General features: G+C 38.7%; 2 protein-coding genes, 1 long non-coding RNA gene and 1 pseudogene across 6 annotated transcripts; all 4 read right to left on the bottom strand.

The window, feature by feature from the left end:
- Positions 1-33,385: 33,385 nt before the first annotated feature.
- On the bottom strand, positions 33,386-34,643 carry ATX1 (homolog of anti-oxidant 1). 2 transcript variants are annotated; one of them, XM_079067300.1, is made up of 3 exons: positions 34,501-34,643; positions 33,789-33,864; positions 33,386-33,699 (listed from the first exon to the last, which is right to left on the bottom strand). In XM_079067300.1, exons 1-3 carry the CDS (start codon positions 34,507-34,509, stop codon positions 33,554-33,556), a joined length of 231 nt encoding a protein of 76 aa, XP_078923426.1. In that variant the 5' UTR covers positions 34,510-34,643; the 3' UTR covers positions 33,386-33,553. The 2 variants fall into 2 exon arrangements, with proteins under 2 accessions (XP_078923426.1, XP_078923425.1); XM_079067299.1 differs by lacking the exon at positions 34,501-34,643 and having other exon boundaries at positions 33,789-33,885.
- A 724-nt stretch (positions 34,644-35,367) lies between these two features.
- Positions 35,368-36,751, bottom strand: LOC145133898 (uncharacterized). The gene is made up of 3 exons (XR_013718808.1): positions 36,381-36,751; positions 36,087-36,217; positions 35,368-36,007 (listed from the first exon to the last, which is right to left on the bottom strand). It is a non-coding gene; the product is annotated as an uncharacterized LOC145133898 (long non-coding RNA).
- A 5,350-nt stretch (positions 36,752-42,101) lies between these two features.
- LOC145132101 (uncharacterized) lies at positions 42,102-44,524 on the bottom strand. 2 transcript variants are annotated; one of them, XM_079066753.1, is made up of 3 exons: positions 44,346-44,524; positions 44,191-44,250; positions 42,102-43,659 (listed from the first exon to the last, which is right to left on the bottom strand). In XM_079066753.1, the coding sequence occupies exon 3, from the start codon at positions 43,645-43,647 to the stop codon at positions 42,298-42,300; it is 1,350 nt and encodes a 449-aa protein (XP_078922879.1). In that variant the 5' UTR covers positions 43,648-43,659; positions 44,191-44,250; positions 44,346-44,524; the 3' UTR covers positions 42,102-42,297. The 2 variants fall into 2 exon arrangements, with proteins under 2 accessions (XP_078922879.1, XP_078922878.1); XM_079066752.1 differs by having other exon boundaries at positions 44,191-44,524.
- A 14,961-nt stretch (positions 44,525-59,485) lies between these two features.
- LOC145130239 (uncharacterized) lies at positions 59,486-60,634 on the bottom strand (annotated as a pseudogene). Its single transcript, XR_013717755.1, has 2 exons — positions 60,330-60,634; positions 59,486-60,204 (listed from the first exon to the last, which is right to left on the bottom strand). The product of XR_013717755.1 is annotated as an uncharacterized LOC145130239 (transcript).
- Between the last annotated feature and the right edge of the window lie 2,685 nt (positions 60,635-63,319).

Genomic DNA, 63,319 nt, shown 5'->3' on the forward strand with positions numbered 1-63,319 from the left:
CTTCCAAGTGAATTCAGGTCCTCGCTTGGTATTCCAGCGGACCTTCACTATTGGTATGCGACTTTATTTCGTTCTTTTGACTTTTCGATTCATGATTCCGACCGGTTCTTCCATGAAATTAAGGTTCTTCTTGATTTCGATATATCAAGAGGGATTTCAAGGGTTCCGCCGGGTAGACACTTTTTAAGGTTCGACACGTGGAAGACAGAATGAATGTCGCTAAGCTCTTGAGGTAAACGAAGTTTGTAAGCTACGGGACTGATCCTAGCGAGGATTTTCAAAAGAACACGGTCACCAACCTAAAATTCCAAAGGTTTTCGTCTCTTATCGGCGTAGCTCTTTTGTCTATCTTTTGAAGCTTTTAGTCGTTCCCGGATTTGCATGATCTTTTCTGTAGTTCCTCGGATGATTTTCGGGCCTGTGAGAGCGCTATCGGGGACTTGTCCCTTGGCTAGCTGCATGTCATCCACCTCAACCCTGCACGGAGGGGATCTGCACTTACGACCATAGAGGGCTTCAAACGGCGCAACGTTGATGCTAGTATGGTAGCTGTTGTTGTAGGAGAATTCGACCAAGGGCAAATGAGTGTCCCACGACGTGCCAAAGTCGATGACGCATGCTCTCAACATGTCTTCCAGCTTTTGAATGGTCCTCTCACTCTGCCCTTCGGTCTGTGGATGGTAAGCTGTGCTCATATCCAGCTTAGTTCCAAGAGCCTTCTGCAGTGACTGCCAAAATCTCGAGGTGAATCTGCTATCCCAATCGGAGATAATGGACACAGGCACACCATGCAGATGGACTATCTCTTGAATGTAGATTCGTGCCAGTCTCTGTGTTTGAACTTGACCTGTTGGACAAGTGATGGTTCTGGAAGATCGGTTGGATATACGCCACCAAGGTTTCGGAAGCCATAGTACTCCTCTCATGAGTACTTCGGGGTTTAGAATACAAAAGACAATTCCGAGGTCTGGGTTGGGTTGCGTTATGAGCGACGAGGGTTTCGTTCATCAGTCGGTTAAAGCGGTGGGCTTTCGTAACACATGAACTTGGCATGGTGAGGACCACTCCAATTTATGTCGAATGACGACGCAGGACTCTCTATAGAAACAAGTGTTGATTCGTTTTGAAAGAGGTGTCTATTATAACGATGGTGTACTCCGAGTGTGCTCGACAGTGCATTATGTGTAGACTTTCTAGTGCTTTCTCGATAATACCACTGCCACCAATTGTATCGCAATAAACGAATACTAGCAGTGAAAATGCTTCGATAACTAGTGACGATACTTTATATTATGATCCATTTTCGGTACCTTTATGATCGCTTGGCATCTACAAGTTATGTATAATTAAGATGAATAAGACGGTCGACTGAGTGGCTCTGCCCTAATTCCACAACCAGACAAGGAGCAGGAATTAAGACGGAATCACTCACTCTAATTCTGCAAAATCTTAGCTATGCTTAACCTTGATGTATGTACTAAGCCATCATAGTTCACATGCGCTGATCTTTAGTTCCCTTATGAATGTCGTGACTTGCTTCGGACGAGTGAGTTATTTATAATTACTTTTTAATTTCCCCGAGTTTTGATATTAATATAATTTAAATCTTTAAAGTATTTTTATTTAGAAAACGTACCAAAATCTCAAAGAAGGGGGGGTCCTCGTTGCTCTTATATGTCGTGTCGTTAAACTCCTCCTTCTCCTCCGTCATTTCTCTCTGCCGGACAGTCTCTCTTGAAATGCCCCATTTCACCACATGCATGGCATACTTGAATTATACTAGCATCGGTAGTTGAAGTGATATGTTGAGTCGGAGTCCTACGGAAGCGAGCTTCTTCGCCATTTTTAGTCTTTGGACAATCTCTTTTGAAATGTCCAGATTCGCCGCACCTATAACAGACCTGACTTAAGTCAACGACGAGGACTTGAGTGGTTGGTTGTGCTGGTATCCTGCAGAAACGAGTGGTGTGTCCTTGTCTGTTGCAGCTCTTACACCGCAATTTGCGGCATTTCCCTAAGTGGTGGAAATTGCATTTCTTGCAATTCGGTAGATTTCCAGCATATCGTTGTATTGAAATTGGTACTGGAGTGGCAGATGTCGTGGCTGAAGAGGTTGCCACAGGTTGTTGTCACTTGGTAAGTTTTTGAGATAACTTGCGCTCCTTTTTGTTCCAGAACTTTTGTTTACTATTCTTAGGTTTGTGAGCTGAAGTATCATCATGACTAGGCCGTTGTCGGTTTCCTTGTGTTTTACTACGGTTTGAATTGTTGAAACTGTTTCCATTCTCGTTTGGGTTGTTGGCATTGAATTGCGCCATGACAGCTGTCACGGCGGCTATGACTGTGGCCTGAAATGTAGCGAAGTCTATCTGCAGAATTGGTGTCTCGCCAGTTGGTTGGTTGCCTCCTTGTGAGGACATGGTTCTGTGGCATGACGAGAAATGATCTTGTGAGTAACGATGGTCATTGGTAGTTGCATCTCACCAATTTATATATACTTATAAATTTCACGCCTTGATGGACTATCCTGAATGTTTTTGACAACAAGCCTGAAGTGTATTCTATGGAAGTGGGTATTGCACGAGTGTTGTTTAAGTTAAGTTATACCGGTTTCCGAGAGTATCATGATTAGACTTCCATAGAGTCCTGATGACCATCCATAAAGGGAGTCTATATGAGATAAACTTTTGGATTTGATGTGACTATTCTCGAATAAATTTCTGACTAGACGTTTGTGAAGCGACATTTTTCAGTTATAAATTTCAAAGATAAAATAGTGATAAGGCTTTGATAGAGTTACTCAGTTTGCACATTACTGAACTAGAATAAATTTTGATAATGATGATCTTTAACTGAAATAAGATTGCTGTCATTATAGTTGGTACTGAGACTACACAGAGTTCGAAAAATTTGACCTAGAAGTAGGTCTACCACATACCAACAGAGGGAAATCTTGACAACATAAAGAACTAGTGAAACAGTACTTGCAAAACAGGAATGTTTACAGGGAAAAGTGCTACTTAGAGCATAGGTATGAAGACTATTCCTTAAACCAAAAGAAAGGATGAGTAGAGCATCTCCTACTGGCGACGAGTACCCCTCAGACGAATCCTTAATTCAGCCAGCTGACGCTCCATATCAAGCAGGTGTCTCTCATATACTGTTTGGCGTGCTCGGAGCTTTATGACTTCAGCTCGAGTTACAGCTAGCTCTTGCTGCAGAGCCTCATTGTCTCTCATAGTTCTCCCATGAACAATTTCAAGATTACGAATACGATCCGTATTGGCGTTTGTGTCTGCATCAAGCTCCACGGTTCGTTGAATGGTTGCCATTCCTAGCTCAATATTGCGAGCCACTCGGCGGACCAAGATGGGGAGAACTCTGTCTGCTGAGCCTCCTTCGCTCAAATTGTAGAAGTTGCGGTCCCCATTGTACGGTGGAGGTTGACCCTGCTCATGGCTCCACCTACCCAAGTTCTCAGCCCACATAAGAGTTGGGCCTCGAAATTCCGATCGAGGGTTAGGATTTGGAATTGGAGCAACAAGGGGTAAATTCTCGACTTCAGGCTCCGAGTTGGCATCTTCATGCATTTCTTCCTCAAACTCCTCCTCCGGTTCGGCCTCTAACCATCCTCCATTTCCTTGGTTAGGCAAGTACGGATCTTCAGGAGGATAGAATCCAGCCATGATATCTACGCGAGAATAGGGGTGAAAGAGATAGTTAATAAACGTCTAATCTAATAATACTTATAGGGGAATGATCCTCATTAGTCACTCCTATAGTATTTTAAATGTTTTCTTTATGTTCTAATGTTGTATTTGCAGATAGAGTTGGTAAGTTTTAGACTTGTTGCAACACCACAGTCACTCCCAAACACATGTTGGTCATATCTCGGACAAATATAGTTGATCAGGTTATATTGGCCCCACATATGACTACATAACTATTCGGGTTTAACCGCAATGTCCAACATCTAATTACTTTTGTTTTGTTCTTCCTGTTATACTTTTCCTAGTATGTATATATACTTGTATACTTCTTATAAAATACTTATATTTTAAAAGTATACTTTTAGTTTCAGAGCACTTCGGCCCCTTTAGTGTTTATAGTTGTATACCATGTAAGGTTCGATATACTTAGTTCACTATAAACAATAGCTCTGATACCAATCTGTCACACCCCCAAACCGGAACGGCGGAAACGTTCGGGGGGTGGATGACGTCATATGTAGTATCACAATAATTGCATCATAGTAATCATAGTAAACACAACCATTACATTGAATATATAAGAAGGTATTTACATCTGTTTGATTCATGTTTTTATACTTCAAAAGCATAAACAAAAGTAAAAGACGTGACTCTATACGCTCCGTCTTCTCAAAAATCTGTGCGAGGTACCTGTCTATTGATTTCCTAAGAATACAAGCAGTTTTGAAAGAGTATCAGCATAAATCTGGTGAGTTCATAAGCATGTTTTTGTAATGAAAATCCTGTCATTGAATTTGTAAAATGTTGGTATGCTTCCCAAGAAAATCCAATATTTTCTAACATATGAGTTTGTTACAATGTTCCATATAGTATTAGTTCGAATGTCTATTTATCATCAGATGAATAGTATAATACTGTTTTGAATATAAAATCTCTTTTTAAAAGAAAAAGTATGAATAGAATGTTCTGTTTGAAAACTCTGGTTACCACCAGTATGAATAAAATGGTCTGTTTTGTTACTTGAAATGAAACCATGTATTTTCCATACTTATGTTAAATAAGCATTGTTCATGTAAATTATATTACTACGTAAAATATATCGTTGTTATCTACTTGCGAGTTTTATGACCATACTAACTGATACGACGTGAATCGGACGCCAATATGCTCTATGACTTTGTCACCCGTAGACCAGTCGGTCCTACTGTAGCTAACAGCAAGGTGCGGGATTGTCAGTCCCGTATAGATCTATACACAAACTCACGCTCTCCCTCGAGGAGACCCTGGTTCATAAGGTTAGTCTTCCATTAGTACATGTAATTGTACCCAAAGACGTGTCTCTCAAACTAGATTAACGACTTTACAAGTAATAATACAGGAAACCCTTTTTATAAATAATGGATAAGTTTATAAAAGATAAGTTTGTAAAACCATTTAATGAATTCCCAAACTATACCTATTATAGTTTGTATGTTTGTATATGTATAACCATGTATTGAATTCTCAAACTATACCTATTATAGTTTGTATGCTTGTATATGTATAACCATGTATTGAATTTCCAAACTATACCTATTATAGTTTGTATACTTGTTATGTACTTTGATTTATGTATTGATCTGAAAAACTATGAAATTTCGCTTGTAAGTTGAAAATGTACCTTATGCTCAACATGTTACAAATGGGATAAAATATCTAAATATTTTATAAAACATTGAAGGTCTTTTGGTTGTATCAACTGCATAAGTTTTAAACTCGTTGAAATCCTTTTGTATAAGTTTACAAAAATCATTTGTGTTTGGCTTGTATCCCCCCTGAAAACCTTAAAAAAATAGGAAAAGAATAGGGGTATGAACTCACCTGATTGTGAGTGACTTGGATGAATGACAAATATAAGATGCTTGGTATGCTAAGTGAAGTCCCGAGCACAGTACGGACCTATTAAGCACATATTAACATGTATAGGCTTAAAATTAGTGTCTAAAACCACTAACAAGCATAGGAAACACCCTTAGGATGTAGGAAACACTCACAATGAAGTGTTAGAATCAAGAATGAGGAACAAAAAGGAGTTCACGGCCAACCACCATGGGTTTACGGCCCATGATGTGTTTACGGCCTATGAATATATGAAGGGTATACGGCCCATGACGTGTTTACGACCTATGAATATATAAAGGGTTTACGGCCCATGAGGTGTTTACAGCCTATGAATATATGAACATTTGAAGGGTTTACGGCCCATGAGGTGTTTACGGCCTATGAATATATGAACATTTGAAGGGTTTACAGCCGTAAACTCTTCAAGAGCATAAAGATGGTGATGAAAGTGATGAATCAAATGAATGAATATGAGCCTTTTACATGAATGAGATGAATAACAAGTGATAGGGATGAATTACTTACGTTTGTGGGGTGAAAAGAAGGCTTTTGTTGGATGAAACTTGAGAGAGTATTGAGGAGTTTTCAGACAGAAAAGTGTAAATGAGGGTAGGAATCACGTATTTATAGGTTGGGTGCATGGTCGGTGGTAGGGGCCACCTATCACCAACTGTAAACAGGTTTACGACCGTGAATGGGTTTACGGCCGAGAACTCCAGCCAAGCCGGTTTTCGATGATTTTCTAAGTAACTCGGGTTTTCGCATGATTTTGGTTCCGACTCACATATAAATTTAATTATATAACCTAAATGATTTTCCAAATCATAAGAATTTGACGGAACTAAATAAAATTCAAATAATATTAACGGAATCGGGCTAACATTGACGGAAAAGATTCGGGTTGTCATAGTGGGTAACCGGAACACTAACATGGACTAGTAAGAGTGGCAAAGGGTGACTTAATGTTTATCATAGATCGGTGGAGCGCGTGTGGGTAACCGATACATCGATTAGGTGTTAAAATTAAGGGTACCAAGTTAATTTGCATGGTTATTCACACCTTGTTTGTGATCCTCGGAATCACAGTCACAAACTTGAGAGGGCACAATCGAGATTTAAACATGTCATTGAAAATTTCAATGAATCTCAAAAGATCTAGGAGTTTCAATCCAATTAAAACCTAATTCTCATTTCGTTTTTCATGGTGGAAACTGGTGAATCGTCATTCGCCTACCTTCAAATATTTTGTAGCTTGGATTATGGCATCCCTCTTCCAAGTTATAAAATATCGTGTTGGGTCCTAGCCTTAATATTTCATATTGGGTGTTGCATTAAGGACTTAAATCAACTAAGTTGAATTTCTCCCATTGTAGATGTCTAGATCAGACAACTATGATCTTCCCAAATATCTTGGAACAAGCTTTCCTAATGAAGATGATGTCCCGCAATTGGATCATGGAAATCATACTTCTCTTCCTCCACCTCCTCCAATTATTCTCCCTGACCCACAAGCTCAAAGACTTGAAAAGTTCAAGGTCACTCAATCCCTACTTGCAATGAAACATAAAGATGGAAGGCTTGTGTGTTCTCACGTCTTAGAGATGAAGTCACATATTGTAGCAAAAGGTTGGTCTAGGATCATGTCTTTATGTGAGACATCATGAATCGTGTCCCATATGCTTCGGATATAGGATCGATTACATGTGCTATAATATTTATCCTTTCTAAATTTTCCAAATGCCTAGGGCATTAAGAGGGAAAAGTACTAGAATTTAGATATGACTAAAATGATTAAGCAATTGTTGAGGACAATCTGAGGTTTACCGAAGATTGTTTGCTCATGGACAGTTGGAATTATGGTGTTAAATTTTGGAGAGGAACCATATTAACATATTTTGAAAGGAGGCGACTCTTGTGATAGTCAAAATGGGAATATGGAAATGTTCTTCCATATTGGGAGTTGGAGATTAAGAATCTATGAGAAAGTTAGAAACTTTTATGCAAGAAGGATGTTCGAAGGAATGTACTTTGAACTTGAAACTTAGTTTCCATGGAATTGATCTCCATAGGAATACTCTGTAACGTATGTTGACAAGTATTTGTGACTTTGTGCATCGTCATTACAAGATGATCAATGTGTAACGCCCGTGTTTCTGGGCTAGGCATTAATGTTGTTATAATAGTCTAGGTTAACCTTTGTAACTCGTTTTGAAATAATAAGAATGTGTTTTTTGAGGATTATGTGTTTTATGCTAAATTATGTGGCTTAATTGAATTAAGAATAAAAAATAAGTGTAAAAAAATAAAATATTAGATAAGCTCGATATCTATGAAGGAAGTTGTAGTGGTCGTGGCAAGGTTTCCGAATATATAAAGAATGCTGAAATCCGAGTTATAACGAAGAAGTTATGACCTGTCGAAGTTTCGCGACGGAACCGGCACGACGCTGAAGGACGTAAAAAATGAATTTAAGATAGAGTGATATCTAACCTTAGTTATCTAAACGAAAGTTGTAGAATGCGTTAAACCGAGAGCGTGCATAAAAAGAACGTCGAAAACGGAGCTCGTATGCGAAAGTTATGAATTTTTGAAGATCGTGGCACGCATACCAAAGCTTATCCGAAGAGAGCCTGGGGATGCGAGGTATGCCCAGCGTACAAGGAGGTACGCGCCGTGTACATATCGACACCGAAGTACGCCCTGCATACGAGATGGGTACGCGCAGCGTACTGCTGCTTTCCTCGGTCCAGAAGAGGCCACGTTCCTCAACCGAGACTTCGCCACGTGGAAGCCTTATCCGGAGTACACCCAGCGTAGGGCCTCGGTACGCCCAGCGTAGTCCGAGGTCTCGCTGCTATAAAAGGGCATGCGATGCTGCCGACTTCTTTTGCCAAAATTCTTTCTTTCTCTCCCCAATTTTCCTCGTTTTGCGTGCAAGAAATACCCTGAAGCCCCGGTATTATTCCCGAGATCCGAGGCAAGTTCCGAAGCCCCGAAAATCCCGAGAAGTGAAGTTTCCGAGCCGAAACTCTGCCCGCAAGAAGCCCGGTTTTCAAGAAAAACATCCCAGTTTTATCGGAAAAGATTATTTTAAGAGACGAGGTGTTGTCCGATCATCGTCTTATCAAGTGAGTGTATATTCGTTTTCTTCTAACACATAGATATGAAGTATTCTTTATAAAATACGTGCTATGTGTTTATATATTAATTGTTTATTTGAACTAGTTGTTGAATGGATGTTTTATACAGGTTTTAAACTGTATATAAATGCATAGATTTTATCTACTAATATGTTGGGTAGAACATGGGTAGACAGTTGGTGTGTGATAAAATAAAATGATGAGAGGCCTCGTTGTTGTTGCTGATTCAGTCATCTAGCGGAGTTTAGATGTCGACCACAAACTTTTTTAGACAGTCCAGTGGAACGCTAGCAGGCTCATTACCTGTAGGTGTTAATGAACTTGGGTGTTCATTTGTTGTACTCCATCCCCCTCATGGTTGCCTTTAGGACATCTATTGTTAAGGAAACCCCTTTGCAGTAATGTCCATCCCGATGAAAATCCTAGATTAGGTCCCTTGTAATAGTTGTTGTTTTAGGGACATAAAGTGAGGATAACGGGAATGAGTAATCGGGTTATTGTTGGTTGATGAACTAAATATATTTATTTATTGTGGGTTGAAAACCCTATATCTCACCAGGCTCCCAAGCCTGACCCACTCAGTTTCTTTGTATTACAGGTAGTGGTGCGAGAGCATAAGTTGGATGACATTGTTAAGATATTTTTGGATTATAGACCAGTAGTTATATGTAACCGTTGTAAGGTCTATATTGTATTGTTTATGCTTTTGGTCTGTATCGGAACATGACATCCCGAGTTTTGATATATAATGAAAATACATTTCTTTAAGAAATGCTTTGATAAACTTTATTTTATCATATTTTGTTTTGGGGACAAATTTCCGCAACTCTTTTAAATCAATGGATTTACTCTGAAATTATTTTAAAAGCATAAATGAAACCGGTCTTTTCTGGCCGTGATTTTGGGGATGTCACAGTTGGTATCAAAGCATTAGTTTAAGCGAACTAGGAAATTGTAGGATTCCTAGACTTAAACTTAGAATGCTAAGTGAAGATTGTGAGGAGTGTCTGTTATATTTAAGACACGAGCACTAGTTTATTTTAGGAAAGTTGCCTAAAATGCTTTTATGTGCTAAATGTTATATGTTTGCCATATATGATATTATTTGTTCGGATCTATGGTTTGTTGCCAACCGGATCTGGAAACCTTATGTGTTTAGGATTCTAAGCGTATGATTACGGTATTAGAACTAGCATGTAAACGTTTCGGAGTGATAAGGATGATTTGATTTCCATCGTAATTGAGGATCTAAATTCACCTTATTCGGTGTATAGATCAAGAATGGCAAGAACAAGAAGCGGAGTTGGAAACGCGAACGAAAACAGGAATCAACCACCTGTAATCGAGCAAATACCTGTTGTAGCTGTTGCACCTGAGCCGATGACAATGGATGGTGTACAATTGATGATTCAGACGATGTTGGATCGTCAGATGGAAGAAACTAGACGTCTGCTTCAACAAAATCGTGAAGAACTTTCAATTCAAGTTGAAGAGCCCGAAGTGAATGGAGGGTCGTCGGAAGGAGGTAACTTCAGTGGGACTGTTGGTCAAGCCAACCCACCAATTGTTAGGATGAATAACCACGATGGAGGGAATGATGGCCTTGGATGCAAGTACAAAGATTTTCTGACTTGCAAACCATCGACCTTCACTGGAAAGGAGGATCCGATCGGAGTCATGGATTGGATCTCAGAAATGGAGCTAGCCTTCATGACGTGTGGTTGCAGACCACTTTCGCATTACGTCAGTTCAGGGGTGGAGCTGTTCGATGGTGGAACACTCTGGGGAAGACCCTAAGCCCTAATGAGCCACTGCAACTGACTTGGGCAGAGTTCTTGGTGCAGTTCAAGCACAAGTTCTGCTCGGCCCAAAATCTACTGGAGTTGGAGAACAAGTTTCTGACATTGACAAAAGGCAGCATGTCAGTTGATGAATACACTAACGCCTTTACAGACAAAATGGAGTTTGCTTTGCGCATCGTTCTAGATGAGCTGACAAAAGTTGACCGGTACGCAAAGGGACTTCTGTGGGAGTACGCAGTGCCAGTGCGTCAGGCACCTACTCTAGAGGCAGCTATCTGGGCTGCCAAGTCTGTTGAGGACATGATCAAGGGAAGAACCGCCAGCAAAGTTGAAGTTGGTGATAAGAGAAAGTTTGAGGGAACTTCAGGTTCCAGCAAGAAGAACAAATCTTCGAAGCCTAATTCGAAGAAGTTTGGAGGCGAATCGAAATGGTGTGAAAAGTGCAAGAAAAAGCACTCTGGAAATGTAGCGAGGATGTGACCTGCTACAAGTGTGGAAAGACGGGGCATTATGCCAATGAGTGTCCGTCCAACAAAAGAGTGTGCTTTGGATGTAACGAAGAGGGGCACATTTTGAAAGACTGTCCTAAAAAGAGGGAGGCAGCAAAGCCCAACATTCCACCAAAGCCGAAGGCGAGAGCCTTCTAGATGACACTCGAAGCTGTTAAAGAAGAAGCTGATGTCGCTTCAGGTACCTTTCTCGTAAACGAATTGCCTTCCCAAATTTTATTTGATTCAGGAGCCAACTACTCCTTCATATCGCATGAATTTGGTAGAAAACTAGCTTTGCCTGTTGATAGACTAGATAATGCTTTATTAGTCGAAGTTGCTAGTGGCAAGCTTATACCTGTTAGCCATCGTATGAAAAACATCTTAATCGACCTGAATGGGAATAAGTTTCACGAGGAATTATTGCCTATCGAACTTAACGGTTTCGACATCGTGTTGAGAATGGATTGGCTTAGCGCCAATGATGTCGATATATTGTGCAAGAAGAAGATTGTAAAAGTAAACCCGCCAGGGAAAGAGTCATTTATGGTGTATAGGGACAAACACAGAGTAAATTCTGGAATCATTTCTTTAATGAAAGCCAGAAAGTGTTTGGCCAAAGGATGTACATCATATTTGGCATTCGTGATCCATGCTAAGAAGGAGAAAAAGGAAATGCAGAGCATTCCTGTCGTGTGTGATTATCCGGAAGTATTTCCCGAAGATCTTCCCGGATTACCGCCTGATAGACAAGTGGAGTTCAGAATAGACTTGTTACCAGGGACCACACCAATAGCAAAAGCACCTTACCGACTAGCACCGACGGAGATGAAGGAGCTAATGATGCAACTTCAGGAGTTATTAGACAAAGGTTTCATTAGACCTAGTTCATCACCCTGGGGAGCTCCGGTGTTATTCGTGAAAAAGAAAGACGGGAGTATGAGAATGTGCATTGACTACAGAGAGCTGAATAAGGCAACGATAAAGAATAGATATCCATTGCCGAGGATTGATGACCTGTTCGATCAACTACAAGGTTCAAGTTATTTTTCAAAGATCGACCTAAGGTCAGGATATCATCAGCTGAAAGTAAGAGAGCAGGATATCGAGAAGACTGCATTCAGAACACGATATGGACACTACGAGTTTTTGGTTATGTCGTTTGGACTAACCAATGCTCCCGCAGCATTCATGGATTTAATGAACAGGGTTTGTAATCCTTTCCTTGATAAATCTGTGATAGTGTTCATAGACGCCATTCTGATTTACTCGAAAAGCCAAGAGGAGCATGGCAGACACTTGCGAGAAGTGTTAGAAGTCTTGAAGAAGGAGAAGTTGTATGCTAAGTTCTCCAAATGTGATTTTTGGATTCGAGAAGTCCAATTCTTGGGTCACGTGGTCAACCAAGAAGGAATAATGGTTGATCCAGCAAAGATTGAAGCTGTGATGAAGTGGGAACAACCAAAAAGTCCCACGGAGATCCGAAGCTTTTTAGGATTAGCCGGATATTACCGAAGGTTTATCCAAGGCTTCTCTTCGATCGCTACTCTATTAACAGCTTTGACTCACAAAGGAGCTACTTATGCTTGGAGTGATAAGCACAAAGAAGCATTCGAGTTGCTTAAGAAGAAGCTATGTGAAGCACCGATTCTTTCTCTACCCGATGGAGTTGAAGACTTCGCTGTCTATAGCGATGCGTATAGTGTTGGGTTGGGTTGTGTTTTGACCCAAAGAGAAAAGGTGATAGCATATGTGTCTCGACAGCTGAAAGAGCATGAAAAGAACTACCCCACTCATGATTTGGAGCTGGCAGCGGTAGTTTTCGCTCTAAAGATATGGAGGCATTACCTCTATGGCACGAAGTGCAAAATTTTCACTGATCATAAGAGTCTCCAATATCTCTTTAGTCAGAAAGAATTGAATATGAGGCAGCGACGCTGGCTAGAACTACTTAAGGACTACGACTGTGAGATACTTTACCATCCCGGTAAAGCAAATGTTGTCGCTGATGCTCTCAGTCGGAAAGTCAATCTTGAGAGAAAAAGTGTAACATCCCAAATTTCGAGTCCAAAAATTTCATCTTTGATTAATTGATTTGTAAAAACATTTGTAATAAAACATCATCCGATCATATCACTTCATAAAAATATATCTCGTGTCTGAAAGCCAAATCATAAAAATAATAATAATGTCAGAGTACAATCCCAGAACATCTCATAATGCGGAAAAACAATTGCGTGTGTGTATGATGTGCCGCTACCGCGCCAGCTACTTCCCCTTCGCTGAAGAGGTACCTGAAACAAAACTGTAAATTGTAAGCACAAAGCTTAGTGAGTTCCCCCATCGTCCACATACCATACAATCATATAGCATACATACTGCCAGGCATTTCTGGGGTGCCTGACCTACCCGGTACGGCCATTCTGGGGTGCCGACCTACCCGTACGACCATTCTGGGGTGCCGACCTACCCATGCGGCCATTCTGGGGTGCCGTCTTACCCGTGTCAAGCCATTATGGGGTGCTGACCTACCCGTGTCGAGCCATTCTGGGGTGTTGACTACCCTTCGGTCCTAACAACCGAACCTCGGGGACTATTTCACCCCCTACTACTACTATCGCATATATCATAGCATAATCTATTGTCAGACATATATGGGGTGTCCGACCTACCTTTCGGTCCTGACAACCGAATCTCGGGGACTATTCCCCCTCCTACTACCCCTATCTCATATAACATATCATGCTAGCAGCTAAACATATCATAACATACTGTTAGGCATATCTGGGGTGCCTAACCTACCCTTCGGTCCTAACAACCGAACTCTATTACTATCACATATCATATCACGTTAGCATATAACATATCAGGTAGTAGTAACACAGATGAATATCACAAAGACAAACATCTATCATAAGATCCCTACTGGTGGGCCGGCATTGTGGCCATAGACCCACCGCTACTGGAAGGTAACTCACCTCATAGTAGCTGCTGATCTGTGCGGGAACTCTCTATCTGCTGCTGCTGCTTCGGAAATCCTCCGGCTATAAATCCCACAAAACACACAATCAGAGTCTGATATCTACTCTTTGGGTAAAATAACCATTTTACCCCTGATCAAGTCAAGTCAAAGTCAAAGTCAGCTTCCAGTTGACCTGACTCGCCAAGTTGGCTAGCCAACTCGCCGAGTCCCTAACCTTCCATTTGTCCTTATCCACGTCTCTACTCGTCGAGTTGGGCCGTCAACTCGACGAGCTCTTCTCTCATATGAACGTAACATGAAAACTCTTCCGACTCGCCGAGTTGATGAACAACTCGTCGAGTCCACCTTCATCTGATGAACAAGATCTGTCCTCGACTCACCGATGTAACATCCCAAAATTCAAGCCCAAAAATTTCATTTTTGATTAATTAATTCATAAAACATTTATTAGAAAATATTGTATAAACACGTCATCTCAAAAAAACCAAGTATCATGTTTAAAACCCACAACATAAACAAGTGTCATATCAGAGTACAATCCCAGAGAACACCATGCGGAAAATCATGTGTGTGTGTGATGCCATGCTACGCCGCCGGCTCCTTCCCCTTAGACGAAGAGGTACCTGAAACCAAAACTGAAACCGTAAGCACAAAGCTTAGTGAGTTCCCCCATCATACCACATACCATACTATATCATCGGTATCTTTCAACCGGTAACCATTCATCGGTATCTTTCAACCGGTAACCATTCTTCGGTATCTTTCAACCGGTAACCATTCATCGGTATCTTTCAACCGGTAACTGGGGACTATTCCACCCCCTACCACTAACATACAATACAAGATATAAGCATACAGTCAGGCATATCCGGGTACTGACCTACCCCTCGGTCCTAAGGACCACTATCAGGGAAACTATCCCTACCATGCACGTAACATATCATACATATATAACTCATAACCAAACACATAACCATACCAAGATTAATATCACAAAGACAATCATCTTCTAAATACTCCTCATTGGTGGGCCGACATTGTGGCCGTAGACCCACCCCTACTGGAAGGTAACTCACCTCGTACAAGTGGCTGCTGATAATCTGTGCGGGAAACCTCCGTCTGCTGCTGCTCCGGAAATCCTCCGGCTACAAACCCCATAAACACTCAGTTAGAAACTGATCTCTATACTTAGGGTAAAATGACCATTTACCCCCAACCAAGTCAAGTCAAAGTCAAAGTCAAAGTCAACTCCCAATTGACCCGACTCGCCGAGTTGGGCCGTCAACTCGCCGAGTCCCTCACTCTCTACTCGTCCTCATCCGTGACCCTGTCGAGTTGGGCCGTCAACTCGACGAGTTCTTCTCTCATTCGAACGCCCCATGAAAACTCATCCGACTCGCCGAGTTGATGAACAACTCGTCGAGTTGGCCTTTATCTGATGAACCAGATCTGTCCTCAACTCGCCGAGTTGATGAACAACTCGCCGAGTTCTAAGGAGATTGCCTTGGACTCGTCGAGTCCGTTCATGCACTCGCCGAGTCCCATGAACTTCCAGCACAATGGCTTAGTCCAGAACGTTGGGTCACTCCCTGGGACCCCCTTAAAACCTTTCCACACTCAACTGGGTTCTTTTAACCCTCAACAGAAAGGGCAAAACCCTTAGACTCGCCGAGTTCAATAGTGGACTCGCCGAGTTGGTCACGTCCATACCCTAAATCTTTGCTTTCTGATGTACATCCTTTGATCAAAAGATAGATCCAAGCTTCTAGAATCGATCTAACACGTAAAGTTACAACCTTTACGTGCTTGCATGGGACTTTGAGCTCAAAAGGACATAAAACAAGCTCATATGGCACATAGAACCTTTCATGGGTGCAAAAGCAACCCAAATCTGCCTAGTGACTCTTTGAATGATATCATTCAGAAGCTCAAACCCCCAACCACGTTTGCAAACATGGTTGGCTACCAAAATGGCTCATAAAAGCCCTAAATCTTCCCAAAGAGGGATCTAACAAATGAAAGAGCAAGGTATAGACTTTATACCTTCTGAAGACTGCAAATGATGCTCACAACTGAATCCCTCTAGCCTCCTCTTGATCCTTCAAGCTTTTCCTTCTTCCTTGAACCACAAAATCACCAAGATCACTCTAAATGCCTTAAAACTCTTCAATAACGGCTAGGGTTTGCTATGGGGGTCTTCTGGGGGTAAATGGGATGAAGGAGGCCGAGTTAAGGTGTTTAAATAGGGTGCACCCCCCTGGATTAGGGTTTTTGCCCAAACAGGGTCTACTCGCCGAGTCCGGGGACCCGACTCGCCGAGTACATCACTTAAACCCCACGTCCCATCCCGCTTCTACTCGGCGAGTTGGTCCTTCAACTCGCCGAGTCCAAGACCCAAAATGCTAAACATTTAAAGATTTGATAAAAGAATACGTACCAAGAACCAGGTGTTACAATCTCCCCCACTTATTTTAGACTTCGTCCTCGAAGTCTGCTGCTCGATCCTGGAACAACTCTGGGTAATGCTCCATCATCTCATCCATCGGCTCCCATGTCCATTCCGAGCCCTTCCGGTGCTGCCATTGCACCTTTACCAGCTCAACCCTCTTGTTCCTCAGATCCTTCGACTTCCGGTCGAGGATCGCTACAGGCCGCTCTATATAATTCAGGCTGTCGTCAACCTGAATGTCCTCCAAGGGTACCACTGCACTTCCGCAGCTGGGAGACGTGGAAAGTGTTGTGGATCTGACTGAGTTCGGCTGGCAGATCCAGCCGGTATGCCACGTTGCCCACCTGGGCTATAACCCTAAACGGTCCAATATACCTGGGACCCAACTTGCCCCGTTTCCTGAATCGGATGACGCCCTTCCAAGGCGACACTTTCAGGAGAACCTTATCCCCGACCTGGAACTCCAGGTCTGATCGACGCTTATCGGCATAACTTTTCTGCCGACTCTGAGCAGTCTGAAGCCTGCTCCGGACCTGCTGAATCTTCTTTGTCGTCTTGAGCACTACTTCGGTGCTCCCCATGACCCTCTGGCCAACTTCGCCCCAGCATATCGGGGTCCTGCACCTCCTCCCATACAACATTTCGAAAGGAGGACGGTCGATACTCGCATGATAGCTATTATTATACGAGAACTCCGCCAATGGAAGGTAGGTATCCCAGCTACCTCCGAAGTCTAAGACACATGCCCGCAGCATGTCCTCCAGAGTCTGGATGGTCCGCTCGCTCTGGCCATCCGTCTGCGGGTGAAAGGCGGTGCTGAAATGTAGACGAGTACCTAACTCGTCGTGGAATTTCTTCCAAAACCTGGAAGTGAACCGCACATCCCTATCCGAAATCACCGAAACTGGCACTCCGTGCCGTGCCACCACCTCCCTGATATAGATATCGGCCAGTTTCTTGGCCGAGATGCTCTCCTGAATCGGGATAAAGTGGGCGCTCTTGGTCAATCGATCGACGATGACCCAAATCGAATCCACTCCCCGCGCGGTCCTGGGAAGCTTGGTGATGAAATCCATCGTGATGGCTTCCTATTTCCACAGCGGGATATCCAACGGCTGCATCTTGTCGTGCGGTCTCTGGTGCTCGGCCTTGACCTTCCTGCAGGTTAAGCACCGCTCCACATACCATGCCACGTCCCGCTTCATGCAGGGCCACCAGTAATCGGGACGAAGATCCCTATACATCTTCGTCGCTCCGGGATGGATGGAAAATCGGGATTTGTGCGCCTCCTCCATCAGGACCTGGCGCACGCCTCCATGATAAGGGATCCACACCCTACGGTGAAGGGTTAATAACCCTCGGCTATCATAATCGAAGGAGGAAACCTGACCCACTATACGCTTACTCTTCCGATGTTCCTCCTTCATGGCCTCCTGTTGGGCCTCCCGAATCCGCTCCAAAAGCGGAGTCACCACTGTCATCCGCATGCAGATACCTCTGATCGGTGCCGCCTTGCGGCTAAGCGCATCGGCCACCACGTTGGCCTTCCCCGGATGGTAAAGGATCTCGCAGTCATAATCCTTTACCACGTCCAACCACCGACGCTGCCTCATGTTCAGATTCGGCTGATCCATGAGGTACCTCAAGCTCTTGTGGTCTGTGTAAATCGTACAACGAACCCCATAGAGGTAATGTCGCCAAATCTTGAGGGCGAACACAACAGCCCCCAACTCCAAATCATGCGTCGGGTAGTTCGCCTCGTGAGGCTTCAGCTGCCTCGACGCGTAGGCGATGACGTGCCCTCTCTGAATCAATACCGCGCCCAAACCTGAAATGGACGCGTCACAATATACTACAAAATCCTCCACGCCCTCTGGCAGGGCTAAGATTGGCGCTTCGCACAATCTCTGTCTCAAAGCCTAAAACGCTGCCTGCTGCTTAGGCCCCCAACGAAAGACCACAGCCTTCCTCGTTAGCCTGGTCAGGGGTAATGCTATCTTGGAGAAATCCTGGATGAATCTCCGATAGTAGCCAGCTAATCCCAGGAAACTCCGAATCTCAGATGGAGACTTCGGAACCTCCCATCTCATCACGGCCTCCACCTTGGCCGGATCCACCAAAATCCCGTTCTGGTTGACAAGGTGCCCAAGAAACTGCACCTCGCGCAACCAGAACTCACACTTGGAGAACTTGGCATACAAGTTCTCCCTCCTCAAGGTCTCTAGAACCTCTCGCAGATGCTCCTCATGCTGCTCTCGCGTCTTGGAGTAAACCAAGATATCATCAATAAATACTATCACCGACCGGTCTAACATCGGTCTACACACGCGGTTCATTAGGTCCATGAACGTGGCAGGAGCATTGGTGAGCCCGAATGGCATCACCACAAACTCATAATGGCCATAACGCGTCCGAAACGCAGTCCTCTGCATATCCTCCTCTCTGACCCTCATCTGATGATACCCCGAACGCAAATCAATCTTGGAGAACCAAGATGCTCCCTGTAGCTGGTCAAAGAGGTCATCAATCCTCGGGAGTGGGTAGCGGTTCTTCACCGTCACCTTATTCAGCTCCCGATAATCTATACACATCCGATGCGACCCGTCCTTCTTCTTCACAAACAGAATCGGGGCTCCCCAGGGTGAACTGCTCGGTCGAATGAAACCCTTGTCTAACAGCTCCTGAAGCTGTGTAGACAACTCCTGCATCTCAGGAGGAGCCAACCGATACGGTGCCTTGGCTATCGGAGCCGCACCAGGGACTAGGTCGATCCTGAACTCCACCTGTCGCTCCGGAGGTATCCCAGGAAACTCCTCGGGGAATACGTCCGCAAACTCTCGTACCACGGGCACATCGTCCACCGTAATCCTACCTGCCTCCCGGGTATCCATAACGTAGGCGACATAACCTGCGCAACCCTGCTGAAGGTAACGCCTAGCTCTCACTGCTGAACATAAAGCTGGTCCTCGTTGTGGCCTCTCGCCCTGAATCACCAGCTCTCCCCCACTTGGGGTCCTGATCCGCACCAACTGCTGCGCGCAGTCGATCACTGCCCCATTGGGGCTCAACCAATCCATGCCAATAATGACCTTGTTCCCCCGCAAAGGTATGGGAACCAGGTCCACCAGGTAGCGCTCCTCGAATAATCTCAGCACACAATCTCGGAACACCGTCGATGCTCGCACCGAACGGTCGTCTGCAATCTCTACCTCTAGAGGGCAATCCAACATACCCGAAGACTCGGAAAACCTCTTGTTGAGCGCAAGAGAAACAAACGATCGGGTAGCGCCCGAATCAAACAACACCTGAACCGGGATGCCGTTCACATGGAACGATCCTAAACAGAGTACATATCAATAACATAAACATCATAAAAATAAATCAGAGGGAAAGAATCACACCCGTCACCACATCGGGTGCAGCGCGTGCCTCCTCGGCTGTCAGCTGAAACGCTCGGCTCCGCACCACTGGAGCCTCTGCCTTGACCTTCTGGCCATCTGCAACCCGCAGCGTCCCTGAGACCGGCGCCGCTGCTGGCGCTGCTGTCAATCTCGGGCAATTGGCCCTTTTGTGGCCTCTCTGATTGCAGTGGAAGCAAATCAGGTCTGTCGTCTGTACTGCGGGGGCGGGGGCAGTACAATCCCTGCCAAAATGCCCAACCTTGCTGCACTTATAGCAGCCCGAACCCGGCCCAATGCGACAAGCCTCCTCGTGTGACCGACCGCATTTCCCACAGCGGTCCCGTCCTGCCTGGCCTTTCGGCCTACCATCGGATCCCTTGGGCTTTTTCCCCGAAGCCCCGGTCGTCAGCCCATCTACCGCCTTCCTCTTCTGGATGTGCTCCAGATCAATCTCCCTCTCCCTAGCCCTGGCAACCATGGAATCCAAGGTAGGGCAAGCCGAAAAACTAACATGCTCCCGAATGTCATCTCGTAGCATGTCGTGGTAGCGGGTCCTCCTCATATCCTCGTCTCCCGCATACTGGGGCACCAGCAATGCCCTCTCCCGGAACTTGGCGGTGATCTCCGCCACAGTCTCCGTAGTCTGTCTCATATCCAAGAACTCCCTGGCCAGCCGCTGAAGCTCCACAGCTGGCGCAAACTCCGCCCTGAATCTGGTCACAAAGTCCGACCAGGTCATAGCCTCAACCGCCGAGGCTCCCAATGAGTCACTAACAGACTCCCACCAATCTCGGGCCCTGTCTCGCAAGCAACCTGCTGCATACCTCACCTTCGACCCCTCCGGGCAGAAGCTCGTCAGCTGCGCAGACTCAATGTCTGCGATCCATCTCCGGGCTGCAATGGGGTCTTTCACCCCATGGAAATCTGACGCACCACTCCCACGAAAGTCCTTGAAGGACAGTGTGCGCGTGCCCACCTGGCTAGACGCCATATCACTCCTGAATGCTCGGAGGCGATCCTCCATTAGCTCAACAATCCCCTCCTTGATCGACCCGAAGATGATAGGGGTCGACTCAAGGATGCCTCTCGTGATCTCAGACGCGATGAACTCGCGCAACCCGTCATCAACCTGCTCGGATCCTGCACCCGAGCCTGATCCCGATCCTGATCCTGATCCGGAACCTCCTGCTCCATGTCGTGTGGTCACCATGCTGAAAATACACGCATAAACGTCAGGATCATACATATACTCGAGAGATCTAACACCCTCTCCAAGGTCCTTGGTTCCATCTAAGCCCTCCTTGATTCGAGTACGGGTCCTCTGCTTTCAGTAGTACGGGCCCATACTACCTTCCACATCTACCTGTACTTTCCTCACGGATTGCTTCGACTTCGCCAAGTCCCTTTACCGATACCCTTTCCACTGACCTCATCCTAGGCTTCCCTAGGGCACTCTCCGACCTACCCTCCGCCATCAGCTGCATTAGGAGTCCCTATTATCTCCCCCTAACTAACTTGCAGATACTGTTACATATCCGCTCCTTAGTTAGTTGGAAATGGCCAGGACCCCCATAGCATAAAGCAAGCAGCATTCGTGCATCGAGTAACCAAACCAGGCATAACCTATACAGGCCATCCTACTGCTGACTAAACAGTCCTAGCATACAGCTCATACAACCGGCGTATAAGGCATCCTCCTAGATCCTTAGCCCTAACTAGCATGCAATTATCAGAATCATATATCAGGCACACAAGGCATCTTCCTAGATCCTTAGTCCTATTCTAGCATGCAATTCCGAATCAAACCATATAGCATAATATAACAAGTATGGGTATCTTGGGGAAACTTACTTGAGCCCGGCCGTCGCATGCATCACACACCTTGTTTTTCTTAAAACCCTTCCGTTTAGACTTTTAGAAAACCATTTTATTGTACAAATCTTTTAGCCCCTCAGTTTGAGTCCAGACACCCCCGAGGGTGTGTCCGAATCCCTCAAACCAGAGCTCTGATACCAACTTGTAACATCCCAAAATTCAAGCCCAAAAATTTCATTTTTGATTAATTAATTCATAAAACATTTATTAGAAAATATTGTATAAACACATCATCTCAAAAAAACCAAGTATCATGTTTAAAACCCACAACATAAACAAATGTCATATCAGAGTACAATCCCAGAGAACACCATGCGGAAAATCATGTGTGTGTGTGTGATGCCATGCTACGCCGCCGACTCCTTCCCCTTAGACGAAGAGGTACCTGAAACCAAAACTGAAACCGTAAGCACAAAGCTTAGTGAGTTCCCCCATCATACCACATACCATACTATATCATCGGTATCTTTCAACCGGTAACCATTCATCGGTATCTTTCAACCGGTAACCATTCTTCGGTATCTTTCAACCGGTAACCATTCATCGGTATCTTTCAACCGGTAACTGGGGACTATTCCACCCCCTACCACTAACATACAATACAAGATATAAGCATACAGTCAGGCATATCCGGGTACTGACCTACCCCTCGGTCCTAAGGACCACTATCAGGGAAACTATCCCTACCATGCACGTAACATATCATACATATATAACTCATATCCAAACACATAACCATACCAAGATGAATATCACAAAGACAATCATCTTCTAAATACTCCTCATTGGTGGGCCGGCATTGTGGCCGTAGACCCACCCCTACTGGAAGGTAACTCACCTCGTACAAGTGGCTGCTGATAATCTATGCGGGAAACCTCTGTCCGCTGCTGCTCCGGAAATCCTCCGGCTACAAACCCCATAAACACTCAGTTAGAAACTGATCTCTATACTTAGGGTAAAATGACCATTTACCCCCAACCAAGTCAAGTCAAAGTCAAAGTCAAAGTCAACTCCCAATTGACCCGACTCGCCGAGTTGGGCCGTCAACTCGCCGAGTCCCTCACTCTCTACTCGTCCTCATCCGTGACCCTACTCGTCGAGTTGGGCCGTCAACTCGACGAGTTCTTCTCTCATTCGAACGCCCCATGAAAACTCATCCGACTCGCCGAGTTGATGAACAACTCGTCGAGTTGGCCTTTATCTGATGAACCAGATCTGTCCTCAACTCGCCGAGTTGATGAACAACTCGCCGAGTTCTAAGGAGATTGCCTTGGACTCGTCGAGTCCGTTCATGCACTCGCCGAGTCCCATGAACTTCCAGCACAATGGCTTAGTCCAGAACGTTGGGTCACTCCCTGGGACCCCCTTAAAACCTTTCCACACTCAACTGGGTTCTTTTAACCCTCAACAGAAAGGGCAAAACCCTTAGACTCGCCGAGTTCAATAGTGGACTCGCCGAGTTGGTCACGTCCATACCCTAAATCTTTGCTTTCTGATGTACATCCTTTGATCAAAAGATAGATCCAAGCTTCTAGAATCGATCTAACACGTAAAGTTACAACCTTTACGTGCTTGCATGGGACTTTGAGCTCAAAAGGACATAAAACAAGCTCATATGGCACATGGAACCTTTCATGGGTGCAAAAGCAACCCAAATCTGCCTAGTGACTCTTTGAATGATGTCATTCAGAAGCTCAAACCCCCAACCACGTTTGCAAACATGGTTGGCTACCAAAATGGCTCATAAAAGCCCTAAATCTTCCCAAAGAGGGATCTAACAAATGAAAGAGCAAGGTATAGACTTTATACCTTCTGAAGACTGCAAATGATGCTCACAACTGAATCCCTCTAGCCTCCTCTTGATCCTTCAAGCTTTTCCTTCTTCCTTGAACCACAAAATCACCAAGATCACTCTAAATGCCTTAAAACTCTTCAATAACGGCTAGGGTTTGCTATGGGGGTCTTTTGGGGGTAAATGGGATGAAGGAGGCCGAGTTAAGGTGTTTAAATAGGGTGCACCCCCCTGGATTAGGGTTTTTGTCCAAACAGGGTCTACTCGCCGAGTCCGGGGACCCGACTCGCCGAGTACATCACTTAAACCCCGCGTCCCATCCCGCTTCTACTCGGCGAGTTGGTCCTTCAACTCGCCGAGTCCAAGACCCAAAATGCTAAACATTTAAAGATTTGATAAAAGAATACGTACCAAGAACCAGGTGTTACAGCCGAGTTGATGAACAACTCGTCGAGTTCTAAGAAGATTGCCTTGGACTCGCTGAGTCCGTTCATGCACTCGTCGAGTCCCATGAACTTCCAGATCAATGGCTTAGTCCAGAACGTTGGGTCACTCCACGGGACTCCCTAAAACCTTTCCACACTCAACTGGGTCCTTTTGACCCGCAACAGATATGGGACAGAACCCTAGGACTCGCCGAGTCCAAGAATGGACTCGTCGAGTTGGTCACATCCTCTCACTAAATCTTCGATTTCTGATGTACAACCCTTGATCAAAAGATAGATCTATGCTTCTACAATCGATCTAGCACGTAAAGTTACAACCTTTACGTGCTTGCATGGGACTTTGAGCTCAAAAGGTCCTAAAACAAGCTCTTACAATGCATGAGGCCTTCCTTGAGTGCAAAAGCCACTCCTTTCTGCCTTGTAACCCCTCTAAGGACCTAGATCCGAAACATCAACCCCAAACCATGCTTGCAATCATGGTTGGTGACCAAAATGGCTTAGAAAAGCCCTAGAACTCCACAAAATGGGATCTATCAAAAGAACAAACAAGGTATCGACTTTATACCTTCTGTAGACTGCAAATGATGCTCAAGATCGGATCCTTCTAGCCTCCTCTTGATCCTTCAAGCTTTTCCTTCCTTCCTTGGGTCACAAAAGCACCAAAATCACTCCAAATGCCTTAGATTGCTTCAATAACGGCTAGGGTTTGCTATGGGGGTCTTCTGGGAGTAAATGGGACGAAGGAGGCCGAGTTAAGGTGTTTAAATAGGGTGCAAACCCTCGGGTTAGGGTTTTTGTCCAGACAGGGTCTACTCGCCGAGTCCGGGACCCGACTCATCGAGTCCACTGCTTAAACCCCGCGTCTCATCCCGCTTCTACTCGGCGAGTTGGTCCTTCAACTCGCCGAGTCCAAGGCCAAAATGCAAAACATTTAAAGAATTAATAAAAAGAATACGTACCAAGAACCAGGTGCTACAAAAAGGCCAAGAGCGTTGAGAATAGAAGTTGTCTCGACCATTGTGGAAAGTATAAAGAAAGCTCAAGAGGAAGCTTCTGAAAAAAATGACCGAAAGGAGGAATGTTTGGGCAAAACGTTGGTGTTCGGTACAAACGGTCATGGACTGAAGGTATTCCAAGATCGTATTTGGGTACCTAAGTCAGGAGGAATAAGAGATCTTCTGATGGAAGAAGCTCACAAAACCATGTACTCGACTCATCCTGGTAGCACTAAAATGTATAGGGACCTAAAACCCTATTACTGGTGGCCGACGATGAAGCTTGATATTGCAAAGTATGTGGCTGAGTGTGTGACATGTGCAAGAGTGAAGGCACAACATCAGAAACCATACGGGAGTTTAGAACCTTTACCTGTGCCGATGGGTAAATGGGAAGACATCGCTATGGATTTTGTCACTAAACTGCCCCGAACGAAGAACGGTCATGACATGATTTGGGTGGTCGTGGATCGTTTCACAAAGAGTGCACACTTCATAGCTGCCAAAGAAAGGTGGTCTATGGATAAGCTTGCAAATGCTTACGTGAAGGAAATTGTGAGGCTTCACGGTGTTCCGTTAACGATTGTGTTAGATCGTGACATCTATTTCACCTCGCGATTTTGGAGAAGTCTACAAGAGGAATTGGGTACCAAGTTGTGTTTAAGTACAGCTTACCATCCACAGACTGATGGTCAGAGCAAAAGGACGATACAAACGCTTGAAGATATGCTGAGAGCATGTACCCTGGAATTCCAAGGTAACTGGGATGAGCATTTACCTTTGGCAGAATTTTCCTACAATAATAGTTTCCATTCGAGCATCAAGATTGCACCTTATCAAGCCTTGTACGGACATAAGTGTCGTACGCCGTCTTGTTGGCTTGAGGCTGGGGAAAAGCAGTTTATGGGACCGGAGATAGTCCATCAGACTTCTGAAAAGTTGAAAATAATCAGGGAGAGAATGTTAGCAGCTCAGGATCGTCAAAAGAGCTATGCTGACAAAAAGCGAAGACCGATGACTTTTGAAGTTGGAGATTCGGTTTTACTTAAAGTCTCGCCATGGAAGGGACTTATAAGGTTTGGCAAAAGGGGAAAGTTAAGTCTAAGGTTTATTGGACTGTTTAAGGTTCTTCAGAGGATTGGGAATCAAGCTTACAAGCTCGAATTGCCCGAAGAACTGAATAGAACTCATAACACTTTCCATGTGTGTTATTTGAGGAAGTTCACGAGAGAAGTTCCCGATATAATTCCAATTTATGAGTTAAGAATTGATGAGAACAAAAGGTTAATTGGAGAACCAGAGGCAATCGTTGACCGAAAGACTAAGAAGTTGCGACGCAAGATGGTCGAATTACTGCTTGTCCAATGGAAACATACGAATGGGCCAAATCTCACCTAGGAAACAGAGAGTGACATGATGAGTCGCTATCAGCATTTGTTTGTTGATGTGTGATTCCGGGGACGGAATCATTCTAAGGTGGGGAGAATTGTAACGCCCGTGTTTCTGGGCTAGGCATTAATGTTGTTATAATAGTCTAGGTTAACCTTTGTAACTCGTTTTGAAATAATTGAGTATTATGTGTTTTATGCTAAATTATGTGGCTTAATTGAATTAAGAATAAAAAATAAGTGTAAAAAAATAAAATATTAGATAAGCTCGATATCTATGAAGGAAGTTGTAGTGGTCGTGGCAAGGTTTCTGAATATATAAAGAATGCTGAAATCCGAGTTATAACGAAGATGTTATGACATGTCGAAGTTTCGCGACGGAACCGGCACGACGCTGAAGGACGTAAAATATGAATTTAAGATAGAGCGATATCTAACCTTAGTTATCTAAATGAAAGTTGTAGAATGCGTTAAACCGAGAGCGTGCATAAAAAGAACGTCGAAAACGGAGCTCGTATGCGAAAGTTATGAATTTTTGAAGATCGTGGCACGCATACCAAAGCTTATCCGAAGAGAGCCTGGGGATGCGAGGTATGCCCAGCGTACAAGGAGGTACGCGCCGCGTACATGTCGACACCGAAGTACGCCCTACGTACGAGATGGGTACGTGCAGCGTACTGCTGCTTTCCTCGGTCTAGAAGAGGCCACGTTCCTCCACCGAGACTTCGCCACATGGAAGCCTTATCCGGAGTACGCCCAGCGTAGGGCCTCGTTACGCCCAGCGTAGTCCGAGGTCTCGCTGCTACAAAAGGGCATGCGAGGCTGCCGACTTCTTTTGCCAAAATTCTTTCTTTCTCTCCCCAATTTTCCTCGTTTTGCGTGCAAGAAATACCCCGAAGCCCCGGTATTATTCCCGAGACCCGAGGCAAGTTCCGAAGCCCCAAAAATCCCGGGAAGTGAAGTTTCCGAGCCGAAACTCTGCCCGCAAGAAGCCCGGTTTTCAAGAAAAACATCCCGGTTTTATCGGAAAAGATTATTTTAAGAGACGAGGTGTTGTCCGATCATCGTCTTATCAAGTGAGTGTATATTCGTTTTCTTCTAACACATAGATATGAAGTATTCTTTATAAAATACGTACTATATGTTTATATATTAATTGTTTATTTGAACTAGTTGTTGAATGGATGTTTTATACAGGTTTTAAACTGTATATAAATGCATAGATTTTATCTACTAATATGTTGGGTAGAACATGGGTAGACAGTTGGTGTGTGATAAAATAAAATGATGAGAGGCCTCGTTGTTGTTGTTGATTCAGTCATCTAGCGGAGTTTAGATGACGACCACGGACTTTTCTAGACAGTCTAGTGGAAAGCTAGCAGGCTCATTACCTGTAGGTGTTAATGAACTTGGGTGTTCATTTGTTGTACTCCATCCCCCTCATGGTTGCCTTTAGGACATCTATTGTTAAGGAAACCCCTTTGCAGTAATGTCTGTCCTGATGAAAATCCTAGATTAGGTCCCTTGTAATAGTTGTTGTTTTAGGGACATAAAGTGAGGATAATGGGAATGGGTAATCGGGTTATTGTTGGTTGATGAACTAAATATATTTATTTATTTTGGGTTGAAAACCCTATATGCTCACCAGGCTCCCAAGCCTGACCCACTCAGTTTCTTTGTATTACAGGTAGTGGTGCGAGAGCATAAGTTGGATGACATTGTTAAGATATTTTTGGATTATAGACCAGTAGTTATATGTAACCGTTGTAAGGTCTATATTGTATTGTTTATGCTTTTGGTCTGTATCGAAACATGACATCCCGAGTTTTGATATATAATGAAAATACATTTCTTTAAGAAATGCTTTGATAAACTTTATTTTATCATGTTTTGTTTTGGGGACAAATTTCCGCAACTCTTTTAAATCAATGGATTTACTCTGAAATTATTTTAAAAGCATAAATGAAACCGGTCTTTTCTGGCCGTGATTTTGGGGATGTCACACAATGCATATAAGTTTAGAATCTAACAAATTTCGGTAAATGGTAGGAATTTGGAATTCTTACATTTACGATAAGGATTTGGATTGTGAAATGAGCATCATTGGAATCATGTTCAAGTGGTCTATTTCACAAAGTAAGGATCATAGAAAAACATAGTGTGCACACTTAAAGTATGGCATAACTATTGTTTGGACAAACATAGTGTGCATACTTGGAGTATGGCAGAACTATTGTTTGGACAAACATAGTGTGCATGCTTGGAGCATGGCATGACTATTGTTTTAATTCAAGTATTAGGTTGATAAATCGAAACATTATACAATGAATAATGTGTAATCAATATGGTGTTTAAATAAAAGATGTTTTATTTACTCTCAAAGGTGCTTGGGGCCATATAGGATTAGTATTATTATTGTGTTTCACTTTGCATGTTTTGACTTCCCGAATAACTAGATTATTCAAACTCTCCATAGTCAGTCATATGTTGGAAGTAGATATGAATCAAGACTGTCATGATTGGGTTTGTAGATGTCTAAGGTGCTAGACATAGCAAATGGTTGCTACAACATTCATGAGTGCTCATAAGTTCTGAGTATTGGATTCAACCCACACTCACTTGTATCACTTCATGGAATTTATCTCGAGTGATCGTGAGACGATAATATCATATAAGTCTTCAAACCTAGAGATATGAGTTGTTGATTATGAGTTGGTTGTGCATTGATTGTACGAAAACGCATCGGTAACTCGATGATATAAAACGTACCTTTGTGTATAATTCAACAAGTAGTAGAACAAGCATATGAGTTGAAGTTTATATGTTCCTTCTAGTCCTTGGAGGATTAGAAGCGATATCTAGGCCCATCTATGATTTTGTTTTGACCTATGTACCGGGCCCGGTCAGAACCAAATTGATGTGTTCAGTTTAGTTCTATGTCAAACAAATCGGAAATCGGGAAACAAACTGCTGGACAATAAGTACGACATTGTTCCATGTATTTGTCCGGCTAATATCTAGAACAGATGATTATATGATCACTTATCTTAAATGGCGCATCATCATCATAGTTCCGCGAGACTTTGAAAGAGCTACGATTGCTGGTCGGTTCTTGAAGTAATACATATAGTTATTAGACTTATCAACGTGGGAGACTGTTGGATAAGGTGTCTAAGTCCATAACTATATTTAGTATGTACATGACCCGATTTGGCATGGTCCATTTGGGTTGCATCTTCATCTCAACTGTTGGATAGACAAAATGAGAATAAGGACACTTATGATTTGTTAATATATTATAAGTTCTAATATATTAATATGAAATCATATTATTTAATTAGTATTGATCAAGAATTAATTTGGAATTAATTCTGTGATCAAAAAGAGACTAATTAAATATATGGGGATTGATTTGTAAATCATTCATTCTTATATAGTGGGCTTATGGTCCACGATTCACTAGATTGGACTAGGACCCATTGGGTGCTCCATGGATGCTCCATGAAGGTTGAAACCCATGGATCATGGGGGAAATGAAAAGCCATGCACATTAGGGTTTACATTATATAACCCTAAATGTGGCACACTATATAAGCAACCTCATAAGGAGCAAAATCGGTCACTAAGACAAGAATAAGAGGGCTAGCCGATTTTGAGTGAAAGTGTTCTTCTCTCAAGTTATTCCAAGAGTTATGGTGTTGTGTGAAACATTTGAGGCATCACATTTGAGGTGCTAGGCTCACAAGGTCTTAAGGAATCCAAGCAACTACAAAAGGTATGTCATTCTACTAGTTTTTATATTACAAGTACCCCATGCTATGCTAGTTAGGATGTAAACCTTGGAAATTTCTTATTTGCATGAATATTAGAGAAAACATAAATCCAAGGTTTATAGGGTTGCATGTACACCATAGGAGTGTTAGATTGTTCAAAACCCATCAGATACGATGCTAGAGGTAGACTAGGTTTTAGTCCTATACAAAAGTGTATTGCGGTAGTTAGGATTTTGGCATATGGGAAAGCTGCCGATGTAGAAGATGATTGTTTGAAGTTGTTTGAAAGAACCATCCAAGAATGTGTATACAACTTTAGTGGGTGTATTTTAGACCTATACAGTGAAATATATTTGTAGACGCCTATGAGAAGTGACGTTGGATAGTTGTATGTTGCACATGAAAGTACACACAGTTTCCTAGGAATGTTTGGTAGCATTGATTGTACACATTTGGAGTGGGAAAATTGTCCGAATACATGACGATGTCAATTCACAAGGGGTGGTCATGGAGTGCCGACTATAATGCTAAAAGCAATAGTGACAAACGATCTATGGTTTTGGCATGCTTTCTTTGGCATGGCAAGGTCACTTGACCTGAATGTACTATATGCGTCGCCGAAATTCAATGAAATTTTGTAGGGAAAATCACATGATTTTCCATATGTTGTGAATGGAAATGAATACAAGTTTGAGTATTACCTTGGAGATGGATATATCCAGAGTATGCTACATTTGTCAAATCATACACATATCCATAAGATGAAAAAAAAAGAAATTGTTCAAGTTAGCACAATAATCGATAATGAAGGATGTTGAACAAGCTTTTGGTGTGCTCAAGAAGAAATGACACTATATAAAACACCCGATACGATCACATGATAGGGGAAAAATAAATAATATATTGATTGTCAGGGACGACTCAACCAGTTTGAGGCTCTAAGCGAACTAAAAAATTGGGGCCCTTTGGTCTTTTCTAATAACAATCACCAAAACAAATAGAAATAAGCAAATGAACAAACAAACAAATAGTAAACAAGAAGTATTGAACAACTACAAATGAACAAACAATAAACTGGAAATAATGAATTATGGATTAAAGGAAATACCTCCTGCTTGCTTGACACAGTGAGTCAAATGGAAAACTCAAAATTTTAAACAAATTCTCTAATTCTGTAATATCACTGAAACATTTAGAAATCTATCAACAAATTCTCTAATTTCAAACTGGTATATCCATATTCATATATCATATATGTATACGGATTACAGAGAATCAGAGATCTCAGATTCTAAAATCAGATTTTCTTCAACATTTATTTTAAAATATTATTATTTTCTTGATACAACAATTAGTCAATCATCTATATTGGATACAATGATGCTGTATTATACTCCTAAAGACAGTATATTTGAAACATAAAAACTGAAAAGATAAAATATTGTTGTTCTTACTTCTTACAATCGACAATCGTGAATCGTCAAATCTCAATCTAGAATAAGAGAATGGACCGAGACGGAAGAATCGATAAGTTGTTGGCAGCGTTTCAGATCTTTCAATTAATCCGTTTTCAAGAATCGATATTGGAGGGATGGGAGGAGAAGACGTCAAGACGAGAAGGAAGAAGCACAATGAAATCGAATCATCGCAGCGTTGCTAGTCGCAACTCGTTGATTGCGGCGTCCGTTTGTACTGCCTAACAAACTAACAATCTCTACTAGAAATTGGGGCCCTTTAGAGTTGGGGCCCTAAGCCCTTGCTTATGTTGTCATAAGGTAAGACCGGGTCTGTTGATTGTTTGTGTCATTTTGCATAATATGGTACTCGAAGATAAGGGTCAGACTATATGTATGTATAACCTGGATGATGTATTTCATTCACCTGCACAAATACAAGTTGGTAGCTTGGAATACTACACAAGAATTTTGGAGATATAAAACTCAGAAACGCACAACAATCTTTGTCAAGATTTGACGGAGCACATTTAGGTTTCCAATTTGTACGTTTTAATGTAATTTTTAATTTTAGCATAACGTTTTTTTTATTGTATTTAGGTTATTAATGTAATTTTTATTTTGTTTAATGAGAAATTTCGTGTTTTAAAAGAATAAAGGTTAATGTTTTTATTAAAATTATGTAATTAAAAATTATATTGTTTAAAAAAAAAGTTGTGTTTTTATTAAAATTATGTAATTAAAAGATTATCCTGTTTTAAAGAAAATGTTGTGTTTTTATTACAATTATGTAGTTAAAATAAATAAAAAAATAAATTATATAGATGATGTGGAGTGGTAGGTATTTTCTATGTGAATAAATACTAGTAAAACTGATATGATGCTGAGGTGACACTTTTTGAGTAAAGACCTTATGGACCACTCCTTGTATCCTTACTCCTTAGTCATCTCCTATTGTTGTCTTTGTTTGGTGTAACAACCATAATGCCATACATATTGCCCATAATGATGTTTTCATAAACATACAAAATATGTTGAGATCGATTGTCATTTCATTTCCCAATACATTGTTGGTCACCTGGTTCGCCTTCTTTAGGTCTCCAATAATGCCGAGACTCTAGAGTCTTTTTTTCACAAACTCAAGCTCGTTGTTTACAATCCTCCTTGAGTATGAGGGGGTGTCATTTATAAATTGTATCTATGTATTGTTGAGGGGCCTATATTAGCAACTGCCCACTAGATATTCTAGTGGTATATTTGTTTCCTTATTTTTGCCCAATACAAATATGCACAAGAGTATTGGATTCATGGGATGGCTTTTCCATCTTCTAACCATCTATCTTGTTCATCAGCATCTTCGTCTTCTTCACGTCTTTTATTCGCACTCACAATAATTATTTGCCAAAACGGTAGTGTTACTTTCCTTTTTTAGTCATGCAAAAGATCCCAAAATATTGATGTTAAATGACACAAAGATCCTGAATCCAACACCTTCTAGTGTTGATTGTATCGTCTTGCCGATTGAAACTCAAAGTGATTCTTCACATATTTATTGATAACAATTGATGAAGATGATCTATCCTTTTGTGTGTTTTCTTTCTTCACTTTGAGGTCTTTGATCAAATATTCAAATGTTCAAATTCCTTGGGTCATTTGTTTTGGATATATTAGAATGTTCCTTTAGGCCCTAGTGGTCTCTGCCAATTGGTGTATATGACATGAAGCTCCCAAATCCAGCATCCAACATTGTTGATTAATAAAATTTCCAATTGAACTCAAACACATAGAGAATAAAGATGAAACCAAACTTATCTGAGATATCACAACACAAGAATTATGCTGTGCATTTATTCTCAAGTTCAAAATACCAAATGTTATAGCGACATAATAGTTTTAGCTTTACATTAGAACAAACACACATAAAAACAAACTACAGAATTTAATATCAAGTTCCAGAAACCATTACTACTTGTAGATTAAGCAACAGCAGATGCTGCTTCAACTGGCCAGAATTCGGTTTTCTTCCCTGTTTTGGAAACAGTCTGTAGAACTGCATCTGGCTGCACATTACCCTTCACTGTCACCTTTTGTTGCTCAAGATCAATGTCAAAAGTTTCCACCCCTGAATTATAATTTTATAACAAAATTAGAATCTGATTTGGAATCTTGAATTAGAAATTTCAAATCTTGATTGTTATTTATAGAACAAACCTTCCATTTTGCCAAGAACCCTCTTCACAGCCCCAACACAGCCACCACATGACATGCCAACCTTAAGAACAACAGTCTGCATTCCCATTAAAATAGATTTGTAAGTTGTTTGTTAAAGAAATTGTATACATAATACAAAAATTATTTTATTTAACAATGTAAAAGATCATTTGAGCTGTTTAAAACCAATTGGCAAAAAGATGGGTTGCTTCTAATCGACATATGTATGATTGTTTAACCATATGGCAAAATGATCAACTTAAGTTTGACAGGGATCAAGATTGAGTGATGACAGTTTACAACCAAAGGTCAATTTTGAATGATATTATCATGATCATAAGTCTGTGAGACTTGTTCTATTGGAAAGCTCCAAAAACAACATAAATAAAGATCCAGAAATTAGCATCTAATTGTTCTACAAAACAATTACTAATAGCAAGATTATTTTTACCTGATTCCATGAAAATTGAATAATAATCCAACTCTAAACCTCGATAACATAAACAGAAATTTAAGAGTGGTTTAAGACCGATCGAAACAAAAGTTAACCTTGATCATAATGGAAAATCCAATACAAGATCAAATCAAAACGATCGGAGCATGAAAATTAGAAATCAGATAACGTAATAATAAAAAACATCAAAGGAACATGGATAAAAACAGCTCAATCGCGTAACCCTAATAATATCATTGACAATAAAATTACATATACCTGAGACATGGTTAGATGAATTTGAAAGAAATCTGAGAAAAGGATTTGACTTTGAAAAGGGATAAACAGATTGATTCGAGGGTATGGGTGAAATGAAGGGAAGGGTGGTGGATGATATTTAAATAGAGAAAGGGGAAAACACGTTTTCGATGGGTGTTGGGGGTTTGGTGACGGTGGTTAGTCGTCAGCCATCACGACCGTTTCGTTGACTTACGGTTTCCGTTCCCTTGGACGAAAGTTTCAACCTTCTAGTAGGATTGTATATTTTATTAATTTGTTATTACTTAGTGGATTGATTTGATTTATGATCATATGATACATAATACTAGTAACAAGTTTTTATGTCTTTTATTTTTCATATAGGATAGGATGCCGACTACATGAAAAATACCGTTAATGTGCATAAAAAAAATTTATAACATAAAAAAAAAAAAAAAAAAAAAAAAAAAAAAAAAAAACTATCCACAACAGAATCTATATTTTTAAAATATAACCCAAAACTTTTACTTATCACTGCAACATTGTGTTTTTTTACTTTTGATTGTAATAAGACCCCGATTGAACAGTGAAATTTCATATTTTCCAAAAACAAAATTAAATATATTGCTATTTCTATGTGATAATAAAAAGAAACATTGAAAAGGATATATTAGTAAACCATTGCTAAGGACAAATTAGTCACTTTAACATAATTCCATATTTTTCAATCTTAAAGCAAAACAAATCTAGGACGGCTTTCGTCTTTACGATGTTTAAGAATTAAGATACTAATTTGGCGTTCCCAATGCTGATTCTATAAAAAAATAATAATAATAACTTTGTACTATTGGATTACATGCACAATGTCGTAAGTTTTGTATTGGAAGAATTATATTAAACTGTTAACTGTGTTCATTAGCGGTCTCTAACAATTTTTTCTCACTAAAATAAAAATAAAAATAAAAAACAAAATAAATCACACAATCAATCTACGTGTTTGGTCCCTAACAATTTTTTTTAACTCGGGTCGTCCCTATTTTATATTTTTGTTGCAAGCTTGGTCCCTATCTGTCCTAAAAAGACTATTTTGCCCTTATAGATTTTTTAGTTTTTTCATTTATTAAAAAAAATAATAATTAAATTTATGGTCCCACCCTATTTACACATTCACCTCGTTCCTATACCGCCCCTGTGAAAACCCCAATCCTACGTCCCGCGAGATCTTCCTCATCTTCTTTTCTTCTCCGCCGGCAACTCTTCACCACCATAATACTCCCGTCATCGGTAAACTGATCCCCACCCAATCTCTTTCCTGCTCTAACATCGACATCCTCATATCACATCCTTCTTTCCCCGGCAACCCTCCGCCTCTGACGATTCATGGTATGTAGAGCCAAAGAAAACAGAGATGATTGTTCCAGTGGAACAACTGTTGTCACTCCAAAATTAAATCATTAAAGGATTCAAATTACTAGTTTCAAGTGAGTAAACATTTTAACCCATAACCACCGATTAGATCATTAAAGACCTGCAAATTAAAAAAACAAAGATTTAAAGGACTCAATTTGATAATCTGAAGACTCAGTTTATGCATAGAGATGAATTACAGGTGATAACTATGTCGGCAATTTTGGGCATCATAAAACATCTCTTTTAAGCATTTCATCAAACAGCTCTTGTGCAACTGGACTCCATTTTTTCAGCACCAATCACAAAGTTATATCCAGATTATAGTATCCTATATAATCAATACAACATCGATCACACGTCATGTACAGTTAATACAAACACAACTCACACAAGAGACCTGAGAAAATGAGAGAACCAGTAACAACAGAAAGAGAATCGGAGAGGAGTAGAAGAAAGGATTGGAATTTGTTTTTTTATTCATATGATGTTACCTGGAAGGAAGTTTCACAGATGACACCCTCATTTCCGATTATAAATGTAGCTCTGTGGACTCCATTGTTTCCGGCGATGGTTGGATCGACCAACATCACCGGTACTTCACGAGGTTGGAGGGCTGTAGGTGCGTTAGAAGGATGTGGAGTAGATAGGTGGCGGTGGCTGGTTGTCGTTGAAGTTTTCCGGCAAGAGAAGACGGATGCAGAATCAACGATGGTATCTCCGGCAAGGTGTGAGGTTGGTTGTCGGTGGAGTCGGCGTGGGAGAGAAAAGATGCAGGGATGAAGGGGGTGTTTGCCTTCTTTTTTGAGAGACTGAAAGTCTTTTTGGAAAAGTTACAAAAAATCAGTTTTCCTAACTTTTCCAAAAAGTCAATTTTCTATCTAAAATCCAAAAATAACTTTTTCTTTATTTTTTCCAAAAAGGATTTTTGTCTCTCAAAAAGACAAGCCAAACACCCCTGAAGAATTGAAGATGGGTTGCTTTAGGTTTAAATTTTTTTTTTCTTTTTATAATTTGTTTTAATCTATTTATGTTATTTATATAATAAAACAAATAAATTCGAAAACTTAGAAAAATTAGAAAATAAATTATTAAGGGCAGTATAGTCATTTTATCTCGGACAAGGACCAAACGCGTAACAAAAATATATTTTAAGGACCGTCCGAGTTAAAAAAAGTTGTTAGGGATCAAACACGCAGATAACCATAGAGACTATTCGTGTAATTTACCCGGCTCGAAATGTAACCCCCAAATCGTAGAGAGCGCCCTAATCCACATGTCGATTATCTCAAATGATTTTTCTTAACAAAACTAATTAGAATAGTTATACTTTAGGAAAGCTGAGTAATCTAATTAAATTTGTAAGACATTTTGAATATAGTAAAGAAAAACTGCATAAAAATCCCTATATTTTGGTTCCGTTGATAAAAAAATTATCCCTCATTTTTGTTATTTATTTATTTATTACAATTTAACCATTGAAACCGGCTATTATTTATAGTTGAACTCATTTTTCAAGTAAACACATACAATAACAAGTTTCGATGGTTAAACTGCAAAAGAAATATCAATGGTAGTTTTTTGTCAGTAGGCTAAAATATATGTATTTTTTTTTTGCAATGCATAATAATTGTTAACCTCAAATCTTTCTTTTTTATAATCTATTTTTGTTGAAACAACTATTACATTTGTTTGATTTTTAATATCTAATAATAAATAAATACATTATTTTAGTTATACTTCTATTGAAATGTATATGTCACTTTTTAATGATGAAAGTAAATCAAATTTGATACAAAATGTACATCCATATACCAAGTATTTTGGTGAAAACAATGAATGTAATTCATCTATACATCCACATACCAAGTACTTTTTTAAGGAACACATTTAAACCACCGAAACTCCACCAGATCATCAATACTCTCCAATCTGATTATAATGCTTCTTAAGGATCCTAGTGATCCATCCAAAAACGAACAAGAAAAAACAATTGTTTTCTTGTATTCATTTGTTAAATTTGTTGGGGAATTTCGAAATAGGGTTATGGGAAATATGGATCACAAACAGGAATCGTGTAAACACTTTCCTTGTTTGATATTTCGACCCTTTATGCCTTAGGTATCACGAAATCCAAACTGAGATAATTCCTGAAGCAACAATTCTGATTTTAGGCACAAAATCAGAATCAATTTTGATAAGATGAAGATGAAGAAGAAACGTCCCACGTTTTCTATGTGTTTCAAAAAACTATATGTCGTTTTTCCCTAACTTATCCAAACAACGGATAAATGAAAAACAGTTTCCATCTTTCAAGAATGACAATTTAGTCCTTGTTTAGTAAATACAAGTAGATTAGGGTTCAGTGCTAATAATGTTTAGTAAATACAAGTGTGTACTCCCGCACCCCCTAACTTGTATTATAACTAAAAGATTATTCTTGAAACACTTGTTAAGTCCATTACACTAAAATATATTTAGTGATAAAATCACCAACAAAATTCAATAGAACAAAAGGCATGAGAAGAATATAACCACGTACTAGACAGGAAACATACACAAATGCATGGTGGAAGAAAGCGCACGAGGAAAAAAACACATGAAAAAACTGTATACCCAAAAAACATAAAGAAATTGCACAAATAAATAAATGAAGAAATCTCACACAACAAAAAAACTATCCTTACAGTTGATTTGAACTATGATTAAAATAGACTTGATTTTCACACTATCGATGCAGATTAATCGATTAAAACCATGGTTTAATCGATTGAAAGGAGATGAAGTATATATAATTTAGTACGTCCCTTGTTTATAGTAATCAGTTTGAAGAGGATTTTGTTTTGCCATTTGGAGGGAAATCGTCTGATATTTTGCGATCGTAATAATCTATTTAATGGCAAAATTTGAAGAAGTGGAGAAGGAAGAACAAATAACGAAGACCGAAGGAGTGACGTGTGTTATTTGGAAACAAATTCAAGGGATTTCTCTCTCTAAATTATAATAAAGGACATTTCTATCAATATATAATTTAGATATTTATAGTATATAAATTAAAATGTACAAATGAATTTATGTAGATTCACGTTTTTAATATGGACCGATATTGCATTCTTGTAGGTTTGATGGAAATTATAAGAGTCTTAAGAAGTATAAACTTTAAGTTTAAAGGTTTTATTTCTATCTTTATAATTTTTAAAAGGACAATTGGAAACTTATCAATAAAAGTTATAAAAATTCTAACAATGGTTATTAATTTGGTGGGGCAGTTGCCCAGCCCTAATGTTTGTCTGCCTAAGCCACAACAACTATATGTCCACGTAGACATCATCCGTGGACAAAAGCATAACATAAAAACCAATTAACTTACCACATGTCATTATAATTAAAATAAAAAAGTCACATGTTATGAATACATTTTTTTATATTATCCAAAAAAGAGGACGTCTGTTAAAAAGAAACTGTGGGAAAGACTACCAAATCTACCTAACCGTGAGATGGTAGTTGGGATCTAATGAAAATAAAACTTCAACACATACCTTGTACTACGAATGTAGTACACATGCACTTCCCTTTACAAATACCAACCGTAACTTTGAAGTTTTTCTAACTAATCCTTTTACTTGTTTAGTTATATAGATCGCGTAGTCATGTGTTCTACGAATTTTTAATAAACAATTTTTTATATTATTTTATATTTATAACATATTGTTTAAACAAAAGAGGAAAGAGAGAACATTGAAAACTGTATTTGGTCAAGTCAAGAATGAATAACACAAACAATTAATCAAACTATCTCTTTGATTAAATGAGAAAATAACTCAAAACTCAATTTGTGAATACACTCTCTTAACCCTACACAGCTAAACAAGATGTATATATAGATTCTAATCTACCGACTTGTAATTAGAATTGTATTAGGACTCTAAAACCAACTTGCTAAAGTCCCGTTATAACTTGGTCTCCAAGTCCTACTCGACTTAGGATTCCAACAATCACCCCCGAATCTCTAAGTCCTTTTAGAGAATTCTTCAACCCCGATCCGTATTTAAAATACGGTCTCGTCGTTGTCGTCACGTTCCGAAAAATCACATTCTTGTAATTTTTGGAGTCATTCCGGACATTCAGAGGCAAAGTGACCCGGTTTGTCACACCGAAACAAATCACCTTAGATCGGTCTTTTTCCCTATTTTTCCGGTTTTTGTCACAACAACAACAATTTTTGCAATTGTTGGAATTGGGTTGAGATAAATCAGAATTGTTATTGGGTTTTTGTCCTTGGGCTGATTTGGTTTTGGTCGACCCGTGTGACCCATGTGACCCATTCGCTTGATTTAACCCGGATGACCCATTTGATCCTTTCCATTTTCCCTTCGTTCCCGACGAGTTACCCCCACCAGACGACGAGCCACATCCTTCCGACGTCGATTTCACAAATAGCACCCTCGATTGATCATTCTCATCGGCATCCTCTTCCCTTATTCTTTCCTCGTAGGCCTTCAATCGACCCACTACGTCTTCAAACCCTACCGATTTCAAATCCAGTACCTGTTCCAAAGAGGCGACAATATGGATGAATTTTGCCCTTGGTAGCGATTTCAGGAATTTCTTCACCATCCTTGGTTCATCGATCGATTCTCCTAGTGCATCTGCCTTGAATGCGATTCCAGATAGTTTTCCCGTGACATAGTCGATCGACTCCGAGTCAGTCATCTTGAATCGATCAAAATCAGACATTAAAGTCTGTAATCGTGCCTCCTTCACACGGTCAACCCCCATATGCCTTGATTTGATTGCTTCCCAAAGTCCCTTGGAAGATTCTTGTTCACCGATTTGGATTATGAGAGGTATCGATTGGTAAATTAAACCTATTGCTAAATCATCTTTGTCTTGATTTTTTGTAGTTCCTGGTTCGGTTATCTCCAAAGCCTTGTGAATCTTTAATACTACCTTCATTCTCATTGACCACACCGTGTAATTTGTTGATGTGAGCATAGGACACTGAATAGAGGTTGATCCAATCTCCTTCATCCTCACCGGAGCTTCTCCATCTCCCCTGTATCTGACATGTTGACCAGCTCGTCAACATGTAAGAATTCGATTTCAAAGCCTTCTGGTATTGGCTCTGATACCAATTAAAGTCAAGAATGAATAACACAAACAATTAATCAAACTATCTCTTTGATTAAATGAGAAAATAACTCAATACTCAATTTGTGAATACACTCTCTCTTAACCCTACACAGCTAAACAAGATGTATATATAGATTCTAATCTACCGACTTGTAATTAGAATTGTATTAGGACTCTAAAACCAACTTGCTAAAGTCTCGTTATAACTTGGTCTCCAAATCCTACTCGACTTAGGATTCCAACATTTGGAATAATAAAAAACAACTAAGAAAACAAATACATACATTCGCCTTATGATATATTTGAAAATTAAAAGATTATTTGACGTGTTTCTTTTGTCCTAAAAATGTGGAGTTAAGTTTATTTGATAAGGCTTCCATCACGAAATTGTTGTTTTTGATGATACGTACTGCTTTCTATTCACAATTGTTAACAAATTTGAGTGTCACCGAAAGTAAGAGGAGAATTTAAGTTATGTTACTTTTGCTACTAGCTGATCTAGCCTTTGAACTGACATTGAATTGTTGATTTTCCATTTGACTTCTGTTAGTTGATCTAGCAAATTGGCCCTTCAAGGTTACTTGGTTTTATGACTTGATCTAGCATTGAGCTTTTGTTTGGCCGATTTAAGGCATTTTTGGGTTATTTTTTTTGACATATATCTTGGTGTTTTTCCTCATTGGCGATTTTTTTTTTTTTGAAGATGAAGGGTTTTGTATCTTTATTTTGGTCACTTGAAAGTGATTTGTAAACCTTTTTGATTGTTGATTAATAATATAAGTCATATGTTTCTCCTTGTGATATGCACCATCTCCCGAATGGTGGAACCATGTAAAATGCTCGTGTCTCCTAAGTTATTACTTTTTTTTTTTGTCATGTACATTTGCTATGCCTTGGCATGTGTTGCTCTCACTATTAGTCATTTTATCGTGTTTTCATATTCTAGTGTGCTATATGTTTTGTTGTTGGGTTTTAACACTAGTTTATGAGACCAAATGTTTGATATCTCTTCAGATAACGTTTAGATTGCTAAAGTAATAATATGGATCTGACATAAGATCCCAACAGCTTTAATCTTAACGTTCAGCAACAACACAACCATTAACTATCTTATTGAAACAAAGTATCAAATAGTTAGTATACAACAATGAGATATAAAATTCAGGGAAATGACACTATGTATAAATACACAAGTAATCAAGATGATGGTAGATTCTGATCACATGGTGGAAACAACCTTGCCCCACTATTATTCAGCCTAGTATATGTATTAAGGTGTCACCCCTCAAAGGAACTCAATGACTTAATGATGGATTCATATACCTTAATACCCTCTAAAAACACCGTATCCTCCAAATACTCATTATGATCATGAAGCAAAATTTGGGTGTTCTTCATAGGTGAAAATCCAAAAGTCGGGATCCCAAGTTGCCTCATATATCTAGCATCAGTAGTAGAAGATAAAATCTCAGGCTTTTCAAGCTCCCCACCACATGCTTCAACAGCATCCTTAAAAACATTCCACCATGGATTCGAATCGTTAGTTGCAGTCATCAAAGGTCTCCCCATATAATCTCTCAATGGTCCTTTCTCCACAATATGATAACTCATGTTCCTTGTTTTAGGTGCCCATTCTTCAGCAATCCGCTTCTTCAAAAGATCCGGATCAACAGTTGGTGGCAACCTCACATCATAACCTACTTCCGCCTCAGAAGGTTGCATGTTCATCACAAAGTTTCCATTTTTAGAAGGAGTTCCCGCTTTTAAATAAACCGGATTTGCAGAAACAACCTCGGAGTTTGCTAAAACCCCGGTTTTCACCAAATCAAACTGATTCTCCCTGAATCTTGACACGACCTCGATGCTCTTCATCAAATTCTCCATTGCAGTGTCATCAAACATCTTTGATCCATGTCCTGGTTTCCCAACAGCCTTGATAACAAGATTCCAAGGAGATCTATCAGCATAAAACACACGATATTTATTCGTAGTTGAAGCTTGTCCTTCATCTAGAAAGAACCCGACATTCAGGTCTTTGAACTCTTTTGATTCCACAAACTTTTGCATCCCATCAAACCCACCGATTTCCTCATCAGGGACATAACATATATGAAGTGTTCTAATCGGTTTGAACTCAGGGTCTCTTTTTATGATGTTTCTGAGAGCTTCTAGGTATTGGATAGCAATACATTTGTCATCTTGGGCACCTCGAGCAAAGATTTTCCCATCATCGGATTTGATAGCAGAGAAAGGTGGGTGGACCCACTTTGAGGGTTCAGCAGGGACTGAGTCAAGGTGGGAGTTGAAGAGGATGGATGGGAGATTAGGGTTTGAGCCTAAGAAAGTGACAAGAAGGAGAGGTTTTTGTGGTGTGGTTAGGTATAGGGTTTTGGTTATGAGGTTGGGGATGGATTTGGCTAAGACATTGAGGAAGGAAACTGCAGTGGAGTAGTCTGGGTTTGGGTGAGCTGTTTTTATTCTCAAGTATTGTTGGAAACGGGTGATGGATGTTTCAGCGGCTTCAGGTGCTACTGCTTGTTGTGTTGTTAGTGGGAGGAGAGATATGAAGATGAGTGTACATGTTGATAGGAGAAAGAAGCTCTGGTTGTGCCAATTTGGTTTGACCATGGCCGGCTTTGTCTGGGAGACATAGAGTCGATATGAACTTTTGCACATTTAAAAGCTTGATTTTGTATCGAGTTAAGTTAAACAATTTGTATAGGGTTAAAAATATGGTTGTAACATGTGAAAATCTGTTTTTGGCATTTTAACAAACACATAGTGGGCAAAAAAAAAAAGATTCTTGATTTGTTATTCCAAGGTGCTTGCTTGAAAAGTGAAAACCAATTCAGAAAACATGATTCTTGGAGATCCAAACTGAAATTATGAATAACTTCGTTGAAAATCAATAAAATTGCACAACGAAACAGGAGATGTCATTATATACGAGGATCAGTTGTAATGAACTCAAGGAGCAAATTTGAACATCAGAAAACCAGTTAATTACGAGTCGGTAATGTTTTCATTAAGTGTGGTCAACTTACAAAAAAAAAAAAAAACAAAAAATCTTTTACAAGTGCTTCACTTCTCACTATCCCTTTTGATTGATTGATTGTCAAAATTCATTTTCTACTTAAATAAGAAACAAACAGTGATTGGGGGGAAACTCACCTCAGATAAGTGGTCTCCGCCAAACAAGGATCCGTTTCTGGAAAGAGATCAACGGAGCAGCTGCAGATTGAGGGCCACTGGGCCAGTTCAGCAAAAGTGATATCCGTCGACTATTTTGTAGAACCCTAAAAACGTTGTCGAGTAAAATTCATTACCTGATCGGAGAGCTGAGTAGAGCAGGGCTAAGTCGAGAAGGGGTGGCGCCGGAGATCGGAGAGTTGCGGCGGTGGCTAGAGAGTAGATAGTAGAAGATGGGAGATGGAGAAGAAACTGTGATGGAGGCGTTTCTGTGAATCGTATCAGGAAACAAGAAAGAGAAACGGTAAGTTTGAGCCATTGAGGGCATAATAGTCATTTGATCTTTAAAAGGTATATATTCTTTCCGCACACAAGATCATTATTCCATAATTTTTGGGTTTCTTATTATGCTTACTGAAACACGCGTAAAAAAAAAATTATTGATAATTTAAAATGATAACAAAAGATTGAAAGATTTACATAATTTTATTAAATTACAAAGATATAAGCCTTATATAATAAGTTTATAATGATTAGTTAAAACTAATATATACATATTTTTGAATATCACCATTTTTTTCTTAGCACCGACAATACCGGTCAATCTCCAAAATCCTTTGAAATAAAACATTTTAAAGTTATTTGAACAATTTTTTTTTATTTGTGAATTGAGATTGTGGTTTTGTCATACTTTCAAAATTTATTTACGATTTGGAATTGATTTAAATAGTATAATCTTTAGTTAATTTATTTATTTATTTTTATTTTAAATGGGTTAATCGAAGTTTAACTCATTTAATTAATATATTGGGTCGAAAACTACATAAATAGATCAACCCAATGACAACCCACTTATCTAAAAGGTTTGGTTGGGTCAGAAATATCAACCCATTTAAATAAATAGATTGGATTTGATTGAAAATTTCAACCCAATTAATAATAGGTTGAACCCGAATCCAACCCATATCGACCCATTGTCAGCTCTAAAATACGTATATTCATTTTCACAATGGAAACTAAGTTTGGTGTCCTTATTCCTATTAACGCTTATAAAAAATTGCGCTTAAATTTGATTTCTTTCGGAACATGTATACAATTCTTGAGCTAAATATTAAATATGTCAGTTAGTCAGGTTTCTTAGCAAAAAGTAATACAATAGTGACTACTCAAGATTTAGCTCTAGTGTTACAGTCTTTTTGCATTCAACTGCACTTTAATGTCTCAAAACATTTTGTGCATTCTTTATAACTCGTTTGTTTATACAAACAAAAGAACAATACAAAATTTACTAAGGAAACGACGTTGTACTTTCTTGCATTTGACTATTCCAAAACTCCATTGTATTTTCATTACTTTGAACATTTTACCATTATTAATCTAATTAAAGAAATAACATTATACTTTTGTTTCATTGTAGCTTTAGCATCCTACTTCAGTTTTCGTCTCACCAACTCTAGTGTTTATAAAATACCAATTATATCCTTCACTCTTTGAATTAAATTGGAAACAGAAAGAGACCAACCCCATCAACTCTTTAATTGTGAATGCAACACTTTCCAATTGAATTTTTCAAAAAATGACCAAAAAGCCCTTCCTTAGTAAAGCCCTTCAACTTTTTTGAAAAAAATATGTAAGTATTCCATTCTTCCAAATCTAGTATTTGTAAAGTGCCAAATATAACCTTCCCTCTTCAACTTTTTTTGATAGTGAAACTAATCAGGAGGCATCCATCGAGTTCCTATTTTTTTTCCTTTTTCTATCCACAAGCCACACACTTGGATTTCATTAATGCTAAACTATTAATTCATACTTTTTACCAACCAATGTCGTTATTGGCAGCAAGGTTAAGTGAAAGATTGCTCTTGATGGTACCAAAAGGACCTTCAATTATCATCTTGACATCATAGTTTCCATCAGAGTAACTTGATCTGTAGCATAATGGTTCAACCAACAACATCATAAATTGAAGTATTAACTAACAAGATGATAATTGAAGGTCCTTTTGGTACCATCATTAATGCTAAACTATTAATTCATACTTTTTACCAACCAATGTCGTTATTGGCAGCAAGGTTAAGTGAAAGATTGCTCTTGATGGTACCAAAAGGACCTTCAATTATCATCTTGACATCATAGTTTCCATCAGAGTAGCTTGATCTGTAGCATAATGGTTCAACCAACAACATCATAAATTGAAGTATTAACTCACAATTATATTTCGGTTTTGATCTGTAGCATAAGGGGCTCTCTTTTCCGTAACCTTTTTACCAAGATCAAAACCGAAATATAATTGCAAGACTAAACTACCATGGTATTCTAGGTTAAAAAGAAACACTAAAGGAGACAAATATAACATTTTGTGATACCATACATATCAAAGTTTTTCATTTGGGCAAATCATCAAACAGTTGACATGCATTATGAAATATAACTATAATTTACAAACAAAGAGGGATGATGCTATCTTGACAATAGTAAACCCTACAGATTAAAACTCATGATTCATCAAATAAAACCCTAAGTCTAATTGAAAGAAAACGTTTCAATAAACCTGAAATCGGGTAGAACCAATCGAGGCTTAGCATATCTATTGACCAAACTGATTTACAAGAACATAGAACAAAAATCAAAACAAATGTAGATTAGTTGGTGAAATGTCAAATAAAGTAATAAACATGGCATAATGGAACATAAATCAGGAAAAATCATCCATGAATATCTTTTTAAAAAAAATGCAGAATCGAATCATTTTACTTTTCATGTCATTTCTCTTAATCTCGAGTTCAATATAGTTGTGGAACATTTTCATGCGAGCTAAGCATCGAAGAGAGGGTAGATGTAAGAAGAGGATGTGATATCATGGACCAAGGAAGAAAAAAGAGTTTGTTGCCGATTGTACCCAGATTTGGGGATAGTGTCATTTTCATATTTGAAAGTTTGAATATCGTATTGTGAGGTTGCCGATTGTACCCAGATTTAGGGACAGTGCCATTTTCATATTTGAAAATTTGAATATCGTATTGTGAGGAAGCGAGATTTAGGGAGAAGAAGGGTATTGCTAAGGTTAAAGAATAAAAGGGTAAAGTGGTAATTTTAGTTGATGGGGAATGAAGTTTATTAAATGAACACGTGGCTAACAAGGATTCTTTTATTAGGAGTAGGATGCGGTTCCTTTCCTTTTTCCATTGAATGTCAACTTCTATTTGTGTTTGATGGATTCTCAAATAAATCTTTTTTGAATTTTCTTAGAGTTTGATTTTGTTAACGAAATTATGAATGAATTTTCATAATCAGATTGGTGGAGTAAGTAATGGATGTTTATACTAGAGAAGGATGTATAATGCTAAATGCAAGAAATGACAATGTATTTTTCATTTTTTCTCCTAATTATAGCTATTATACTTTTTATCTTTTCTATTATAACATTTTACTTTTAAATCATTTATTAACGAGAGAAATGCAAGAAATAACAACTTACTTTTATTTGTTTATTTTTATTATAGCATCATACTTTTATATATTGTAACCATGTACTTTGAAAAATCTATCAATAATAGCAATATTATCCAGATATATAGAGAGCAAGAGATATTGGGAGATTGGAGTCAAGATTGGTGTGCGAGGAAATGAGTGACTACTTAAATTAGTCCTGTTTTCTCCTTACATTCTTCTATGCTAATGTACTAGGTGTAAAACCATGTAAGACATGGGTTCATTCAAAAGAAAAATTAAATATGAAATTCTAAACATTTGAGAAGTTTGAATTTATAAGAAAAATTAGAAAAATATTGAATTATTAAAATTAAAGTGTTTTTTTCTCTTTTAAATTTAAACTAATAATTTAGATAAATAAACAAAGGAAACTGATGAAGTTTTAATTTAGAAAATTTGAAAATAGAAGGAAAGTCAATTAATGAAATTGATATACATTTATTATAACATTTATTGCAATTATTACATTTAAATATTATATGTAACTAGATTATGATCCACGTAAAACGCGGGGAACATATAAAAATGTACATATAAAGGTATAAAAAAATTGGCGTTATAAAAAAAATAAAGTAACAATCCTATCAATGAATATTTTTGAAACTACAATGCTTTTAATGAATTTTTTTGCAAAATTTAATGTTATTAATGAATATTTTTTTCCATAAAACAATCCTTTAAATGATCTTCAATATACAAAAAATGTAACTTTCCATATCAACTAAAAATAATCCAAAAAAGTCATTTTTTTTAAGAGTACGATGCTATATATGAACTTTTTTTTTCTTTCAAAGTTCAATACTAAAAGCAATTTTTTTTTTCAAAAAATGTCTTAATATAAGGTTAAAAGAGCATATTGTAAAATACTTATCGATCTACATGAGCAAGAATTAAACATTTCCATCAATACCTAATAAGGCATATAAATCATGCCTCATTCTGTAATGAATTCCAACGCCCCACAATGTGGAATCCTCTCAGTGGCAACATTCCAGAACTCAGACCACATTGGATAATCAATATGAAGAGAAGTTGCAATAAAAAATAATAATTGTCACCATCTTATACAAATATTATAGATTATTGGGGTGTTAGATAGCGTAATAACTTGCCAACAAAAAAATACCAACACCCTGTAGACATCACCTGTACAACATTTAATAAAAATACAAAAAACGTTATAAAAAATAAACTATACTTATGATATCTCTTCTAAGGTACATATGATTATTGAAATTAATGCCAACAAAAATCTTCAATATTTAAGTGGCTCTAAATACAACTACCCTCTAGTTTTAGGGCCCTTGACTTCACCCCACTCCCAAGCAGAAACGGTCCTTCAAATACTCTAAAAAACCTGAAAGATTAAAATATACACACAAAAAGATGAAAAGGGTAAAATGAACTTTCAAATATAACAACAATATTTTATAGACAATACTACAAACAAGCTAGAAACATGCTAATAGAGATGAAAGAACATCATAATTAGATTAACACCATACACTCATTTAGTCTTATCTTTCTTCTTCCCTTATAGGAGTTTATAAAACATTTTCTATTGTATGATGGATTTCCGAATTACTTTTTTGAGATATGTGAGGCTGCAAAGAATGGAACAACAAAGAAATGGAATGGATCGGTAATCGTAAAAGCAAGATAATAGAATAAGTAATTCCATTCCAGAAACATGAACATAATGAAAATTTCATATGATTTTTTATGTTACATATTGCAATTTAAATTATAAAGATAATCCTTCACATATCTTTGTTTAGTTATTATTTTGTAATTAAAAATGATTTATATTGCAACTTTTATACTAATATCTTCTCTTATTGTTGAGAAAACTGTTGGATAAGGTGTCTAAGTCCATAACTATTTCTGGTATGTACTTGACCCGACCCGACATGGTCCATTTGGGTTGCATGGCATCGTGCATTTGGATAGACTAAATGAGAGAAATAACACTTGTGGTTTATTAATATATTATAAGTTATAATATATTAATAGTATTATTTAATTAGTATTGATCAAGAATTAATTTAGAATTAATTAAGTGATCAAAAGATAACTAATTAAATATATGGGTTGATCATGTAAATCATCCATAACTTGTATAGTGGGCTAAAAGGCTCCATGGATAATCAAGTTGGGTTAAACCCATTGAATGCTCCATGGAGGCTCCATGGGAGTTACAAACTCATGAGTCATGGAAATGAAGAGTCATGCCACATTAGGGTTTACATGGTGTAACCCTAGATGTGACACACTATATAAGCAACATGTTCTCCACCAAAATCGGTGACACTAAGAAACAAGAGGGCTAGAGCCGATTTTGCAAGTGTAAGATTCTCTCAAAGTTTACTCCTTTGCATTTGGTGTTGTGTGAAGCATTTGAGGCATCACACTTGGGGTGCTAGGCTCACAAGGTTTCAAGGATCATAATCAACAACAAGGTAAGTTATTCTATCTTTCATTCAAGTTAAAAATGTTTCCCATGTATGCTAGATAGGAATATAACCTTGGAATTCAACTTTGCATGATTATTAGACAAACATAGATCCAAGGTTATTAGGGTTGCATGTACACTTAGGAAGTGTTAGAATGCTCAAAACCCATCAGTGGTATCAGAGCCTAGGTTTGTTTGTTGTTTTTTTTTTGTGTGCAAACAGCTTGAAAAAAAAATCGTTAAATTACAAGTTTTTTTAAGTGTAATTTTTTATTCTTGAAAGTGTTCATATTCATGTTCTTGAACTTATGAAGATTAGATGATCATAGGAATTGTTTGTAACCTTCATGGTAGTTTAATTCATGATCATAATGTGTTTTAATGAGTCCATAACTTGTCCTCAAGTTATGGAAAACCAAAAGTCTCACTTTTATTAAAGCCATTAAAAGAACACAAGAGTTATAAAAATGAAGAGTCTTCATTTTTATTACTCAATTAATTCATAAGTTATAAGAAATGAAAAGTTTTGGAAGTTTACAAAACTTGCCCTCAAGTTTTGGAACATGTAAAGTCTTGATTAAAACTTTAGTTCCAACCCTTAGAATTTTAAAAGTTAAAATTCAACCCTTATACTTTATAATATTATAAGTTACTAATATATATATATATATATATATATATATATATATATATATATATATATATATATATGTATAACAACAAGTCGTCTTACCGCTAGTACGCCTCATTCACGAAGCCGGTCTATAAGGGGGGTATAAGGTTGTTGCCTATAAAATGGCAACTTAATGGGTGTCCACTCTCACCCACCGCTTCCTTGATCGGTGGAGGGTCGTTAGCCGAACAGGTAAGACAAGGACTTATAAATTCTCATTAAAAGTATGATGAATATTATAAAGTAACTAAATGTTTTTATTAAATTCCCAATCTTAGTTACTTTAGGAAAATGTGAATAAGGTGCTAATCCATGAAATTACACTTTACACTTTGTTTAAGTCGTTGGTGGAGCGTGTGTGGTTAACCGACACACTAACTTGGACTTAACAAGGTAGGTAAATGGTGACTTAAGGTTTACCATAGCATCAGTGGAACGTGTGTGGTTTACCGGCACATCGATTGAGTGATAAACCTTGAGGGTACCAAGTGATTTGCATGGTTACTTCACACCTCGTTTTGTGATCCTCGGTATCCCAGTCACAAAACTTGGAGGGCACACTCGAGATTGAAACATGCCTTTGAAAAGTTCATTGAATCTCAAAAGAATCTAGGAATTTCTAAGAACCAATTAAAAACCTAATATTTATATTTCGTTTTTCATGGTGGAAATTGGTGAATCGTCATTCACCTACCTTTCAAATATGTTATAGCTTGGATTATGGCATACCTCTTCTAAGGTATAATATATTGTGATTGGATCCTAGCCTTAATATTACATTTGGGTGTTTTATTAAGGACTCTCTTAATATCTAAACTAATCTTGTTCTCTTCTTTCAGATGTCTTCAAACAATGCTGCTTCTGGCTCTAATCCTAATGGCTCCTTTACCCTTATGAACTTGTGTGGGAAAGTCACTTTTTATGGATCCAACTTCAATGAATGGATCAGAAACATCAGGATGATTACCCGCTACGAGGACAAAGAATATGTCCTTGACAAGGAGCTTAAGGAGATTGATGAGACCACTGCAACTCCCTAGGAGATCGCTGACTTCCGGGCACATGAAAGGGATGCTACAAAAGTGGCATGCATCATGTTGGCCACCATGACAGCGGAACTCCAAAAGTCCTATGAGGACTTCTACCCTTTTGAAATGCACCAAGATCTGATGGAAAGATACCATCAAAGTGCACGACAAGAGAGGTATGAAATCATATGCTCTATCATAACAACCATGATGAAGGACGGGGAATCCGTCACGAGCCACATGTAGAAAATGCAAAGGTATGTGGATCGGTTGCTGAAGCTTAATGTGAACTTCCCTGAGGAGCTTGCAATAGATATCATTTTGCACTCCTTACCATCGTGCTATGATCAATTCCGCATGACATATCACATGAATAAGGAAGAGGTCACACTCAGCAAACTTCAGGGACTCCTCAAGACCGCAGAAACAGGTCTTAAGGGTAAGTCGGTTGTTAACACTCCTACTCCAAACTCCGCCCCGGTTTTGGAAATCGTGAAAGGTAGAGGGAAGAAGAGGAAGAGCTCTTCGAAGGGTACCAAGGCTAGGACCCTTGATGGCTCTTCTTCAAGTGGAACCAAGAAAGGTTTTGTCACTCCTTCTTCTGACCCTAAAGAGGCTGAATGCTTCTATTGCCATGAAAAGTCACATTGGAAGCGGAACTGCCCAAAGTACCAGCAAGATGTGAAGGATGGGAAAGTTAAACCCAACCATGCAGGTATTTACACTATCTTATCTAATAACTCACCCCATTCTAACTCTTGGGTCCTTGATACCGGTTGTGGTATTCATATTTGTTCTGATTTGCAGGGACTAAGAAGAAGTGAGAATGTGGAGCATGGAAGAATAAACTTAATCATGGGGAATAGGAAAGCTTTACCTGTCACCAAGATTGGAGTTTATACTTTATCGCTAAGTAGTGGGTTTAGTTTAGATTTGAATAAATGTTGTTATTCGCCAGAAATGGCAAGAAATATTATTTCCTTTCATACATTGTATAAACAAGGTTTCACCTTTTCATTTGATAATGAAGTTGGTTCGATTAATGCTTTCTTTAATAATGTTCTTTATTTTAAAGCATTACCTTGTGATGGTGTGTATGAAACTGTATCTGTGGTTGATAACTCAGGAAATAATGTATTGTGTATTGATTCTGTTAATAATAATAACTTGGATAAAGCATCATTATGGCATTGTCGTCTTGGACATATAAGCAAGAAACGCATAGGCCAACTCCAAAAGGATGGAGTCTTGGAGTCATTTGACCTAAAGTCAGATGATAGTTGCGAATCATGCTTACTTGGAAAAATGACAAAGTCACCCTTCACAGGTTCTTGTGAGAGGGGTGAAGGTTTGTTGGATCTTATACACACGGATGTGTGTGGACCCTTCAAACATGCCACAAGGGATGCTAATCGTTATTATTTGACTTTTACTGATGATTACAGTAGATATGGATATGTCTACTTAATCAAGCATAAGTCAGAGACTTTTGAGAGGTTTAAAGAGTTTAAACAGGAAGTCGAGAATCAATTGGGCAGGAACATTAAGATGCTTCGATCCGATCGAGGTGGTGGGTATCTTAGTTCAGAGTTCCTTGACTATCTTAGGGAATGTGGGATTGTCTCACAATTGACACCTCCCAGGACACCGCAGTTGAATGGTGTAGCTGAGAGGCGTAATCAAACCTTGTTGGATATGGTTCGTTCCATGATGAGTCGAGCTTCGCTACCAATCTCATTTTGGGGGTATGCCTTAGAGACTGCCGCCCATATCCTTAATCTAGTTCCCACAAAGAAAGTTGCCAAAACTCCTCATGAGATGTGGATTGGTAAAGTACCCAAACTAGACCACATTAAGATTTGGGGTTGCGAGGCTTTCGTGAGACGCGAGACTCATGATAAGCTCGAACCTCGAAGTGAGAGGTGTATTTTCATCGGCTACCCATATAAATCCTTTGGTTACCTCTTCTACAGACCTAGTGAGAATGTGGTCTTTGTAGCTAGGAGGGCTTTCTTTCGAGAGAGAGAGTTCATAAGCCAAGGAGACAGTGGGAGGCAAGTTGACCTTGAAGAAATTCAAGAGTCAAGTGGTGAAGGAACTTCAAACCCTAGCACTCAACTTGAGGAGGAAACTTCTGTTGAGCCAATTGACAAGTCTGTACCTCTGAGGCGTTCCACAAGGGTTAGGAATGCACCTGAGCATTACTATGGATTCCATATTACTGCGGAAGGTGATACACTTATCAGTGATGAGACACTGATAGGTCTGGATGAACCTAACAGTTACGCGGAAGCCATGGCAGGCCTTGAGTCAGCCAAGTGGAAAGAGGCAATGGACAGCGAGATACAGTCCATGTATGACAATCAAGTTTGGAACTTGGTTGAGAATGTACCAGGTCGTAAGACTGTAGGGTGCAAATGGATCTTCAAGAAGAAGACCGACATGGATGGTAATGTACACACTTATAAGGCACGACTGGTTGCAAAGGGTTTCTCACAAACTCCGGGAGTTGATTATGATGAGACCTTTTCTCCAGTGGCCAAGATTAAGTCTACTAGGGTTCTGTTAGCCATAACCGCATTTCATGACTATGAAATATGGCAAATGGATGTCAAAACCGATTTCCTTAATGGAAAGTTGGCTGAGGATGTTTACATGAGTCAGCCAGAGGGTTTTGTCAACACAGAGTACCCTAATAGAGTGTGTAAGCTTGAGAAATCCATTTATGGGTTAAAGCAAGCACCTCGCAGATGGAATCTTTGCTTTGATGAGAAAGTCAAGGAATTTGGCTTTTCTAGGAGTGAAGATGAATCTTGTGTATATGTCAAGGCTAGTGGGAGTATAGTTAGCTTTTTGGTATTGTATGTGGATGACATACTACTCATAGGAAATGACATCCCAACTCTGCAGGAAGTTAAGTCCTGGCTTGGGAAGTGTTTCTCTATGAAGGACCTAGGAGAAGCTGCCTATATTCTAGGGATAAGGATCTTGAGAGACCGGAGTAAAAGACTAATTGGACTTAGTCAGAGTACTTACTTGGATAAGGTGTTGAAGAGATTCGGCATGCAGGACTCCAAGAAAGGAGAGTTACCCATCCAGAGTAATGCCAGATTGAGTAAGACACAAAGCCCTAGTACTGAGGCTGAGATAGCAGAAATGAGTCAAATACCTTATGCTTCGGTTGTAGGATCGATCATGTATGCTATGACGTGTACTCGACCTGATGTAGCCTTTGCTTTGAGCATGGTTAGCAGGTATCAGGGGAACCCTGGCAAGGCACACTGGACTGCGGTAAAGAATATCCTCAAGTACCTACGGAGGACTAAGGACTGGGTCCTTACCCTCGGTGGGAGTGAAGACTTGAGAGTTGTAGGGTATAGTGATGCTAGCTTTCAGACTGATAGGGATAATTTCCGCTCTCAGCCAGGCTGGGTCTTTACGTTAAACGGAGGAGCAATTTCTTGGAAGAGTTCCAAGCAAGAGACAGTGGCTGATTCAACTTGCGAATCAGAGTATATAGCAGCTAGCGAGGCAGCAAAGGAGGCGATATGGCTGAAGAACTTCATTGGAGACCTTGGAGTTGTACCAGCTATTAAAGAGCCAATGGAAATTTTCTGTGATAGTGAAAGTGCAGTTGCCTTAGCCAAGGAACCAAGGGATCACGGGAGATCCAAACACATCGACAGAAAATACCATTTCATCAGACATCGAATAGAAGAAGGACTCCTCGTGGCAAAGAGGGTATCATCAGATGACAATCCAGCAGATCCCCTCACGAAGGGACTGACTCGGGTTAAGCATCTCCAGCATGCTCGGAGCATAGGGCTGAAGGATGATATTAGATTTAGTAGTTAGATAACCTTGAAATTTGTAAAGTGTAATTGACATTAGATGATGAATAAAAGGTGTTTTATTTATGAGTAAAGTGTTGCTATCTCTTGTCGATCGTTTACTATATTTCTTTTGCATGTTTTGACTTCCAGAATAATTATGTTTGGTATATCATATTATTCGAACCTCCACAGTCGGTCATATGTCGGAAGTAGGTATGAATCAAGACTGTTATGATTGGTTGCAGAGGTCTAAGTTGTTGGACATGGCTACAACACTCATGAGTGCTCATAAGTTCTGAGCATTGGACTCAACCCACGCTCACTGGAATCACTTCATGGAATTTATCTCGAGTGATCGTGAGACGGTAATATCATATAAGTCTTCAAACCTAGAGATATGATTTGTTACTTATGAGTTGGTTATGCATTGATTGTACGTTAACGCATTGGTAACTCGATGTTATAAAACGTGCTTTTGTGTATAATTCAATGAGTGGTAGAACAAACATATGAGTCGAAGTTTATCTCTTCCTTCTTGGATTAGAAGCTGATATCTGGGCCCCTCGATGATTTTGTTTTGACCTATGTATCGGGCCCGGTCAGAACTAAGTTGATGTGTTCAATTAAGTTCTTTGTCAAACAAATCGGAAATCGGGAAACAAACTGTTGGACAATAAGTAAGACATTGTTCCATGTATTTGTCCGGTTGATATCTAGAACAGAGGATTATATGATCACTTATCTTAAATGGCGTATCATCATCTTCTCAGTTCCGAGAAACCTTGAAAAGAGCTACGATTGCTGATCGGTTCCTGAAGTCATACTTGCAGTTATAGTTATTAGACTTATCCAAGTGGGAGACTGTTGGATAAGGTGTCTAAGTCCATAACTATTTCTGGTATGTACTTGACCCGACCCGGCATGGTCTATTTGGGTTGCATGGCATCATGCATTTGGATAGACTAAATGAGAGAAATAACACTTGTGGTTTATTAATATATTATAAGTTCTAATATATTAATAGTATTATTTAATTAGTATTGATCAAGAATTAATTTAGAATTAATTAAGTGATAAAAAGATAACTAATTAAATATATGGGTTGATCATGTAAATCATCCATAACTTGTATAGTGGGCTAAAAGGCTCCATGGATAATCAAGTTGGGTTAAACCCATTGAATGCTCCATGGAGGCTCCATGGGAGTTACAAACCCATGGGTCATGGAAATGAAGAGTCATGCCACATTAGGGTTTACATGGTGTAACCCTAGATGTGACACACTATATAAGCAACATGTTCTCCACCAAAATCGGTGACACTAAGAAACAAGAGGGCTAGAGCCGATTTTGCAAGTGTAAGATTCTCTCAAAGTTTACTCCTTTGCATTTGGTGTTGTGTGAAGCATTTGAGGCATCATACTTGGGGTGCTAGGCTCACAAGGTTTCAAGGATCATAATCAACAACAAGGTAAGTTATTCTATCTTTCATTCAAGTTAAAAATGTTCCCCATGTATGCTAGATAGGCATATGACCTTGGAATTCAACTTTGCATGATTATTAGACAAACATAGATCCAAGGTTATTAGGGTTGCATGTACACTTAGGAAGTGTTAGAATGCTCAAAACCCATCAAAAACCTTGATACTCACAATGTTCTCAACCCTATTTTCAAGAGTATATGGTATACTTATTTATCCTTGAGAAAGTAAACTCAATAGGAAGATTCAAACCAGTTAAACTAAAGAATAAGGTTGTGAAAGGTTCTTACTATGCTTCTCGATATGCCCAGACAACGCAAGTTAACCAAAAAAACCTGCTAATTAACCAAAATTAATCAATCCCAAACATTTTCCAATAAGATTTATCGATGTAATCTATTTACATGGTAGACTAAAACTTTATATTTTCTTTGGTATTGAGTCTAAAAAATGTTTTTTTGTAATATTAAAAAAGGATAGGTGAATAACTTATTTCTGAGAGCCCAATTTGTATCTTTAAAAGATGTTTTTTACAATAAATCATAACACATATCACCACTGGGTTTTGCTGAGTTGTAGAAATGTGAATCACTCACTTGTATAACGGTTTAAATTCCATCTCCAAATCCAGGAAGGGATCGAATGGGTAAAACATTATAGATATTGACTCGAGTATATCTTCCATTCATGACTTGGTAAGCCACAAAAAAATCATTGACTAAATGCATATACAAAAATGTAAAAATAAAAAAGAAAATCGACATATACAAATTCACTACCTAGTGGACATATCTTCCAAATCGAAACAATGGATGAGAGGTAGCGGTGTTGTTGTGTCCATCCTTTTGCTCTTCAGATATCTATAACTTAAAAAATCAAAATCAACAATACAGATCATAAGAACAAAAATCGAAGCAGATTCAGAAAATGTAACCATTATGGATTTAAACTTAAATCGAAAGGTTTTATAGATTGGAACTTCATAGTTGAAAGTCCAAGGTTCTAAAAAGCTCGGCATGGCTCCGTCATGTCGCGCCATGGCTCCAAGGCTTGCACCTGCCGCCAAGCTTTACCAAAACGCCGTCTTAACTCATATATGTGTATAAAAATGAATAATAGTTGAAAATACATATAAAAATATTAATTATATAGAAAATTGACGCCTTAAGTCGCGTCTTACAAACTTCGTAGCTCGCCAAGGCTCGGAAAAGCTTGAGGCTTGACATTGCCGCCAAGTCACGCCTTATGTTATTTAGAACCTTGGTTGAAACATAATAAAAGAAACATAATCTAAAACGTACCCAAAATCGATCTAAACTATGATTAAATTAAAGTAGAATCCAAAGAAATTTATCTCTATATCATTCCTCCTTCTTTCATGATGATCGAACACAAGACTGATCTACACAAATCGAAGCCCACATATATTTTATTTCTTCTTTCCCCCATTTTCTTTCCCACTATAAAACTTAGGTTAAATAAATTATGTAAAGAAAAAAGGGAGAGAGGGTAAGGGTACTGGAAATGAGGATGGGGCGGGACATTTTTTCATTTTATTTTTGCTGAGATTTAATTGTCATTAATAAAATTCCTAATTTAATAATTTTATTTTTGGTGCGATTTAATTGTCATTAATAGAATTACTAATTTAATTCATTTTATTTTTGGAGAGATTTAATTGTCATTAATAGACTTCCTAATTTAAAACATAATATATGTTTTATAAAATTTGTGGACAAAAATAAATGGGTTGACAAAGATGATGTCAGCAAACAATCAAAATGTGGAAAATATAGGATTGAAATGCAATCAATGACCCTGATTTCTTCAATTTAGAATTAAATGTTTTCTTTTAATAATATTTAGAGATTTAATAAAATAAAAAAAACCACAAAATGTCATGTGGAAAAATTTAATAGAAAATAACCACAAAATGACACGTGGTCAAATCAATAAGAATTTGACATTTGGCAAAAAGATTTTCATTTATTATAGTAGATTTTGTGATGGTACTTAATATTTTAGGAGTTGTGCCTTTAAAAATTCTCAATAATCAGACAATATACTTTATATAATAGAATAGATTAAGATTTAGGATACTATAAATTTATATGATTAGTTATGATCGATCCTGATCTAATATTTCAATACAAAATCTATCATTATACTATATGGTTTTATTATGGTTTTATGTTCTAATTGTATATATACACCTCGTGATAGTTGATTATCAGTCATAGATATAATGTTATCTTTCAAAGCGAAGACAATGGTTTAAAAGAGAGAGATGCATTTAGAAACGCATTTCTTATTTTTATTTATTTGTGATTGTTACATACTCCAGAATCCAACACTGGAATCGCATTCCGACTAACGAATCGGGAAACAGGGCAATCAGTAGCAAATATATCCGACGTCAAGTACTTGGGTTTGTCACCCATTACTGGCATATTCGCACTAACCTTAATCTTACTCTCATAATTTCTCCTGTATGTCTGCCCTAAAACCCCATCCACTTCATCACTTAGATTAAAAAACCTAAACCCTAAATCCAAATGAGCGAAGCAATCGTCATCTGTAATATTATAACCATGAACTCTTGATTCTTCCGCACTGATCGGCACCACGGTGGCTGTAATCCTGAAACTGTTCTCTACTTCAATTGCAATACCATTAGTCGGGGTTGTTCTAGAGATCTGTAGAGATGAATTACGATAAATCCAGTTTTTCCCTTCAATGGATAGAGGAGTATTGTCGAAAAACATAAAAAGATGTTCTTCGTTATCATCCCATGTTGACGTTCTCTTGGCTCCGACAAGGAGTTCGTGATCGTCAAACAATATTCCAATGGATTGCACCCATGTGAAGTCACGAGTGAGTTTAGGGTTTCGTTTTCCGATAAAGTGACCATTGATGTGAAGGTTGGTGTCGGATACAAGACAGAAGTCTTGATCTTTACGACCATGGAAGTAGAATGTGACACCATCTCCTCCTACAAATCGTGGGTCTTGACACACAGCTCCCGGCATGTTGCAACCTTAATTAATATGTACAAAATAATAAACTGATGAAGTTAATATATGTATAATATATTGGATTGAAACTTAACTTATTTATTAATCTCTTTGTGAAATGAACATCTGTAAAAAAAAAACAACTTACTACAAACTGGCTTGCAGGAAACACAATCCATGAAACAGTGGTTTGAGCAGTCGACTGGACGAGTGCCATAGACTGAAGCATAGCGGGAAAAAAGGAAGAAGGCATCTCACTCTTTTCGGTAGTCCAGCAGTGGGGAGTTGAAATGGAGGTAAACCTGGTATCAAAGGTTTCGGAGTTGGTTCCCAGCTTGATGAATGAGCCGGCATATCCATTGCATGTTGCTGCCCAGCCACCGGAGATTCAAAGGTCAAAGAGATGATCAGCAACAAAGGAAACCAAAGCTGCAATGAACTCATCATTTTCATGGTAGAAATTAACTATGGATCGACAACGAGTAAGATTTGTTAAGTTGCTATGTTTGTGTGATTGCTGGTGCATTTGTTTTTTGGTCTGAGGGCCGTTTTATAATCGAACAACCATCGGTTAAAGCAGGAGAGGTTTATAAAATGGTTGGTTTTCATGTGTTTGACGCCATATATAAGTGGTATGAAAAAAAAAGAACATTTGAGGGTGTATAAGGGTACCTTCTTCATCATTTCACATATGGTACTTTACATGCGTTTATACTTTTGTAACCGATCCTATCTTAATAAAAAAATCTATTAGTGATTAAAAGCACTCTTTAGTGATCACAACGGTACACTACAAGAATAAACATCTATAGGGACGAAATCTATAGAGACGACAAAAGTCAATTAAACTCGAGAAATTACATTTACATTCTAGCTGAGCGTTGTGTTGGAAATGGAGACAACCCTGTGGTATATATCTTGACACCTTGCATTTAATTTTTTTATGGTGAAATGATTTGGATCATAATTATTTGTGTTTTCTTTATTTGTCTTTTTGGGTCGGTGTTTTCTTGGTTTATTATGAATGTCGTGTGCATCTTGTTACTAAATAACCATGAATTTGCAATTTTTGTTCCATCATGAACTACAAGTTGTAACTCAGTATTCTTGACATGGAAATATAGGAGAAACTAAAACTATTTATTTTTTTTTCAGCTGGATCAAGAACTCCCAACCTTCACTGCTGGTTCAATTCAGTGATGATGGTCAAAGTAATGATTGACAAACTTCTAGTGGATCCGATTAAATTAGATAGTATGTCTCATTTTATGAAACTTTTAAATTTTTTCAGATTGGGTGATATGTTTCGGTAAACTTATATAAGACTTTAATGTTTTGAGATTAAATCGTATTTTAATGTTTTTGCAATTAAATTTATTGTTTTAGCTATTTGATAAATTTAGTGCTTTAACATTTTTGTGATGTGAAAACTGAAAAACTATAGAGAAAAAAAATAACAGTATAGGCATACCTATAAAGACGACATGTCGTTTCTATAGGTGCATCTATAGAGATGACATGTCATCTCTACACGTGCATCTACCACGACTATGTGTTGACTGTATATATCTACCTATTGAGACGACATGTTGTCTTTATAGCTGCATCTTAAGAGGCGACATGTTGTCTTTATAGATGAACCTATAGAGACGACATTTCGTCTCTATAGCTTTATCTATAGAGACCAACAACTTATAGCGACGAACCAGAATAAGACGACATGTCGTCTCTAAAGGCTACCTACTGCGACAATATTTTTAGCGATGACAAAAAAATCTATTGCGACGGGCCTATGGTGACGAGAGCTATAGGGGCGACATATCGTCCTCGACACCTATAGGGACGACTTTTGAACCTACAGAGACGACATTTATCGTCCCTATAGGTCCCGTTTCTTGTAGTGGTATCATGATGATTAAAACTAAAAAAATGATCTTTAATGAAGGTGATCACCAAATATCACGACATGTTCATATATTTTTATTCGGTTATTTTAGTTATAAAATTTTGTGACAATTATTTTTAGGTCATTAGACCAATAGGCACACCCTCCCTATGAGATGGTTGGGTTGACGTGGCAATGCGGGGTGGGGAACACAACACCCTTTGCTCTTTTCTCCACATGATGGGTACAAAATCTAGTGAGAAACCATCTCAACAATACTTTCTCTTCTTTCATCTCTTTTTTACTTCTTAATTACTACTTATTTTTTTCTAAAAAAATTACAATCTATAAATATTAAAAATTTAACTTTTAAGTTCACTCCTATTATCCTACTACACTCCATTTGTTTCACTAAACATTGGACTCGTATATATCATTCTTAAATATCAAAATATTATATTATATATATATATATATATATATATATATATATATATATATATTAACATTTTAAATATTTTACAATCATTTTAAATCATTTTTTTTTATCAATTGACTAAATATTTCATATAAACCTAAATTGAGAATTTAATTTATTCCCTTCATAAACTTTTAAAATATTATATTTAACCAAATGATTATTTTAATTAATTTTAATAATTTAAAAACTATAAATAATTAAATAATCATTATTTTGTTTTGTATCTTTTTCATGTTGATTCATATTATTGAATTGAATCCATATTTTATAAATATCCAGTGTCATAATTATGAAACCATGTACTAAAACTAAATTATATTAAACAGAAATTAAGATGAAGGCAAACATGGTTTGACAAGGGCAAGTTGTATACCGTTACATAAAAAAGTAACATGTTTTACACGGGAGGAGGATGGTATGTTTCAGAAATAATTATCTAAAAAGTAATTATTGGCTATTACTCGGTTTCATACCGAGAATCACACTCCATTTTCCTAATTCGTATTAGAACTAGCTCTATATAATACTCTGCTTGCAGGCCGGCCGGGTCCTGACGGTAGACAATCCAGACGACCGTTCAGAGTCTATGTCTCTATGGGGCCCATAATTTATGGGCTGGTATATATATATATATATATATATATATATATATATATATATATATATATATATATATATATATAAAATAATTTATGTACATGTGTCTAAGAGGCACAAGCTAGCCCAATATGATGATATCAGTCCGAGAAAGTAAACATAGTGGCCTGGAACA

Source organism: Lactuca virosa, chromosome 8 (genome assembly GCF_052849685.1).
Source record: "Lactuca virosa cultivar CGN04683 chromosome 8, Lactuca_virosa_CGN04683_v6, whole genome shotgun sequence".
NCBI lineage: Eukaryota > Viridiplantae > Streptophyta > Magnoliopsida > Asterales > Asteraceae > Lactuca > Lactuca virosa.

Excerpts from the sequence above, each read along its gene's own strand:
- ATX1 (XM_079067299.1), bottom strand. The coding sequence starts at position 33,876 with ATGGGAATGCAGACTGTTGTTCTTAAGGTTGGCATGTCATGTGGTGGC. Across the intron at positions 33,700-33,788 it reads GGTTCTTGGCAAAATGGAAG|GGGTGGAAACTTTTGACATT; the intron begins GTTTGTTCTATA and ends ATTATAATTCAG.
- LOC145132101 (XM_079066753.1), bottom strand. The coding sequence starts at position 43,647 with ATGGTCAAACCAAATTGGCACAACCAGAGCTTCTTTCTCCTATCAACA.